Raw genomic sequence first — 72,089 nt, forward strand, 5'->3', positions numbered from 1 at the left:
GATTGATATCGGCCCAGTGGCACACATTTTGTCAATTGACACTTCCGATTAAGTGAAAATGGGCTTCGTCACTGAAAAAAGCAGTTGTGTCCTTAGGAATGTTTTTGAGAAATGCCTCACACGTGTTCCTCTGAGATTTGAAGTCCTGTACTATTGCCAACTTGTACGGATGCTAATGAAAATCATCACGAATGCACCTTACTGAACAATCAGAATGTCCAACAGCAGAAGCACGTTTATGCGCAGAATGCTGTGGGCGTTGCTAGAGTGAAGTTCTCACTCCTCGACGTTCTGATGCAATCTAATTGGCCGAGGGAGTCCATTTCTTTGTCTTGTTGTACTTGTTCTTTGTCTGAAAGTTGTGGCCTGTGTTACGAGTGATTTACGGTCTCAGACACAGCCCAGCGGGGCTAGACTGAAGTGATTTCGTGAGGCATGCTAGTCTGCAGTCACAGAGCATCCTTCCGAAAAGCAGGCCTCTAATGCAAACGCACGCTCTTGCTCGTCACTGTTCCTTACTGACCTGGAAGAGGACAACACCTGTCCGATGAGAGAGCAACACCTGTAAATGAGACAACTCACCCCACCGAGACCACTACATACCAAATAGCGTGCGTGTCAAATGAAGTTACGGTGCACCTCTCGTACTTACCTAATCTATATCTACACCTGCATGGATACTCTGCACATCACATTTAAGTGCCTGGCAGAGGGTTCATTGAAACTCTATAATAGACTATCAAATAGTATAAAATGCTTACAAAATATTAGTGCTTTTGAAAGATCTGTCTGAGAATATGTACAGTACCACTGTTTCTACTCAGTAAAGGAATACTTGGACCAGAATAACTGTTAAGAACTAAAGCTACTGTAATTTGTAACATTGTATCATTGTAAGAACTACAACTATGAAATTGGTAGCATGTTGAAAAATGATTATTTAAATATGTATCATTTTGAACTTAGTAATAAGTCCAATATCGTCCTGTACCCTGTACTACATATGATCAAAGGACTCAATAAATAAATAAATTAATAAACATAAACCCTCACAATTCTCTATTATTCCAATCTGGTATAGCGCATGGAAACAATGAACCCCTATATCTTTCCGTACGAGCTCTGATTTCCCTTATTTTATCTCGGTGATCGTTCCTCACTACGTAAGTCGGTGTCAACAAAATATTTTTGCATTAGGAGCAGAAAGCTGGTGACTGGAATTTCGTGAGAAGATTCCGTCGCAACGAAAAACGCCTTTCTTTTAATGATGTCCATCCCAAATCCTGTATCATTTCTGTGACACTCTCTCCCATATTTCGCGATAGTGTAGGCAGTCTCCTTAGTAGGTCTGTTATATTTTCTAAGTGTCCTGCCAATAAAAAGCAGTCTTTGGTTAGACATCCCACAACATTTTCTATGGGTTCCTTCCAATTTAAGTTCTTCGTAATTGTAATACCTAGATATTTAGTTGAATTTACGGTTTTTGGATTAGGCTGATTTATCGTGTAACCGAAGTTTAACGAGTTCCTATTAGCACTCACGTGGATGACCTCACACATTTAGTTATTTATGGTCAAATGCAACTTATCACGCCATTCAGATATCTTTTCTAAATCGTTTTGCAGTTTCTTTTATCTTCTGATGACTTTATTAGTCGATAAACGACAGCGTCATCTACAAACAACCGAAGACGGCTGCTCAGTTTGTCTCCCAAATCGTTTATATATATAAAGCACAGCAAAGGGCCTATAGCACTACCCGGGAGAACGCAAGCAATCACTTCTGTTTTACTCGATGACTTTTTGTCAGTTACTACAAACTGTGACCTCTCTGACAGGAAATTACAAATCCAGTCACATAACTGAAACGATACTCCACAAGCACGCAATTTCACTATGAGCTGCTTGTGTGGTACAGTGTCAAAAAGCCTTCTGGAAATCCTGAAATACGGAATCGATCTGAAATCCCTTGTCAATAGCACTCATCACTTCATGTGAATAAAGAGCTAGTTGTGTTTCATCGAACACAATATATGTTCTAAAATCATGCTGCATATCGACGTTAACGATATGGACCTGTAATCTAGTGGATTGCTTCTACTACCTTTCTTGAATATTGGTGTGACCTGTGCAACTTTCCAGTCTTTGAGTACGGATCTTTCGTCGAACGAACGGTTGTATATGATTGTTAAGTATGGAGCTACTGCATCAGCATACTCCAAAAGGAAGCTAATTGGTATACAGTCTGGACCAGAAGACTTGCATTTATTAAGTGATTTAAGCTGCTTCACTACTCCGAGGATATTTACTTCTACGTTACTCGTGTTGGCTGCTGCTCTCGATTCGAGTTCTGGAATATTTACTTCATCTTTTTTTGTGAAGGCATTTCGGAAGGCTGTGTTTAGTAGCTCTGCTTTGGCAGCACTGTCTTCGATAGTACATCCATCGCTATCGTGCAGAGAAGGCATTGATTGTTTCTTGCCGCTAACATACTTCACATACAACCAGAATCTCTTTGGATTTTCTGCCAGGTTTCGAGACAAAGTTTAGTTGTGAAAACTGTTATAGGCATCTTGCATTGAAGTCCGCGCTAAATTTCGAGCTTCTGTAAAAGATCGCCAATCTTGGGGATTTTGCGGATGTTTAAATTTGGCATGGTTCAAATGCCTCTGAGAACTATGGGACTTAACATCTGAGGTCATCAGTCCCCTAGAACTACTTAAACCTAACTAACCTAAGGACATCACACACACCCAAGCCCGAGGCAGGTTTCGAACCTGCGACCGTAGCGGTCGCGCGGTTCCAGACTGAAGCGCCTAGAACTGCTCGGCCACGCCGGTCGGCTAAAGTTGGCATGTTTAATTCGTTGTTTCTGCAACAGTGTTCTAACCTGTTTTGTGTCCCAAGGAGGATCAGCTTCGTCGTTTGTTAATTTATTTGTTATAGATCTCTCAACTGTAGCCGATACTATTTCTTTGAATTTAAGCCACATCTGGTTACACTTATATTATTAATTTGGAAAGAGTGGAGAATGTCTCTCAGGAAGGCGTCAAGTGAATTTTTATCTGCTTTTTGAATAGGTATATCTTTCGTGAATTTGGGGATTACAATATTCAATCTCGCTACAACAACCCTGTGTTCACTGATCCATGTAACCGTTTTGATGCTCGTTATTAACTCAGGATTATTTGTTGCTAAGAGGTCAAGTGTGTTTTCACAACCGTTTACTATTCGTGTGAGCTCATGACTAACTGATGGAAATAACTTTCAGAGAATGTGTTTAGCACAATTTGGGATGATATTTCATGCGTACCTCCGGAATTAAACATGTATTTTCGCCAACATATCGAGGGTAAATTAAGGTCACCACCGACTATTAACGTACGAGTCGGGTACGTGTTTGAAATCAAACTCAAGTTTTCTCTGAACCTTTTAGTAACTGTATTATCTGATTTGGCAGATCGGTAAAAGGATCCAATTATTATATTATTCCAGTTGCCAACAATGACCTCTGCCCATACTAACTCACAGGAAGTATCTACATCAATTTCGTGACAAGTTAAACTACTTCTAACAGCAACAAACACGCCACCGCCTACTGTGTGTAGCTATCCTTTCGGAACACTGTTAGGTTCTTCGCAAAAATTTTTGCTGAGCTTATATCCGGCTTTAGCCAGCTTTCAAGTGCCTATAACGATTTGAGCATCAGTGCCTTCTATTAGCGCTTGGAGCTGTGGTACTTTCCCAACACAGCTACAATTTACAACAGTTATACCAATGGTGCCTGTATATACGTTCTTCCTGTGTTCAGCCTGCACCCTTTGTGACGGAAGCCCTTCTTGTGTTTTCCCGAGACCCTCTAACCTAAAAAACCGCCGAGTCCATAAGAATTTCAAAACGGTGTAAAAGAAAACTTTAAGTATGTGCCTAAATGATTAAAAAATTAAAAAGTTCTGCTTCACAAAATGAGTTTTATTAAATAAAGGAGTTCTGTTGCAGCACCAGGTATAGACGACACTGCAGGATAACAATAAGTAGCCCCATCAACCAGGCTGAGTGTAGGTCCATGTGTGGGTGGCCACCCACCAGTGAAGCAAGGGAGCAAAGCGAATTCACTTTCTGGATTACCAGCTTCGGAATGTGCTTCTGTTGCTGCTCCTTCTGTAGGCACAACTGTTTCTGCCAGCACTGCAGAAACTCTTAGTCCACAGTTGGTCAAGGTGAGCACTACGAAAATGGGGAAAGAAAAACAGGAAGGAGTAACTGGCGTGTCACACACATAAGGCGTCCTTTGTCAACACTTTAGTATTTCCAGCAGATTGGGACAAAGTCACTACATGACACAATCAGCAAAGGTACGTGGCTAAGTAACAACTAGAGAACTGGATGCTGTGGGTAGAATGAACTCACCTCATGAATTGAACCACGGTAAGCAGAGCATCCAAACTCTCGTCGATACTTGTGCAACACAGTCATGAGCACGCGGTGTGCACGGGTGGCCGACAACTGAGCGTGCGACAACTCTCGGCACCAGTGCGAGGCTACGTTTGCAGCAGGTTAACTCTGCTGGAGAACAGGCCTGCTCCGACGACTGCCGCTCGCAATGAAATACGGCCGTCAGTGGGTCTGTCCGTATGATGTGCAGGTCCGCCCTTCACGTCAGGCTCTCAGCTTTCCCACTGTTCGACCCGTGCCAGCTCGTCTGCCTCCGTAAGGATGTCTGCTTATTTCTTAAGAGGGCCGAGGATGCTGGAGTAAGGGGTAATGTCTTTCTGAGCATACCTGAAGAAAATATACTGAAGCGCCAAAGACACAGGTACAGGCATGCGTATTCAAATACAGGCAGAATACGAAACTGCAGTCAGCAATGCCTATACAAGACCATAAGAGTCTGGCCCAATTGTTAGATCTGTTACTGCTTCTACAATAGCAGGTTATCGAGATTTGAGTGAGTTCGAATGTGGTGTTATAGTCGGCGCACAATCGGTGGGACACGACAGCTCTGAGGTCGCAGTGAAGTGGGGATTTTCTCGTACGACCGTTTCGTGAGTGTACCGTGAATATCAGAAATCTGGCAAAACTTCAAATCTCTGACATTGCTGCGGCCAGAAAAAGATCCTGCAAGAATGGGACCAATGACGACTGACGAGAATCGTTCGACATGACAGAATTTCAGTGCTGGGCCATCAACTAGCATCAGCACGTGAACCGTCCAACAAAACGTCATCGATATGGGCTTTCGGAGCTGAAGTCCCACTCGTGCACCCTCGATGACTGCACGACACGAAGCTTTACGTCTCGCCGAGCATGTCAACACTGACATTCGAATGTTGATAACTGGAAACGTGTTGCCATTATGAACGTGTCTCGTTTCAAATGGTATCGAGCGGATGTACGTGTACAGGTATGGAGACGAGCTCGTGACTCTGTGGACTCTGCCTGTCAGCAGAGCACTCTTCGAGCTGGTGGAGGTCCTGTAATAGTGTGAGGTGTGTGCAGCATTCATTCATGTCCATTGTGCATTCTGACGGACTTGGGCAATTCCAGCATGACAATTGCTACGGACTGGCTCTGGGAACACTCTTCTGAGTTTAAACACTTCCTCTGCCCACAAAACTCCACAGACATGAACACTATCGATCGTGTCTGGGATGTCTTGCAACGTGGTGTTCAGTGGGGATTTCCAACCCCTCATACTCTTACGAATTTATGGACAGCCCTGCAGGATCCACAGTGTCAGTTCTGTCCTGCACAACTTCTGACATTAGTCGAGTCCGTGCCACCTCGTGACGCAGCACTTTGAGCATTCCCGGGGGACCCGCACGATATTATGCAGATGTACCAGTTTCTTTCGCTCTTCAATGTAATAAGAAATGTGTAAGCTAGGTTTTTTGTTAATGAGGAAACCACATGCCTAGAAATCTTTGACTTTCAGATTTTCTCTTGGTAAGAAGTACATGAAACACTACTATATTTATTTATTAATTGTGTCCATATCAAAAAACATAAAGCACAATATACATAAGTGAATACAAAAAATAAACATCACAAATGTAAAAAAAAAACAGTAACAATTCGGCAGCTTCAGGTTCTCAGCAATCCAGCCCAAGTGTCTAACTAGAATATTGTTGAACAACTTACCCTCTTGGCCAGGGATGCCCTTTTTGCCAGCTTTTGATGTCCTCCTTGCTCTGTCCATCATTGGTTACTTTACTGCCTAGGTAGCAGAGTTCCTTAACTTCATCTACTTTGTGAGAATCAATCCTAATGTTAAGTTTCTCGCTGTTCTCATTTCTACTACTGATTATCGTCGTCTTTCTTCGATTTACTCTCAATCTATACTCTGTACTCATTAGACTGTTCATTCCATTCAGCAGATCATGTAATTCTTCTTCACTTTCACTCACGATAGCAATGTCATCAGCGAATCATATCATTGATATCCTTTCACCTTGAATTTTAATTCCACTCCTGAACCTTTCTTTTATTTCCATCATTGCTTCCTCAATGTAGAGATTGAACAGTAGTGGTAAAAGACTACACCATTGTCTTACACCCTTTTTAATATGAGCACTTCGTTCTTGGTCATCCACTCTTACTATTCCTTCTTGGCTGTTGTACATATTTTATATACCTGTGTCTCCCTATAGCCTACCCCTACTAGCACTTGCAACCCATGTCCTCAATTATTTGCTGGATGTATTCCAATCTCTATCTTTCTCTACAGTTTTTGCTCTCTACAGCTCCCTCTAGTACCGTGGAAGTCATTCCCTCATGTCTAAGCAGATGTCCTATCATCCTGTCCTTTCTCCTTATCAGTGTTTTCCACATATTCCTTTCCTCTCCAATTCTGCGTAGAACCTCCTCATTCCTTACCTTATCAGTCCAGCGAATTTTCAACATTAGTCTATAGCACCACATCTCAAATGCTTCGATTCTCTTCTGTTCCGGTTTTCCCACAGTCCATGTTTCACTACCTGTACTCCAGACGTACATCCTCAGAAATTTCTTCCTCAAATTAAGGCCAGTATTTGATATTAGTAGATGTCTCTTCGCCAGAAAGGCCTTTTTTGCCATAGTGAGTCTGCTTTTGATGTCCTCCTTGCTCCGTCCGTCATTGGTTATTTTACTGCCTAGGTAGCAGAATTCCTTAACTTCATTGACTTCGTGACCATCAATCCTGATGTTAAGTTTCTCGCTGTTCTCATTTCTACTACTCCTCATTACCTTCGTCTTTCTCCGATTTACTCTCAAACCATACTGTGTACTCATTAGACGGTTCATTCCGTTCAGCAGATCATTTAATTCTTCTTCACTTTCACTCAGGATAGCAGTGTCATCAGCGAATCGTATCATTGATATCCTTTCACCTTGTATTTTAATTCCACTCCTGAACCTTTCTTTTATTTCCATCATTGCTTCCTCGATGTACAGATTGAAGAGTAGGTGCGAAAGGCTACAGCCTTGTCTTACACCCTTCTTAATACGAGCACTTCATTCCTAATCGTCCACTCTTATTATTCCCTCTTGGTTGTTGTACATATTGTATATGACCCGTCTCTCCCTATAGCTTACCCCTACTTGTACCATTTTATATTGTCGAACGCTTTTTCCAGGTCGACAAATCCTATGAAAGTGTCTTGATTTTTCTTTAGCTTTGCTCCCATTATTAGCCGTAACGTCAGAATTACCTATCTCGTCCCTTTACTTTTCCTAAAGCCAAACTGATCGTCACCTAGCGCATTCTCAATTTTCTTTTCCATTCTTCTGTATATTATTCTTGTAAGCAGCTTCGATGCATGAGCTGTTAAGCTGATTGTGCGATAATTCTCGCACTTGTCAGCTCTTGCCGTCTTCGGAATTGTGTGGATGATGCTTTTCCGAAAGTCAGATGGTATATTGCCAGACTCATATATTCTACACACCAACGTGAATAGTCGTTTTGTTGCCACTTCCCCCAGTGACTTTAGAAATTCTGATGGAATGTTATCTATCCCTTCTGCCTTATTTGACCGTAAGTCCTCCAAAGCTCTTTTAAATTCCGATTCTAATACTGGGTCCCCTATCTCTTCTAAATCGACTCCTGTTTCCTCTTCTATCACATCAGACAAATCTTCACCCTCATAGAGGCTTTCAATGTATTCTTTCCACCTATCTGCTCTCTCCTCTGCATTTAACAGTGGAACTCCCGTTGCACTCTTAATGTTACCAAAGGTTGTTTTGACTTTCCTGTATGCTGAGTCTGTCATTCCGACAATCATATCTTTTTCGATGTCTTCACATTTTTCCTGCAGCCATTTCTTCTTCACATCCCTGCCCTTCCTATTTATTTCATTCCTCAGCGACTTGTACTTCTGTATTCCTGATTTTCCCGGAACATGTTTGTACTTCCTCCTTTCATCAATCAACTGAAGTATTTCTTCTGTTACCCATGGTTTCTTCGCAGCTACCTTCTTTTTACCTATGTTTTCCTTCCCAACTTCTGTGATGGCCCTTTTTAGAGATGTCCATTCCTCTTCAACTGTACTGCCTACTGCGCTATTCATTATTGCTGTATCTATAGCGTTAGAGAACTTCAACGTATCTCGTCATTCCTTAGTACTTCCGTATCCCACTTCTTTGCGTATTGATTCTTCCTGACTAATGTCTTGAACTTCAGCCTACTCTTCATCACTACTATATTGTGATCTGAGTCTATATCTGCTCCTGGGTACACCTTACAATCCAGTATCTGATTTCGGAATCTCTGTCTGACCATGATGTAATCTAATTGACATCTTCCCGTATCTCCCTGCCTTTTCCAAGTATACCTCCTCCTCTTGTGATTCTTGAACAGGGTATTCACTATTACTAGCTGAAACTTGTACAGAACTCAATTAGTCTTTCTCCTCTTTCATTCCTTGTCCTAAGCCCATATTTTCCTGTAACCTTTTCTTCTACTCGTTCCCCTACAACTGCATTCCAGTCACTCATGACAATTAGATTTTCGTCCCCCGTTACATACTGCATTACCCTTTCAATATCCTCATACACTTTCTCTATCTGTTCATCTTCAGCTTGCGACATCGGCATGTATACCTGAACTATCGTTGTCGGTGTTGGTCTGCTGTCGATTCTGATTAGAACAACCCGGTCACTGAACTGTTCGCAGTAACACACGCTCTGCCCTACCTTCCTATTCATAACGAATCCTACACTAGTTATACCATTTTCTGCTGCTGTTGATATTACCCGATACGCATTTGACCAGAAATCCTTGTCTTCCTTCCAATTCACTTCACTGACCCCTACTATATGTAGATTGAGCCTTTGCATTTCCCTTTTCAGATTTTCTAGTTTCCCTACCACGTTCAAACTTCTGACATTACACACCCCAAATCGTAGAACGTTATCCGTCCATTGATTCTTCAATCTAACAGAAATGACATCCCTTTGAACTTACTGTAAGCCGTGGGTTTGCCTTCTACCATACTTCACTCCCTTCCCAAGTACTACACACCTTTCATGTCTTTTTCATCCTAGTGTGCAAATTTTAGTCTTTGTATTTTATCCTTGCTACCGTCAGAATTTTGAAATGTATAGTCCAGCCAACAGTCACTTGTCTGATTTTCCATAGGGCCAATACTGCCTCATGTGTTGCTACTTTTTCTGGATAACAAAGCGACCTTTCCTGAGGCCAATTGGCATCTACCAGTTTTTCCACTTTTCTGTAGTTAATTTGTGTCAAACTGCAACCATGACTTGCCATACTGATAGTTCTGTAATATTCTCAACTTTCAGTACCTGGCTTTTTTGGAATTGGAATTATTACTTCCTTCTGAAGTGTGAAGGTATTTCGCTTGTCTCTTATCTTGCATACCAGATGGAATAGCTTGACTTGGCTGTCTGTCTGAAGGATCTCCACAAATGTGAGGGAATGTTGTTTACTCCAGGGGTCTTGTTTGGGTGCATGTCTTTCATTACACTTTTAAATTATTCTCTTAGTCTATCTCCCACCTAGTTTTCATCTGCGTCCTATAATATTGTATTCAAATTAATTTCTATTGTTATAGTAATCAGGTGAAGTAAGAGCTCATATTCCCAATCTCGATTGTTTTGCATGATAATTTTATATACTATCTGTAACGTATCTTAGTATAAAGGTAAGTTAAGCAATCCCTATTCCTCCTGCTGCATTAAAAATATTAAGAAAGATGGTGATCAATTCTGAATGTCTTGACACAGTGTATTTTTTGGAAACTGGTCCATAAACAGGCAGTTACTGACCAGATTTTTTTTATGCTCTGGCCATATAACAGTAATGTTTTTGAGTTAGCCTGTTTCACTTTGCTGTTACAGAAATTGGATTTGTCACTTGCAACCAGGTATTTATCATCTGTCTACAGTAGGATGCAGCTGGCTGAAATCTCCAGACAGGTTACGGAAAGAGCTTAATCGAATAAAAGTGACTACTTATGGCATCCCTTTATACTTTTGGGGAACCGTGCCTGCATTTTCACTAGTTTGTAAATGACTTGTTTCTTAATCTTCCTTAATGTGGCTACTATTTGGAGTAACAAATCTATTTTTCCATGGTAAGTTACCAGCAACGACAGGGTGAACCTGAAAGAAGGTTGTGATACATAAGGAATATCAGTCACTTATGTGAATTGATAGTGTTTGTAACAGAAGCCTCTAAGAAATTTAATAAATCTAAAAGGAAAACATAGCAGCAGAGTGCAAAATTAAATGACATTCAAGGATGAGAGGTTACTTAGTCTCATGTGAAACATACCTTAATGAATATAATTTGCACCTGCTAGACTAAACTAGTTAATAGGTTCAAGGTTTTTACTGAGGCATCACAATTATGTAGTACTACTGAATGCAGGCTGTTTTGTCAGCTTTGGTGAATAATCCTCAGTAAATACCTTACTAATTTAGGTATCTTCTGTACACAGTTTCTGATCTATTATTGCCTCATTTCCAATGAAATGATAATATCTTATACAGGTGATGACTCAGGTCATCAAGCAATAGGACTATTATACACAAACAAAAAATATAAAAATTATTCTATTTCAGTGGGCATTTACATATGATTATACATTACCACCATCAAGGTTAAAAATATTACTTGAACATAAATCCATCTTTCATGTTGCAAATAATAAGCTTGAATGGATAATTCAAAATGTAACTTATTTAACACAGAATAGCCTTCAAAAACTGAAATTGTATAAAGTGTCATCAGTGAGGCATTAAACATTTTTAAGTATTTACACATTGACTGGAATCTAACATAGTGGGTTATAAATACTCAGTTTAAGAACGGAAAATGTTTCTTCAACCACAGTTTTACTTGACTTGGCACATACTGGAGGGAAATCTTAAGTTTATTACCTGACAGTGGATCAATACTGTGGCTATGACAATATCGTCCACAATCACCAACTGAGGAACAGTTTAGAGTTTGTACAGAAAATTTGAAAACTTTTCTATATCAGTACAGAACACTCATTTCTAAAGCAGCTTCTTTAACATTCTCAAAGACAGTTGAAAGGCTATCTGTTTGCTTCCCCAACAAATGATCCTAGTTGTGTTAAATTTTTGGGGGTATATTTGGATGATAAACTTTCTTGGAATCCACATATTAAGTATATTAGCGGTAAACTGTCTAGGGTAATCTATTTGTTAAGGCGATTAATGCACTGTGTACCTAAAAATTATGTTAGAGTATCTTACTACTCATTTTTCCAAAGCATCATATCCTATGGCATTACCTTATGGGGAAACTCCACTGGTGTGCATGATATACTATTGCTGCAAAAGAAAGCTATTAGGATAATTACAGGCTCACCATACAAGGCTCATTGTAAACCTTTGTTTACTCAACAAAAAATCATGACAGTAATAAACCTATATATTTATTATGTTTTAATCTACACAAAAATAAACTTACCTAAAGTAAAACGTAGGGCAAATATACTTTGTTACAGCACTAGGACAAACAGCTCTATCTATACGCCCTACCACAGACTGTCAAAATCAGTTAACAGTTATGAACTTATGGGCCACAAATTATTTAACAAACTTCCACAAGGTATACAAAATTTACCAGAGCAACAATACAAACAAACACTTTATGACTGGTTAGTTGTAAACCCATTCTACAATGTAAAGGATTTCATGACCTGTGATATTGAACTGTAAAGTTCTTAACAATTCTGTCCTTCTATAGCATGTACTGTACTCTATTGTATTATATGCATGACTTTGTCTATTGCTGTAATGGCTTAAAGACAATAAAATTGTTATTATTATTATTATTATTATTATTATTATTATTATTAAATCAGCGCACGCGCGCCCACACACACACACACACACACACACACACACACACACACACACACACACACACACACAATAGAGGGAAACATTCCACGTGGGAAAAATATATCTAAAAAGAAAGAAACCTGTTTTTTGTTTGTGTGTCTATCGACCTGCCAGCGCTTTTGTTTGGTAAGTCTCATCATCTTTCTTTTTAGATATATATATAATCAATTCATGTGCATAATGGAATGACAACATATAGCCAATATGTTGGCTCTAGATAGAGTTGTTGATAATAGTGTCACTAGGACACACATACATTGTCAAATCAATCAATCTCTTTATTCATCCTTTAACAATATACATCGTATGAATGTAGTCAATTACAATATAGTTTCTTATATTTGTTTAGTTTCAAACACTTGGATAATAAATACAAATATTTTATATCATTATCTATAAATATTACTTTTTCATAATCAGATATTCTTCCATGTTATAAAAACTATGTGTTAGTAAAAATTAAGATCTACCTTGAATTTATGAAATTCTTTAATTTTCTTTATTGTAGCAGGCAATGCACTAAAAAGTATTTTAGGCTGGTAGTTTACGCTTTTTTGGTAGAGTGCTCCTTTTTGGGTGTGTCTGTGAAAATCATCCCTGTTCCTTGTTTCATAGTTATGAACCTGATTATCTAATGTTGAAAGTTCATGATGAGTTTTCAGAAAGCATGCACATTCATAGATGTATAAGCTATGAAGAGTCTTTATTTTAAATTCTTTAAATATTTCCCTGCATGACACTCTGCAGGGAACCCCTTTCATTATTCTAATAGCCCTTTTTTGAAGTTTGAAAGCTTATTTTGCCATTCCTGTATTTCCCCAGAAGATCACACCATATTTAAGCAAACTGTTCATGTAAGCATAATAGGCACACAGCAATGATTACTACATTTTACCCTGCTGAAAAAAACAGTGAATACTACATTTTACCCAGCCGAAAAAACAATTAGTAGTCACATATATTGGACCCATTAATGTCCAAATAAAGCATTGTTTGATGATACTAGAGTGCAGAATCAGGTTGATGAGTGGGACAAGGAATCAGTCAGTCACATGATTTATTACAGACATGGTATGGATGCCAATGGAGGAGTAAAACCATTACATTTTTTGCTGTTGGCAAAAAGATCTTTTGAAGGAATATGGGGATAGTTGTTTGTTATATACGACATACAAAACAACAATAACATATGATATGCATTTATTTTTTAAAGCTGTGTAGAGTAATGTGGGCTATTTGGTCGTTTTTTTTCCACTCAAGTTGAAAATGCAATATCCACTCATGAAGTGCAAGGTATTTTGAAGGACTGGAACAAGGATTGGAATCCCATCTACTGAATTACTCCACTGCAGAGTGAAAATCTCATTCTGGAAACATCCCCCAGGCTGTGGCTAAGCCTTGTCTCCGCAATATCCTTTCTTTCAGGGGTGCTAGTTCTGCAAGGTTCACAGGAGAGTTCTGTAAAGTTTGGAAGGTAGGGGACGAGATACTGGCAGAAGTAAAGCTGTGAGTACCGGGCGTGAGTCGTGCTTCGGAAGCTCAGATGGTAGAGCACTTGCCCGCGAAAGGCAAAGGTCCCGAGTTCGAGTCTTGGGCGGGCACACAGTTTTAATCTGCCAGGAAGTTTCATATCAGTACACACTCCGCTGCAGAGTGAAAATCTCATTCTGGAAACATCCCCCAGGCTGTGGCTAAGCCATGTCTCCGCTATATCCTTTCTTTCAGGAGTACTAGTTCTGCAAGGTCCGCAGGAGAGCTTCTGTAAAGTTTGGAAGGTAGGAGACAAGATACTGGCAGAAGTAAAGCTGTGAGTACCGGGCGTGAGTTGTGCTTCGGTAGCTCAGATGGTAGAGCACTTGCCCGCGAAAGGCAAAGTTCCCAAGTTCGTGTCTCGGGCGGGCACACAGTTTTAATCTGCCAGGAAGTTTCATATCAGCGCACACTCCGCTGCAGAGTGAAAATCTCATTCTGGAAACATCCCCCAGGCTGTGGCTAAGCCATGTCGCCGCTATATCCTTTCTTTCAGGAGTGCTAGTTCTGCAAGGTTTGCAGGAGAGTTCTGTAAAGTTTGGAAGGTAGGAGACGAGATACTGGCAGAAGTAAAGGTGTGAGTACCGGGTGTGAGTCATGCTTCGGTAGCTCAGATGGTAGAGCACTTGCCCGCGAAAGGCAAAGGTCCCGAGTTCGAGTCTCGGTCGGGCACACAGTTTTAATCTGCCAGGAAGTTTCATATCAGCGCACACTCCGCTGCAGAGTGAAAATCTCATTCTGTAATAATGTTGTTAGTTTTGCCCTACCAAACTGCACATGTGAAGATTTTCAAATATATAATTACCAATGCAAGCATTTCTGTGGAATCTTTATTTTGCATCCAGAGTGGGATTTTGATAAAATACCAGAAAGCTGAAGGAATAGCTCTTAAATCTGTCCCGTTGAGATGTACAGGGTTGGCTTCAGAAGTGGTTCTGCTGTAATTTCACATGAAGACAGTAACAATGAGGATACATTTGAGGAAACGAATATTGAGCACCACATTGAAACCTGAACCATTTATTTGCAGCAATCTGAAGTGAGGGAGTTGTTAAACAGGTTTATAATCTCACATACAACTGCAGCAACAGTTAAACGTTGCAAAAAGTACTCGAATCTCTCAGCAACTGTGTTCAAGATTTTCAGTTAGTGAACCCTGAAGTTTGTGGTCTCCCCACAGCTCTAACATTAAATTCCCACAAATAATATTAACTAAGATGCCGTTAATTTTACAGGGCCTGGCATTAAGACCCCTCTCATTGTAATGTTCATATACTTGTGCTTTCATGGGTAATTAACTATTAAGGAGGTCATAGCATTCCATTTGAAGGGTCAAACAATAAGAGCCATCTAAAATACAAATAAGGGAGATCTTTATGCTAGGTTCTGTTAGTAAACCTTTCTCACACATGTGAATCTTTAAGTAGCAGTAGAGGAAAATATTTTTCTGTGGGAAGTCAATAAGGTAGTTGTATTGTCCCTGATTTGCATTTCCTTTACCCAGCTGACGATGTATACTTCTCAGAACAATGAATTATTGGATTGCCGAGAAACTTTGTTCACAAATTACAATCAAGTTGCAAACATTTATGTGCTACTAGAAATGGCAATTTGATAAACATATGAAAAACTATATGGATGATTTTTCTTCAGCAATACTATCAATCTTCCAAGCTATCTCTGGAATAGAACAGTCTTGATTCAACCTGGTGTGAATTTTCCCATGGATTGACTGCCCAGAGATCATCATAACTGAACCTAACAAATAAATTAACAACATTAAAACAAAGTAATTGAGTTATGCTACATTAAGATAACTGATACACATGAAGTTTTCAGAGCACAACTCCAAAATTGAATACTCTTCTTTCGGTGCTTGGTGACACTGCTCACCAGCTGCAATGCCGAGAACTTATTTAGAAATGAATCTAATAAACATTACTGGCACTTCATTAACAGTATTTGCTTCTGTGTGGTATCTGCAGTAACTCTGCAAAGTCATTAAGAACATTAGAACCAAGGAGGTAGCTATCCAATATGTAGGTAACTGATACACATTAAGCTTTCAAAGCAATTGAAAAACTGAATACTTACTTCATTTGGTCCCCAATGACATTGCTGACCGGATTTCGTATCTAGGAAGCACTGTATCCTTCTGACAGTGTGATATTGGGTAATCTCACATGTCCATTAACAGGGCAGTCTTTATCTTTTTCTTTGTTTCAAATGTGAATCACTAGAAATGTATTGAAGCAAGTGAGCGCTAGTACATTCTTACTTGCAAAAAGAAGTACAAAATCTTTCCAGCATCAGTCATATGACATCTCAGTATGACTTGTCTAATTCGTCAGAAAATCTATTTTTCTACTGAACAATGGAAAATCCAGTATGGAATGTAACAATATTAAGAAAAGCATAGTTGCTACTCGCCCTATAGTGAAGATAAGCATAGTTGCTACTCGCCCTATAGTGAAGATGCTGAGTCGCGGAAAGGCACAACAAAAAGACCGTCGGAACGTTAGCTTTTGGCCAACAAGGCCCTATTCAAAAGTGGACAAAATACACACACACAAAAATGAACCACAGATGGAGCCACAGCTCCAGCTACCAGAGACTGTGGTCATGCACGTGTGGTGTCTATTTTTGACAAAGAACCCTGTTGGCCAAAAGCTAACTTCCCGACAGTTTTTGTTGGACCTTTCTGCAACTGAGCATCTCCACCTAATGGAGATTAGCAACTATCCTTTTTATATTATTTATCTACTGCTACTTTGAAATTCAAATGTGCAACAAAGTTTAAAATCAGAGCCCAACATAAAGACCTCATAGCATTCCATCTCAAGGATCAGAAATGATGGAGGTTATTTGTATTTTACATAGACTTAGAGTTATCTAAAATACAAATAAACTTTCATTTCTTACCCTTCAAATGGAAAGTTATGATGTGTTTTAAGCCAGGTCCTGTATGGGTTTTGGAATCTTTCTTCTCTATTCTTGGAACTTGATGGCACTGCTAACAGAAGACTGCCAACTTCAGAGTTTGCTAATTGCAAATCTTGCACCAAGTTTCTGAGTGATTCAAGAACTTTTTGTAATGTTTCACTGTTGCTGCAGTTGTAGATTGTAAATCTGTTTACACAACTCCCTTGCTGCAAAGGAATATTCGGGGTTTCAACGAGACGATCTATATTTGTGGCTTAGACAGCCTCCTCGACCTCGACAGCCTCCTCAACCTCGACAGCCTCCTCAGCTGCTTCAACAGCCTCCTCAACTACTTCATCACTGCTTCTGTCTTCATATCAAATTACTGTACAGCCATTTCTGAAGCCTACCCCATACATTTCATCAAGACAGAATATGGGTCTGTTCTTATAGGTTTCTGGCGTTTTATCAAAACTCCACTCTGGATAAAAAATTAAGGTTGCACAGAAATGCTTGTATGGGTATTTATATCACTGAAAATCTTCACATGTGGAATCTGGGATATCTAAGTTAACAAAATAATTACAGTTTTTGGACAATGCACTCTCCACACAAAATGAACTATCTGATCTCCTACTCAGTGATCTTACAGTTAACACAACTTTTGCTGAGGCATGTCGCTGCGTGACCTGTTTCACAGACTTGTTCGTTTTTTTTTTATGCCAAAACAGTGGAACATCTTTGTTATATGATTTGATGGCAGAATTCCTGCAGCAGACAGGACTTTCTAATTAGGCTTGGAAGAAACTGGTTTACTCTAACCTTAGTAACCCATGTTAAAGTCTTGTCTGTATTGTGTATTAGGAAAAAATGTTTTATAATCTTGTTCATAGCTTCAACCCAATTTGTAGTGTCAGTCATTACAGACCTGCCCTTGTCTTCAAACACTTCCACCCATCTTTCACATACCAATAGCCACTGTCGTTTAAAGTATGGCCACACATGCTAGTTTCTCTGAAAAACCTCATGCATTCGCAACTCTCCTATATGATCTCTAAATCCTCCCTCTGTTGACGATTCTGCAGTTTCTTGCCATATATCTAGAAATGTCATAAAGATTACATTCTTTTCCAACCATCTTCCCCATGCCTGTTTCCAATGGACTCTGTAAATCAGTAACCCACTAGAGGGGATTCCAATCCCTGGTTCCAGTCCTTGAAAATGTCTAACACTTGATGGATGGAACTTGCATTGTGAACCTAAATGAAAAAAAGAGACAACCAAATAGTCCACATTACTCTTCACAGCTATAAAAAATAAAGGAATATCATATGTTGTTGTTTTGTATGTAGCGTCTAACAATTATCCCCATACTTCAAAAGATCTCTTTGCCAACACCTCTGATAGCAAAAAGGTAATGGTTTCACTTCTCCATTGGCACCCGTACAATGTCTATAATGAATCATGTGATTGCTCAATTCCTTATCCCACTCATCAACCTAATTCTGCAGTCTAGTCTCATCAAACAATACTTTATTTGTACCGTACAAAGTCTGATATATTTGACTGTAAATTGCTTTCTCAGTGCAGTAAAATGTAATATTCATTTGACCCAGTATGTGTGTCCCAGCTAAATTGATCAACAAATCTATCTAGAGCCAACTTAATGACTGTGAGATGTCTCTCCATTGAGTACGAATTTTTTTTATTTCATTTACGTATGAAGGACGCATGTACCAACTTGCCTCAACATGTTTGGTACCATGTGTGTGTGTGTGCTTGCTTGGGAAACAATTAAGTACTAATACAAGTAACTATTTGGTGGGATTGGCTATGCTAAATCCTTGTGTAGCCTTGCTAGAACCTGTAGGACAAAACAAATTTATCAACTATTTAATTAAAAGCATTAAAAACAAGTAATTTTTAAGCATACTGTCAACTGATCATTAAAATTTTCTCCAAGCAGAACCCAGACTGGATACTTACTTTTGCCTTGGTATCCCTGTGTTTATTTACTAACTGCTTAACTTCATGTTTAGAGCAGCTGGGCAATTGCTTTTCTTTGTATCCAAGATTCGCAATCTCTTCTGAAGATACACATGTTCTTCCTAAAAGGATAAAGAACTACTATAAATTTTATTTAGTACACTTTCCATGTAACAAACTTGTTTTATGGAAAGTTAGTATATCTTAATACAGCACAGTATTACCAAATGCTCAGGCACACCAATATCTTTGCTTTTATAATATTTTGGCCCCAAAACACCATGCCTAGAGCACACACTCTTAACAGCAAAGGCAGAACCGAAAAAGGGGATGGGGAAATGTCCCTGCATTTGTCTAAAGAAATACTTTGTTTTACCTGGAACAGTTAATAAAATATTTCTCACGGTCAAAAACACACACGTTGTTATCATTAATTATTTAACATCTGTTATTGTTAATTAATTTAATTCAGTACAAGAGAAAATTCCATTCAGTTCATAGGTTTTGACGAATAATAAAAATCTGAAATGATGGAAGCAGATTGTTGATATATTTGACATAGTGTTGGAGCAAAATTTTACTGGACATCACACCTATCACATCTAACAAAGAAATGGATGCCACACTGCTTTCCAACAAGTGAAGTGGCTTATTGTGGTTTCAATAAATGTGGAATTAATATTCTTTGCAAACAAAGGAGATGTGAAGAATATTTATGTAGAAAAATATAATTACCGTAAATGTGGATTTACAAAAAGTAAACTTAACTGGGAAGACAATTATGCTAAACATGCCCTGTCAATAGGTTCATAAGCTGACTGCTGTTTTACACATCAGCACCCCAATTATCAAAAACCGTAGAAACCATTTCTTTCAACCTGAACATAGTGGTACAGCTTCATTAAAATTGCTTGTACATTGCCATCTGTCACTTGTTGCTGCAGTGTTGCTGCCGCTGTATTATAGGCAAAAATAGAGTGGGTCACTCAGCAAGTGCTGCTCAATTTAATTTTCGTGTTAAAAAAAAAATAGGTTCAACTCGGTAGAGCTAGAGCGCAGGTTGGGATTACAAAAGGGTGAGAGACGTAAACATGTAACTCCGTAAAGTGTCAGAAATGGCCATCGTGAGATGACAGGACTACGAGACGCTCTGCCGACAACTGATTTTGGGGTGACCAGTGGCATAACTGTGGCAGATATGACATTTTGTAGCCCTGAATTGAAAGTCATTTGATAACCTAACCAGAACCTCACGACATGCAATATATCCTAGAAAATCCTCACACAGGCTATGTGAACTGCCGAGTTGCCAACTGAAGAGGAGTTCTGGTTTGCATTCAGTTACAGGTTATCAGTGACAAGCCGATTCCAAATGACGAAAGAATGATAGGAAGAAGAAATGTAAGGAAAAAAGGTAAATACAGGGGTTCAAAATGACACAGCAAGGTGTTAGAAATAAAACTGCATACAATCCCATTAAGTGAAAAAATATGATTAAGTAATTTTGATAAGATTAAAATTATTTGTTGGTTGACAATTCACCTGTCAGATCTGGTTTCCTCCAATTAAGGACTGGTCTCAGATATTCAATTAAACTGTTTACTGAACCTGATGACATCGAGCTGTCAGTAACACAAAGTACCAATGTCTCGTTTACTTTACTTCGAAGTGTTACTGGAATTTTCAAAACGCAGAACCTGTATGTATCACATCATCAACAACAAATTTAAATAACACACAGCTTTATCCCAGCAGGAAGACAGACTACTACTTACATTACAGATGATAGCAGAAACTGCGATTTGCTTTCAGTGTCATCTGTAAGGTAAGCTGTAGCCTGTCTTCGTGACCACAATCAACTTAACATAGCTGTTAGTGTAGTCTTTTTACATCTGATCATCTTGTCAGACAGCAGAGTATCAAAATTTATCATTATTTACAGGATAACAGATACATTCGCAGTAGTATTATATATACATCTGAAAGCAGAAAAACAAGTGTTTTCTGGAGACAATTTCTTAATCAAAACTGTGTAGCACAATAAATACCTTATATCTCTCTCATCATTTGAACTTCTGAATCAAATCTGCAGTGACTTTGCATTATGTGGTGCAAATTATAGATGTACCATGATACCGGAAGGCCGTAGAACAAATTTTTATGGACTCTCACAGTAAAAATTGTTACAAGAATACTTTACAAACCAGAAACTAGAGTAAGAAAAGTTCATAATGTTTTGCTGTAAATTTTTAGTACAATTTTCACAAACTGAACAGTTACAGCCATATGAGAAGAAAGTTGACATGAACTGGATTCAGTTAAATTTGCAGGAAAGTGGAAATAATGTGAAAGGTTTATGACAACACTCTTCCTAACACCGCTTGTGTAATTTGCTCTTGTTTCTTCCTGCTTAGAGAGCTGTGCACTCCATAGCAAACTGCCTTGTAGCTTGTTCAGTCAAGTGATTTACCCATTCTTCTTACATCCATATATAGTTTTTGTGTGAGGACACCGCATTTCATTATTCAGGTTCAACACACAAGTATTCTTTCCAATTTGACTCAGGTATAATGAACACTGGAAGAACAGTTTTTAAAGAATTTTATGGTGCCCTTGGAGGTTTTTTTTTTTTTCATGATCATTTAAAGCCATTTTTGCACGATCAAAACCCATTTGTATGGTCATAGAAACCATTATTAATATACAAGTTAGAAAGCTGACCTGTGTGTAGCCAAAGAATCACCACTTAAATGTATAACAAAGGCTCCTCCTTCTGAAAAGTTGTTTAATAATTAACTGAGAAGACTGGAAAAGGCATTAATTAACTTCCCGTAAGGCATAAGCTAGCACACACATCTATTTCTAATGTAAGTAAGAGCTCTTGGTAAACCAATATTTCATTATTACTGCACAGGACTCTTTATATATCCCAGGAAATAAAAATTAATGGCCTTAGCACAGCACTATGCTTAACAGTTTATTGTTTTTTTCTTTTACCTAGTACGAGCTGCGTACTTGACAACAAATGCTATTTCTCGTAAACAATGGCAATGTTTAGATTCTCTCTACAGTTATACATGATGGTTTACGGAACGTGTTAAGGAAATAATGCATTTATTATATACTTGAAGCAGACATTTTATGCTACATATTTGGTCCTCCACAGACTAAACAGATCAATCACAGCATCGGCAAGAAACAGCTAAAATCCGATAAGGTGAGCATCCATATACTGGTATATGTAAATCACTATAGGGCACCATCCAATAATTCATTACTACCTGGAAAGTCAGCAGCTGTTCCGATAGTGGTAGCTTCTATGAGAGCAAATTTTGACACAACTTATTTAACTTCCAGAGGACTACTTTAGAACAGATGGGTTGGAAGCGGGTATTTGGTCAATTCTGTAAGCGACGTGATGAACACACATATTAATAGTTCATTCTATATAAACAATAAAAGGTACACATTTTCGATTAAAACAGCTCACTTTTTTCACATTTGCAACTTTCAGTGATTGTGGTTAGATATTTAAAAAAAACTAAAAGTCTGTAGAGGTGTGTGTTAACTCTATAGAAAGTTACAAGTCTGCAAAAGTTCAAAGACAAATTAACACATATCAAGATAAATGACTATCATTATTCTAATCCATACAGGGCAATGGTACTTCTATTATAGAAAAATAAATTTGCATTGCTTCGTACATGACCTCACATTCTCCAGTTTCCCCTCACTCTTTCCCTCCCTACCCCACACCATTACCAGCCAACAATCGAGATAGTGAGGGGTGCAGTGGAACCTCTTTAATTTCAGTTTGTTGTCTCCTGTTTTCCTTCAATAGAAAACTTGTATGATTGTATGATATCTATCACTTCCATTTTTATCAGTACAGTAAATAATTGCCTTTTCATCCATTTATTTTCTCAAATAGCTGAAGGATATAGTTATGCATTTGTGTGGTTTCAATGTTTAATTTACACATGTAATTTAATGAAAAATCAAATCAAAGTGCTGAATTTTGATATGCAATAGATTTTGTCTTCCTGTATATCAATTCAAAAATCATAATGTACAATTTCTGAAGCCGTACAATATATTGAACCATAATGAGATATAAGATATATTTTTAGTGAAAATGGATTGATGAATATTTACTCAAAGTGGATAAAAATCATGTATTTGGTATGAAACATTACCTTGCTGTTTCATTGTTCTAGTGAATCATTTAGAGACCTCCAAAAATTTTGGTATGCTATTTGGATACACATCTTCACATTTTAGAAATAAAAGAATACAATAGTACGTTTAACTTATTTACTCGCATAATGTTATATTTCACACGGTGACTGCCAACAGCCAGAGCAGACCCTGATGCTGTTTGCCCACGAGTGTGGCGGTGAAAACCCATTACTGGTCATGCTGCATTCAGTGTTCTGTATAGGAAACAGTATAGTGCACTCCAGATTAAGTTCAGTGAGACCTTTATTGTTCATCAGGATGAGGTGAGGAGTGCACACTCAAGTAAGGAACAAATTACTATTTACACAGCAGTGGTTTACACAGTTACCACTCCAGTTTCAGTATCTGATTATTTGTATTCTATATTTATTGGTCCTGTCAATCATACACTGAACAGGGGTACATAATGATATAGGACAAGTCAAGTAATTTGCAATAAAGTTTACCAGAAAAACTGTTATATGGTTTTCAGTATATAGCAATATAACTCTAACATATGGAAATAACATTTCACAAATACACAAATAAATTTTATATGCACACATTTCATACTTTTGGCATTCATTATACAGACACACACATATATGTAATAGACCACATATAATACACAGATAAATCTACATGTACACATTTCTTATTTTGGCCTTAATTGTATAAACTATTTAAATTTTTCACATATTTACAATGTAGATAAAAATTCATCAACACTGTAGTAGCAATTCTGTACCAAGCAGTCACTCACTGCAGTTTTGAATTTATGCATGCCAGTTATTACCTTAAGTCTGTTTTAGGTAGCTTGTTATACAGTTTTTTTCCTGCTTGCAAGGGTCCTTTTTGTTTTATTGTTGTATGTGAAAACTGCATATGTAAATCTTGATTATTCCTTGTGTTGTATGAATGGATATTTTGGTTTTTTGGAGCAATCTTGCTATTTTCATGTACGATTTTCCTTACAAACATTTTGTTTCTAGGATACATAGTCATGGTAATGGAAGAATATGAAGCTTTTTAAATCAGGGTTTGCATGAAGATCGAGGTGCTGAGCCTTCATAGGCTGTTATAATACTCGTTTGTGCAATAAAACAGCTTGTGCTGGGTGGTGAATTTCTCCAGCAAATTAAACCATATGTTAGTAGTGATTCTGCTTGGGCATAGTACACATTTTTTATGGCTTGCATTGATGTGCATCCAGCAAGAAGTTTTATACTATAACAAATGATATTTAATTTACTACATAGGTGTTGTGTGTGTTTCTGCCATCTTAGGTAATCTTGGATCCAAACTCCAAGAAATTTGGTCCTATTTACAATTTCAAGTCTTTTGCCTAACAGTTCTGTGGTTGCAGTTAAAGGCTGTTTATTCTGCACTGTGTGTAGATGCACAGTGTTTGTTTTATGTGTGTTTATTATTAAGTTGTTCACTGCGAACCATTCGGATACCTGTGAAGTGCTCTTTTTTATTTCATTTTGGAGCTCTTTTGGGGTCTTTCCTTTGATATGTATATTTGTATCATTGGCATATTTAATGTACTTATAGTTAGGGATGGATGGTTCTAGGTCATTTACAAACAGCAAGAACAAGACTGGTCCCAGTACAGAACCCTGTAGCACACCGTATTTAACACACTGTTTTTCTGATTGATAGGAAGTTAAAGTTTTTCCTTCTTTGTACAAGACTTTAACTATTTGGTGTCTTGTTTTGTAGATATGACTTTACCCACTCACAGGCTGGGCCTCTGACACCAACATTTTCTAGCTTTCTAAGCATTAGACCATGGTTAATAATGTCAAATGTTCTTGAAAGATCTAGGAATATTGCTGCTATGTGTTCTTTTTTATCTAATGCATTTAAAGCTTCATTTAAGAAATCGATAACAACTGTCTCAGTGGATTTACATTTTCGGAAAATGTGCTGTGTAGCTGAGAAATTTTTTTTTTTCAATGAAATGTACGAGTCTTTTATAAAAGATTTTTTCAATTATTTTAGAAAAAACAGATAGTAGAGAGACCAGCCTATTATTTGTTGTATCTGCTTTTTCGCCCTTTTTGTACAATGGCTTCACTTTAGCTATTTTTAACCTTTCTGGGAAGATTCCCTGAGAAAAGGGACTATTGCATATGTCTGCCATGGACCTAGTTACTAAGGGTGCACATTTTATAATGATATGGTCTGGTATGTTGTCAGTAGCAGAGGAAAATTTTGATTCTAGCTCCCCTATTGTTTTTACCACTTCCTGTTCATTTGTTGGGTACAGGAAGAGAGACTTGTTACTAGGGATAGTTTTAATCTGATTTGCAGTGACAGCATATTGAAAGTTTTGCTTCACCAGAATCTCAGCTGTAATATTTAAACTGTGGAATGTCCAATGACAGAACACACAGTGGCAATAGCTAACATTTTACAACAAACAATAAAAAAGGAAAATGCTTCTTTAGTTACACTGCAGTGAAGTATACAATTCAGCAGCTTTTTTCAATTTGTTAAAAATTGATTTCAGGTCATAATTGTGATATTACAATACATTTAAAAGTTATGCAAGTGCAAAAAGAATTTTAACACTTTTTGGAGTGAGTGTTAAATTACTATTTTGGTAGGCGGGAAATTTTGCTACCATATTACAAGACACCTGCTGAATTGGCCTCAACTGTGAGCCGGGTACTTCCAAAGCAAATGTAGCTGAAGACAGCTTAGCACTGAATTCTTTACTCAGTATTTAGGTGAATATCCCCTGAAGAAACACACTTAATCTAAACATATTATGGTGTGCACATGTGGATTAGTAATTGTTCTTTGAGTGTAACTAAAAGTACGGAGCTCTGTCGAAAGAACAGGGACTTATGTGCTTTGTAACTAACTCGCGCACGTTGGCCGCAAACAGTTCGGAAAATTTGAATACTATTTAGGAAATAAGTGAGGATATGTGGAACAAACCGTGTTCCTGTAACAAAACAGCAAGAAAAGGTGTCAGTTGTGCAAAGTGTAAGAGGAAATTCCATAACTCGTGTGTAAATGCGACAGATAGAGTGAAAAGCTGGAAATGCAGTGATTGTCAAGTATTCGAAAAGAATTATATGTGTATTAATAAACAAATTCCAGAAGCGAGAATCAGCCAAGAAAGAAATGTGTAAAATCTACAGATTCGAGGTGCCCAACAGAAAGCACTAATCACAATACAGTGTGCATACCACAACAAAGAATGGAGTTTTAAAAGGAAAGCAATCTAAGGGTGCAGCAATGAACATGCAAAACTTTGCTCCTGAGAGTCAGTTAGTGAGTAGGAGACCAAAAATATTTGTTACCTCTGCTATCCATGGCAGAGACAGTGCAAGAAACATTTTAAATTTAACTTCAAATAAATATGACATTGAAGGGAAGGTGATACCAGGTGCCCCCACAAGTGTGTAATATTACAAAAATACAGTAACCTTCACAAGCTGGCAAAAGAAGATTTTCTGTTATTTGGGCAGGGGCTAATGACGTAGCAAAGGATGAAGCCAACTTGGCAAATTGTTCATTACAAAAACCCTTGTCAGCATTACAAAATAAAAATGTGATTGTAGCTGGAGTATCACACAGGCACCTGCCTGATTGGTGTTGTGTAAACCAAGAAATTCAATCCACAAGCAGAAAACTAAAAAAAAAAATAGTGAAAGACATCCATAATACTTGTTTCATTTAATACTCCTAGTAACAAGGAGCTATATACAGCACATGGACAGCACCTAAATGCAAAATGCAACTGGTGAAGAACTAATGGCTGCAAGAATTCATGAATCAGTGGAAACAAACAGGGAAGTGTACAAAACAGCAATAGAGCTTAAATGGAAGGATACTGCAGTCTCAGGTAAAGCATCAGTGAGAATGGTTACTGACACAACTCGTGCACAAATAACAAGAGAATCCTTAAAAGTGAAAAATGTACCTATTTACATCACAAGTACTCAAGAAGTAAACATACCCAAGAGATCAGTGAAAAAGTTAGAAGAAGCAGCAAACGATGTGGCAGGAAGGAAGACACCGTATAAGGAGACGGACCTACTTGCACAAAGAAGAATAGCGACAGTTGAGTGTCTGTCAATACCAGAGACAGCACAACAACAACATCTCCATTATCAGCTGCAGATCAACAACAACAACCAGTAGCAGCAGAGAATCTGTCAGCTTTAGCAGCAGCAGCAGACACACCACCATCGTCAACAGCAGCATCCAGTCCAGTAGAAACAATCAGCAGACTGCCAATCAGAAGAGTCACGAGATCATTGCACTTGAAGAATTTTTTTCTACCAAGCACACTGAAGGGGACACTAGTGTGAGCTGTGCGAAAAAATCTAGGTGGCTCGAATTTGCTGTATCAAACGTACAGGGATTAAGCAACAAAATGTGTGAGCTGGAAGTAATTTTTCTGTGCTGCGTATCAATGAGCACTCGCTTTGGGACACTCAGAATTGTGCAGCAAATGTACCAGACTTTGGCTTAATAAGTAGCTTTTGCAGGGAAACTCATAAATATGAAGGTGTAAGCATCTACGTTAGAAGTAATGTTAAATATAAAGAGGCAAAACTTAGCAAGGTGAAGTGTGCGGAAAAAGATTTTGAATGTTGTAATTGTGAACTTACTGATTGTCAGACTATCGTTGCTTGCATCTATAGATCCCCATCAGGTGACTTTACCCAATTCTTATATTATATAGATGATGCTGTAATTGAATTGAGAGGCAGGTCAAAATACATAGTAGTTATGGTGAATTTAAAATTAATTTTAACAAAAGTAATAAGAACAAGGTCCAATTATTAAATCTGTTTAACTCATACAAAATGCAACCTTGGAGCAGGAAATTACCAGATATGGGGATGGGTCTGAAACAACACTTGATCACATATTTACCAACAAGCAAAGCATTGAGTACAATATTGAAGTAACAGACACAAGCTTTTGTGACCGTATGGCTTTAAAAATGATAATAAGGAATGAGAACAATAAAAAATGCAGTCACTGAAAAATATGTACAAAGAAGACTTATTAATGCAAACAACATAAGGGTTTGCAATTGTTTGTTGTTGTTGTGGTCTTCAGTCCTGAGACTGGTTTCATGCAGCTCTCCATGTTACTCTATCCTGTGCAAGCCTCTTCATCTCCCAGTACCAACTGCAACCTACATCTTTCTGAATCTGCTTAGTGTATTCATCTCTTGGTCTCCCTCTACGATTTTTACCGGCCACGCTGCCCTCCAATGCTAAATTTGCGATCCCCTGATGCCTCAGAACATGTCTTACCAACCGGTCCCTTCTTCTTGTCAAGTTGTGCCACAAACTCCTCTTCTCCCCAATTCTATTCAATACCTCCTCATTAATTATGTGATCTACCCATCTAATCTTCAGCATTCTTCTGCAGCACCACATTTCAAAAGCTTCTATTCTCTTCTTGTCCAAACATTTATAGTCCACATTTCACTTCCATACAAATACTTTCAGAAACTACTTCCTGACACTTACTCAATAGTAACAAATTTCTCTTCTTCAGAAATGCATTCCTTGCCATTGCCAGTCTACATTTTATATCCTCTCTACTTCGACCATCATCAGTTATTTTGCTCCCCAAATAGCAAAGCTCCTTTACAACTTCAAGTGTCTCATTTCCTAATCTAATTCCCTCAGAATCACCCGACTTAATTCACTACATTCCATTATTGTCATTTTGCTTTTGTTGATATTCATCTTATATCCAACTTTCAAGACACTGTCCATTCCCTTCAACTGCTCTTCCAAGTCCTTTGCTGTCTCTGACTGAATTACAATGTCATCGGCGTACCTCAAAGCTTCTATTACCTATTCGAAATTTTTCTTTTGTTTCCTTTACTGCTTGCTCAATATACAGACTGAATAACATCGAGGAGAGGCTACAACCCTGTCTCACACCCTTACCAACTACTGCTTCCCTTTCATGACCCTCGACTCTTATAAATGCCATCTGGTTTCTGTACAAATTGTAAATAGCCTTTCGCTCCCTGTATTTTACCCCTGCCACCTTTAGAATTTGAAAGAGAGTATTCCAGTCAACATTGTCAAAAGCTTTCTCTAAGTCTACAAATGCTAGAAACGTAGGTTTGCCTTTCCTTAATCTATTTTCTAAGATACATAGTGGAGTCAGTATTGCCTCACGTGTTCCAACATTTCTACAGAATCCAAACTGATCTTCCCCGAGGTCAGCTTCTACCAGTTTCTCCATTTGTCTGTAAAGAATCTGTGTTAGTATTTTGCAGCTGTGGCTTATTAAACTGATAGTTCAGTAATTTTCACATCTGTCAACATCTGCTTTCTTTGGGATTGGAATTATTATATTCTTCTTGAAGTCTGAGGATATTTCACCTATCTCATAAATCTTGCTCACCAGATGGTAGAGTTTTGTCAGGACTGGATCTCCCAAGGCTGTCAGTAGTTCTAATGAAATGTTGTCTACTCCCAGGGCCTTGTATCGACTCAGGTCTTTCAGTGCTCTGTCAAACTCTTCACGCAGTAACCTATCTCCCATTTCATCTTCATCTACATCCTCTTTCCCTTCTTTGCTTAGAACTGGGTTTCCATCTGAGCTCTTGATATTCATGCAGGTGGTTCTCTTTTCTCCCAAGGTCTCTCTAATTTTCTGGTAGGCAGTATCTATCTCACCCCTAGTAATATACGCCTCTACATCCTTACATTTGTCCTCTAGCCTACATCCCCACTTAGCCATTTTTCACTTCCTGTCAATCTCATTTTTGAGACGTTTGTATTCCTTTTTGCCTATTTCATTTACTGCATTTTTATATTTTCTCCTTTCATCAATTAAATTCAATATTTCTTCTGTTACCCAAGGATTTCTACTAGTCCTCATCTTTTTACCTACTTGATCCTCTGCTGCCTTCACTACTTCATCCCTCAGAGCTACCCATTCTTTTCTACTGTATTTCCTTCCCCCATTCCTGTCAATTGTTCCCGTATGCTCTCCCCGAAACTCTGTACACCCTCTGGTTTAGTCAGTTTATCCAGGTCCCATCACCTTAAATTCCCACCTTTGTTCAGTCTCTTTAGTTTTAATCTACAGTTCATAACCAATAGATTGTGGTCAGATTCCACATCTTCCCCTCAAAATGTCTTACAATTTAAAACCTGGTTCCTAAATATCTGTCTTATCATTATATAATCTATCTGATACCTTCTAGTATCTCCAGGATTCTTCCAAGTATACAACCTTCTCTTGTGATTCTTGAACCAAGTGTTAGCTATGATTAAGTTATGCTTTGTGCAAAATTCTACCAGATGGCTTCCTCTTTCTTTTCTTACCCCCAACCCATATTCACCTACTATGTTTCCTTCTCTACCTTTTCCTACTCTCGAATTCCAGTCACTCATGACTATTAAATTTTCGTCTCCCATCACTACCTGAATAATTTCTTTTATCTCATCATACATTTCTTCAATTTCTTCATCATCTGCAGAGCTAGTTGGCATATAAACTTGTACTACTTTAGTAGACATGGGCTTCGTGTCTACCTTGGCCACAATAATGCGTTCACTATGTTGTTTGTAGTAGCTTACCCGCACTCCTATATTTTTATTCATTATTAAACCTACTTCTGCATTATCACTATGTGATTTTCTATTTATAACCCTGTATTCACCTGACCAAAAGTCATGTTCCTCCTGCCACTGAACTGCACTAATTCCCACTATATCTAACCTACCTGCCCAATTAAGGGATCTGACATTCCACGCTCCGATCCGTAGAACGCCAGTTTTCTTTCTCTTGGTAACGACGTCCTCTTGAGTAGTCCCCACCCGGGATCCGAATGGGGGACTATTTTACCTCCAGAGTATTTTACCCAAGACGACGCCATTATCATTTAAACATACAGTAAAGCTGCATGCCCTCGGGAAAACTTACAGCTGTAGTTTCCCCTTGCTTTCAGCCGTTCGCAGTACCAGCACAGCAAGGCCGTTTTGGTTAGTGTTACAAGACCAGATCAGTCAATCATCCAGACTGTTGCCCCTGCAACTACTGAAAAGGCTGCTGCCCCTCTTCAGCAACCACATGTTTGTCTGGCCTCTCAACAGATACCCCTCCGTTGTGGTTGCACCTACGGTATGGCCATCTGTATTGCTGAGGCACGCAAGCCTCCCCACCAACGGCAAGGCCCATGGTTCATGGGGGGGAGGGGGTTTAAATGTTTAATAGTATGCTAAAAAGGGTGCTGTGGGGCATAGTGCAAACTGATGATGTAGACAGAAAAAGTGACACTTTCCTTACTGATTATAAATATTGCTATGATGTAGCATTCCCATTAAAAAGAATTAAATTCAGTGAGAAACAAAGACATGGGTAACACAAGGGATTAAAAAATCAGCAATCACACTTCGATATCTAAGCAAACATGCTAAAATAAATACAACAATAGCACCATATTATAGGAAATACAGACAGGTCTATAGGAAAGTTTTACAGGCAGCAAAAAGCCTAAGCAATGATTCATACTCCAACAAGGGAAGCAATGAATCAAAATTGATCAGGAAGGTTATAAATAATAGCATAGGAAAATGTAAAATCAAGACCAACGACATCTAAATTAAAAGTGAGGGTAAAGTGATAGAAGATGCTCAACAGATAGCTAATACATTCAATGAACATTATGTGAACATAGCACTGAACCTAATTAAAAGTCTGTGCAATGCAAACAACAAAAACATATAAGTACCAGCTTGTGAAAAAACAATGTTTCTGTACCCAATGACAGAATGTGAAGTTAGAAATGCTATTAATAAACTTAAAAATAAAATGTCTTGTGGTACTGGTACAGGTGTACAGTGCTGACAGCAGTCCAAATATGCAGAGGCGTGTCGGTGCATGTCAGAGTACGGTTCAGCGAGTAAGTGTGCGCACATTTGCAGACGTGCTAATGCTGACTGAGTGTTGAAAATGGCTCAAAGAACACATATTGATGCCGTTATGAGGGGTAGAATACTAGGGCGACTGGAGGCTGGTCAAACACAGCAGGTCATAACACAGGCCCTCCGTGTGCCACAAAGTGTGATCTCAAGATTATGGCAACGATTCCAGCAGACAGGAAACGTGTCCAGGCGCTACAGTACGGGACGTCCACAGTGTACAATACCACAAGTAGACCGATATCTCATTAACGGTGCCCGCAGAGTACTGAAGGTAGCCTCGCTCGAGACCTTACCCCAGCCACTGGAACAGTTGTCTCCAGACACACAGTCTACAGAGGACTCAACAGACACGGTTTATTCGCCCGGAGACCTGCAAGGTGCATTCCACTGACCCCTGGTCACAAGAGAGCCCATAATGCCTGGTGTCAAGAACAGAGTACATAGTCATTGGAAATGTGGTCCCAGGTTATGTTCATGGACGAGTCCAGGTATAGTCTGAACAGTGATTCTCACTGGGGTTTCATCTGGCATGAAACGGGAACCAGACACCATACCCTTAATATCCTTGAAAGGGACCTGTATGGAGGCCGTGGTTTGATGGTGTGGGGTGGGATTATGATTGGTGCACATACACCCCTGCATGTCTTTGACAAAGGAACTGTAACAGGTCAGGTGTATCGGGACATCATTTTGCACCAGCATGTCCGCCTTTTCAGGGGTGCAGTGGGTCCCACCTTCCTCCTGATGGATGATAACACACGGCCCCACGGACCTGCCATTGTGGATGAGTATCCTGAAACAGAAGACATCAGGCGAATGGAGTGGCCTGCCTGTTCTCCAGACCTAAACCCCATCGAGCACGTCCGGGATGCTCTCGTTCGACATATCGCTGCACGTCTTCTAACCCCTACGACACTTCAGGAGCTCAGACAGACACCGGTGCAAGAATGGGAGGCTATACCCCAGCAGCTGCTCGACCACCTGATCCAGAGTATGCCAACCCGTTGTGCGGTGTGTGCATAGTGGTAATGTCCCAGATTGATGTTGCTGTACATGAACAGGAAACAGTGGCGTTTTTCAGCGCACATGTTTCGGAACTATTTTCTCAACTTATCACCAATACCGTCAACTTACAGATCTGCGTGGTGTGTGTTCCCTACGTGCCTACACTATTAGCGCCCGGTTTGTGTAGTGCCACGTTGTGTGGCACCACATTCTGCAATTATCCTTAATTTATGAGCATGAGTGTAGTTCTACTGGTATACATACTCACCTAACTGACATTATTAATACTTCTTTCAGGACAGGAGTGTTCCCATCAAAACTAAAACTCTCCATAACAAAGTCACTTCACAAAAAGAATAGTACAACTGACATAAATGATTATAGGCCAGTGTCATTATTGTCAAGTTTTTGTAAAGTAATTGAAAGAGTAATGTATGAAAGACTCGCTGTCTTCCTGAATAAAAATAAAGTACTGACTATTGCTCAAAATGGGTTTAGAAAGTGGCAGTCTTGCAATTCATGAAAATGGTCCTAAATGCCTTGGACAAGAACGAATTAAGCTGTGGGATATTCTTAGATTTATTTAAAGCGTGTATTGCTTATGAAACTCGAGTTTTATGGGGAGCATCTTTCAGATTTTAAATAAGATCTTGCTAAGGAGTTCCACGTTAGGCCCTCTGATGTTCTTGGCATATATGAACGATTTCATTTTCATTAAAGTATACACTGAGGATAACTTACAGCAGAGTGTCTCTAGGACAATAAATGAGAGAGGAAAATGGTTAAGCAATAATGCTTTGATCATAAATAAGGATAAAATGGTATTGATGAATTTCGGTAACGTTAAAAGTAAAGCTAGAAGAAGAGTAAAAGCTGAGTTAGGGAACTATGTTACTGCACAAGCTCCACACAGAAAATTCCTAGGTATATGGGTGGGTGAGCACTTGTAATGGGAAAAGCATCTAGAAGTTTTGAGTAAAAATCTACGTAAATGCTGCTACGTGCTAAGAATGCTTTGAGAATGTTGCAACACTGAATCACTGCCAAGTACCCATTATGCTTAGATGTGGTGTGATCGACTAGGGGAATACAGGTATGGAAAAACAAGCTTTCAAACTTCAAAACAGGGCTATTAGAATAATGAAAGGGGTTCCCTGTAGAATTTCATACAGGCAGTGCTGTTGTTCTGGGGGAACACTGGGTGATGCATACCCCTAAAATTTTTCGTTGACAAAGTAATATTTTTACGATGTTGAGAACTTGGAAGAGTGCCAAAGACTTTTTTCACAGACGTAAATTTTTTATTTCTTTTTTTCGTGTTGGTAGTTGCAATACGAACGATACTAGTGAAGTTTTTGATGAGAAAATCGATGCCATTGATTGTTTCAAGCATTTCGAAGCTGTGGCAAGTGTTTTCTACAACTGAATCGCTGGCAGCCAGTTCGACAAGCAGGTAGTGCCTTCGCCCGCTAACAGTGGGCGATGGTAGTGCTAAACGGATATGCGTATGGTCAAATCGCATTCTTCATTTGAGGCGATACACACTGAAGTGTTTGATACCACTTTCTCATGTATGTTTGTGTGTTTCTCGGTATTGCCTGCTTCATTTGAGCTGTAAAGTCAACCGAAGTCCAATGCCTCTACCCTTTTTTTTTTTTTCTTTAGTTCGGCATGATGACGTCATCACTAAAAGCAGTCGGGTGGTATCCCAAGCTTCAGTTATAACTAATTTTCGCTGTATTATATCCCATGTCGGAGTACCCTCAAACTTTTTTTAGAAAAAAAGCACTGCATACAGGGAAATATTTAGAGAACATAAAATAATGACACTCTCTAGCTTATACATCTATGAATGTGTCTGCTATCTGAAAACTCACCAGGAATTTTCAACATTAAATAATCAGGTTCATAACCATGAGACAAGGAACAGATTTGATTTTCACAGAGACACCCACAAAGGAGCACTCTTCCAAAAAAGTGTAAACTACCAGCCCAAAATACTTTTTAGTGCATTGCCTGCCACAATAAAGAAAATTTAAGAATTTCATCAATTCAAGGTAAATCTTAACCAATTTTTACTAGCACATAGTTTTTATAACATTGAAGAATATCTGAAAATGGAAAAGTAATTATTTGTATATACTGATATAAAATATTCGTTTCTATTACCCAAGTTTTCGAAACAAATTAAATATAAGAAATTACAATGTAACTGACGGCATCTATACAATGTATATAGTTAACAGATGAATAAAGAGATTGATTCATTGATTAAGTGTGAGCAACGTCACCCAAAGCTGAAACCAAAAAACGTACCCTCAAAGAATAAGGTGGACGTAGAGAAACTGGAACCACCGCATAGCTGAAACCTAGGTTTCAGTTCCTACAGTATGTGTGAAACAAACACCAAGTTTGACTGTAATTCCAAAAGGCAGTCAAATTGTTTTGTTCTTGCTTGATCGATACAAGCTATTTTTGCATGGTACTCACTGAGCAGTTCTGCTGAAGAAATTCAACAATGGAAAAAGCAATACCATAGCTTGAAGAACATACACTACGACCACAAAACACTGTAGCATTTATTGCGTGCAAGCCCACACTGGCACAAACACGTACATCACCATTATCGAGTCGGAAAGGATGGAAAAAAAATCTTGCATAAACTCATGGCTGACAACAGGCACAAACAAATTATAGGAAGGGACTATTTTCCTGAGATGTTTTCAACAGTACATAGGACACTAATTTTTAACACAGCCACGGTCACAATTATCTATAGTCACTAAATTAATCTCATTTATAATGTGCAGCGACGACACTGGAAGAATTTACATGTTAAAATTCATCAATTACACATACAATTAATCAATGACGTAGTAACTTATATATCGTACTGCTTTAATTAGGCATTCCTACTTTATGTCATTCTTATATTTAATTTTCATAAGCCAATTGTAGATAGATAGCAAAAAGACTTTGACTTGTTTAGGTATAATATTGATTTTAGACAATCGAGTCAATCGCCTGCAGGGAACTTTCGTGACAGCCCTGACCTGGAACAAGTCCTACCCATTCCACTAAGTCACATATCTTCTGCACCATTCGCTTAGCGCTAACATTTCAGGTCAAAGAGCATCTTTTTTGAATTGTATCACTACGTTTACATGCGAAACATGTTCTGAAATAAGAAAACCGAATTGCGGAAACCGTTTTTCGCTTTCGTGTTTACATGTTACTATCTCAAGCGGATTTGCTAAAATGGTTCAAATGGCTCTGAGCACTATGGGACTCAACATCTTAGGTCATAAGTCCCCTAGAACTTAGAACTACTTAAACCTAACTAACCTAAGGACATCACACACACCCATGCCCGAGGCAGGATTCGAACCTGCGACCGTAGCAGTCCCGCGGTTCCGGAGTGCAGCGCCAGAACCGCTAGACCACCGCGGCCGGCGCGGATTTGCTAGCCCAGTTAAATTTGGCACCTGGAAAACAACGGTTATAGTTTCTGTGTTAATCAGGACAATCGCCATTTGTCTTTAATCAGCCTAGGTGTAAACCGCTTCAGTCTAATATGTCCACTTATCCTTCACCGTATGAAAAGCCATTCCGTCCATAATAGCTGAAAATTTTTAAAAACAAGACAAAACCTGACAGCCCAACACTTTTGAAAACCGGTTGAATTTACAAGGGAGCGAAAATATATTGCTAAACCGGCAACTAGAAGCGGATCTCCAGAATCGATTTTGAAGTGTTTACAATAACCAACCAAAAACGGTATTGGGGTAATCGTTTGCGAAATACAGTTATGAGGTCCCCATGTAAATGATGTGTATGTTTGCTCTGCTGTTTACCTAAAGGAATATATTAAACTAAATAAAATGCTTAATGAAAAATTGTCCTTATTGACAGTTCACATCAAAATATTATTTTTGTTTCGTGTTGCTGGTAATATTTTCAACTCATTGTATATAATTTTTATTTCTGCAATAGTAAGCTTTCGTATTCTATTGATAGACATAAATTTGACTTGTTTCTTAGTATCGTAATATTGGAATATACATACCTTAGACCAGGGGCGGGCAAACGTTGCACGCGGCTCATGAGCGCACAGCGCTGCACGTGTGCTGCTCGCGTGCAGGCGTCGACTGGGGCTGTGGTAGAGGTGGCAAAAAATAACGTAACTGATAGAAATAACCGGTTACTGAGAAGTAACGGTTACTGCGATAACCGTTCCTCTGATTCTGGCAGTTATTTCAATAACATTTTAGTGTCAACAGTGCCTCGCGCCATCTGTTGACCGAAGATCGTACTGCGCATTTGGAAGGCGTTCTATAGACCATGGGAATAACTGTGAGACTGCGCGCCATCTGTTGATAAGAACTGTGTACTATTTCGTGGGCCTTCGTTACTTTTAGCATAAACAATTAAATAAAGTTAATGTCCGAGCCGTGGCTGATAGGAGCTGCAGTACAGGCATTAACAAGTACGGTCGTTCCCTTAAGCCACCGCCTTACGTGTTAATTTAGCTTGGACGGGTAGTAGAAGGAAAGTTACTTAGGAATTCGAGCGACTATGGAAATAACTGTCAGAGACCGGTATTCTCCTCTGGCAGTTATCGTTATTGGCTCGTAGTTCTAGTTCTCTGGTAGTTATCGGGCTACCACCACAGATAACCTGGAAGCTGGTAACGGAATAACTGTGTGTCTAGACGTTCCTGACTCGGTGACTCCAGTTAAAGGTCGTAGTTCCAGGTGATATTTCCAGAGAGGATAGTAACTGGAGCGAACACATATTTTCGTACTGCTACGGAAATAGCCGCTGGCCATCGCGAATGACAAATAACATGTCAGAAAGTATAACATAATACAGTGGAATATAATAATTATTATCCTCATCATTTGTCCTTATTGACAGTTAACATCAAAATATTATTTTTGTTTCGTGTTGCTGGTAATATTTTCAACTCATTGTATATAATTTTTATTTCTGCAATAGTAAGCTTTCGTATTCTATTGATAGACATAAATTTGACTTGTTTCTTAGTATCGTAATATTGGAATATACATACCTTAGACCAGGGGCGGGCAAACGTTGCACGCGGCTCATGAGCGCACAGCGCTGCACGTGTGCTGCTCGCGTGCAGGCGTCGACTGGGGCTGTGGTAGAGGTGGCAAAAAATAACGTAACTGATAGAAATAACCGGTTACTGAGAAGTAACGGTTACTGCGATAACCGTTCCTCTGATTCTGGCAGTTATTTCAATAACATTTTAGTGTCAACAGTGCCTCGCGCCATCTGTTGACCGAAGATCGTACTGCGCATTTGGAAGGCGTTCTATAGACCATGGGAATAACTGTGAGACTGCGCGCCATCTGTTGATAAGAACTGTGTACTATTTCGTGGGCCTTCGTTACTTTTAGCATAAACAATTAAATAAAGTTAATGTCCGAGCCGTGGCTGATAGGAGCTGCAGTACAGGCATTAACAAGTACGGTCGTTCCCTTAAGCCACCGCCTTACGTGTTAATTTAGCTTGGACGGGTAGTAGAAGGAAAGTTACTTAGGAATTCGAGCGACTATGGAAATAACTGTCAGAGACCGGTATTCTCCTCTGGCAGTTATCGTTATTGGCTCGTAGTTCTAGTTCTCTGGTAGTTATCGGGCTACCACCACAGATAACCTGGAAGCTGGTAACGGAATAACTGTGTGTCTAGACGTTCCTGACTCGGTGACTCCAGTTAAAGGTCGTAGTTCCAGGTGATATTTCCAGAGAGGATAGTAACTGGAGCGAACACATATTTTCGTACTGCTACGGAAATAGCCGCTGGCCATCGCGAATGACAAATAACATGTCAGAAAGTATAACATAATACAGTGGAATATAATAATTATTATCCTCATCATTTGTCAGGAGATTGTCAAAATATGTGAATATATCACAGTAACTGCTAATATTTACAGAATTGGTACACTGACAGAATAAAACACAGTTACGTACTTTTAATAAATTTATCGTACACAGAATACCCGATCTTGACTGTTGCAACCAAGTGCTGTCAAAACTGAAATATAGCAGAATTTTTACCGAAGCTAGTCTATCAGTCTCTGTTACGATATTCATCTACAGAGTAGAAGGAGGGGTCGATGGAAGCGTCTGATTCCACCCGTCTGCTTCGACGTAAAGGTGTCGTGGTGTGTGAATGTCATTACGGCACGGTGTTTATGAGTTGGTTTGTGTGTGTGTGTGTGGGGGGGGGGGGGGGCTGTCGATCTAGGTTGCAGTGCCGGAATTTGCTGGTGGTAATTAAATTTTATTTTTTTTCTAGCTGTGATGTTTTGTGTATTTATGATGTATTGAATGTGATTTAATTTATGTAGGGATGATTGATTTGTGGACTTTTGGGATTGTGGTTTTATTTTTCGCAGTTGTAGGTGTTGGTTTTTTGGCATCAGTAGCTGTGGTGGACCTATATAGGTCACCGGAAATGACCGATTCCCATTTTCATAGTTGTGTGTGTTGATGTTTTAGTATCGTCATCTGAGGTTGACCTATATAGGTCAAGGGAAATGTCTGATTCCAATTTTCGTACTTTTAGTTGTGGGTATTGGTGTTTTGGTATGGTCACCTATAGTTGACCTATATTGTTCAAGGAAAGTGTCCGATTCCTGCAGATTTTTGTTGGTGTAGCAGAATGCTGTACTTTTTTTTTTCTTTTTGTTCTTCATTTTGTGTTTTGGGATCATGGTGTGTTTTTTTTACTAGCTTGTCCTCACCCTAAAACCCCCAACTTCCCGCAGTTGTCCCATTCGTTTGATTGTATTTTTGGTGGGAAATGTTATTGTATTATTTATATGTATCTTCGTGTTTGTTGCCATGTGTATGTAGTGACGTCATAGACACACTTAAAATAGCCATTTCCAGCATATTGATGACGGGTGGAATCAGACACTTCTGTATCAAATAGTCTTTCAAACACACTATAAACCGTACCTTATCTGAAACCAAGTTTTTAATGGTTGCTGACTTGCTGGCAGTTTATTGAAAATGCATGTTCCTGAATATTGGACCCCTTTTGGACCAAGGTAAGTAATTTTAGGTCTTTATGTAGATTGCTGTTCCCATTTCTAGTACTGATATTATGTATTAAGCTATTGGTTGGAAATACTTGTAACAAATTTCATAAAGGAATAAATATACTAGGAAGCAGTGGTTAGAATACAAAGTTCCTTGAACAGGTTCCTACATGATGTTCTTGAATTGATACCACAAACGATTTTTATTACACGCTTTTACATGCGAAAAACTTTTGCTACGTTTGATAAGTTCCCACAGAATATGCTCCCTTATGAAATAACAGAATGAAAAAATGTGGTATGCCCTTCCCAACTGAATTTATTATCGAGTTGTAGTCCCAGAAATGTAACACTGTCAACCTTTTCGATCTGCATGTCTTCATATGTTATAAACATGCTGTCGCTGGAGAAATCGAGCAGTTTGCAAATCTGACATAAAACTTGGATTAGCGTACTCACACTTTCCCCAATAGGACTAGCTTTTACAGCACAGGAGTAAACGAATCTGTCACATTACGTATATTTTTTGTTGTATTATAAGGCTGTACACTTTATTCTATTATGTGAGCAGCACAAGAAATTAAGCTTCGAATTTAACCTACAGTACTCAGTTTACATATTACTTCATACTTAAAAACGCACGTTGTTAACATTTTACTTAAACAGTGCTTTGGCGAAGTTCCGCGTACTTTCTGTCGCAGCTGCGAAGATAATATTTCTAATAGCGACCGATAACCTACAAACATATAATATGAAACACTAATAATCGTTCTAACATCAACTAAAATGTACCCGGAGTTAATAAGCTAAGGTTATGACACGATTCATACGACATTCCTGCTATTTCACACTACTCGCAGTTATACTGATAACTAAACTGATGGATTCCAACTATGTCGTTATTTAACTGTCGGAGTTATCGGTATTCGCTAGCGAAAAATAACTTGGCAGTTATTAATAACGGTTAACGATAACGGTTATCAAAGAATAACTGGAACTGTGATAACAGTTACTCCAGAATAACCGTTTGGCCCACCTCTAGGCTGTGGCGACAGCCGGCAGGTTGCGGCAGTGTAGTACCAGGCTAAGCTGCGTACGTTGATGCGTAGCGACCACTACGTAGTCAACGTTGTATTTCAAGAACCGGAAAATGCAGAGTGAAACAAGGAAACGGAGAAGTGGAGATTTGCTATTTTTTAAAAAGTAATGGGAGAATCATTTTTTTCTTTGTGCAAAAACGTGAAAATTCAAAATGTTTAATATGTGGCAGTATTCTCGCTGGTCAGCGGAAGTTTAGTATTGAAGGCCATTATAACAAATTTCACAAGGACGAGTACAATTTATTGTCGGATTCTGAGCGGATGGGGAAATTGACTGAGCTTAAGAAGAGCGATCTGACGATACTAGATGAATCTGTCGTAGTTGCTGTGGTCACGAGAGATATGAGACTTTGTTTCGTCATGTCTCTCATGTAACTGATGTAACATTTTATGGAGCACCGTTTTCAATTTTTCAGGACGACAAAAATAATAGCCCAGCGTACGAGCTTAATATAGCGAAAGCTGGAAAACCATTTGCTCAAATAGTAAGTGTCGGTTAAGAGCAAACATCAGTGATGAAAATTGTAGTAACTGCTTGCGTTTGTCAGTATGTAGAAATTTTGTTCCACTCCACCTGTGATAATTAAATAAAACGTATCGTAGGTAATAGGTACTCTTTCAAAACACGACATCTTTCAAGCACTCCTACTAACCTTATTTTGTCCCACTCCACCTGTGATAATTAAATAAAACGTATCTTAGGTAATAGGTACTCTTTCAAACCACGATGTCTTTCAAGCACTACTACTACTAATCTTATTCCTACATACAATAAAGCAAGCTGGGAAACAAAACGCATAGCAGAGGAAGGAGCGGACAGGGGGGAGATAAGGGGGCGACCAGCTTGCCCCTGTGTGCACGCAGAACACCCGTTAACTCCACGCGTGCAGGATTCCTACCCGCCCCTGCCTGAGACAGATTCACTTATAACCGGCTTGGGCTAAAATATCCCAAACCGTCCAAAAATTAATTTAAATGTACGTAATCCTTATAGTTACATTGAACATAGCTCGCTTATATAAAAACCGTGTTACCAAGATTATAACAGGGTACGAAGTATTTTCGTCATAAATAGTAAGAACGTGTGACTACGTATAGCTATTTTATTAACGAACTAAAAATAATTAACTAACACAGCCAAAAATATGTTTATTCCTTCCAACATTTTCTTGCTAGACTCCTTAATGGGAAGTAAAATAAAAGGCTAATTGGTACGGCAAGGTTTCATGTTATGGCCGACAGATGTCAGCTCGACGCGATGCCACAGGCGTCTAAAGCTAGCGAAATGAGGGATGCTCAACTACCGAACCTACCGATAGATGGCTCTACCAGCTGATTACTGTCGTCTGTATTGCCCGCCGTATTCGAATTTGCCAAGAAGTTTCTCTCGGTCTGTACTGTGTATAAGGAATTAAGGATTATCGAAATGGTGATTTCTTGTTCCGCTTTCAATTGTACGAAGCGATGGAGTAAGGAAAGTGACTTACCATTTCACAGGTCATAGGACTACCGATACAATACGATAACCTAAATTATGAAGAAAATGTTTTGATATTATATAAGCTAGTTATTTACTGTGATTCTTTTCTTATGTGTGTACTTAATTACTGTATAAAACATTGTTTTACATAATGCTGAAGAAAAGGTCTTTAATTCTGTTTCTCCCCTTTCTGTAACTATGTGAATATCGTACTGAAACTAAAACCCTCTGTAAACTTTGACGAAGCCAATTGTATGAAAAGTACTGAAAGGCTAATAAAAATATTCTATTCTAACAACACAGACTTAGTGCATTTGCTAATTCGATGTTTTTGAACAGGTTTCCTCTGTAGCACGCAGGATTACTTCCGTGAAGCGGAAAGATTTTAATCCTACGTCTTGCAGTTTTCCTTGCGGAAAGCTTTTCCGACAAGATGATTACGTAGTGAGCCCTGGAACGTGGAAGAAACGTGCCATCAGTTTTTGACTTTCCGACACATTTGATGCCACCAAATAAACAGCCACGACGACATGTTGTTAGGATTTTGTGTGACAACGATGCTTCTCCATGTTATGGCCGACAGATGTCAGCTCGACGCGATGCCTTGGGAAAGATGGCAATCATTGTACACCGTCTCTTGCCGCTGCACACAATTAGTGATTGGATGAAAACGAATCGCATAATATTTGCAGCCACATTGATCGTATATGTTGCTGTTGCTTGGTACAGGTACCACGGGTTATGCATCTTTGTAAATTCGAGGTGAAAGCAGGAGACTTCATAGAAGAGAGAGAACAAACCAAATTCTCGTTTCAGTTTGTAGTGGGCACGTCCTGAAGCATGCTTTTTTTTTTCTTTTGGTTTAGGGACATCTCCGGCGGTACACCGGAAGGTTACCGCCCTTCGATAGTGCACCTTCGCGCTAATCGAAGTGTTAGGGGTTTCAGGTGCCAGCCAGCCAGCCAGCCAGCCAGCCAGCCAGCCAGCCAGCCAGCCAGCAGCAGTTCGCGGTCCCGGCCTGCAGCAGTGGTCAGCCAGCCAGCCAGCCAGCCAGCCAGCCAGCCAGCCAGCCAGCCAGCCAGCCAGCCAGCCAGCCAGCCTGCCCTCCGGTGGCAGCAGCAGCAGTCCAGCCAGCAGCAGTCCAGCCAGCAGCAGCAGCAGCAGCAGCAGCCGCCGCCGCCGCCGCCGCCGCCGCCCCGGCCCCGTCCGCGGCAGCAGCGTCCCTGCCTCTCGCCGCCGTCGCCGCCGTCGCCGCCGTCCGCCGTCCGCCGTCCGCCGTCCGCCGTCCGCCGTCCGCCGTCCGCCGTCCGTCGTCTCCCAGTGTGTGTCCTGTCCTTTTAGTGCTGTGTTTTTTCTTTCTTCCTCTTCTTGTCGTCATGTCCGCCCCCACCACCACCGTCACTACTACCACCACCGCCATCGTGTATACGTCCCCATCCGCCGCCTGCACCACAATCACTTGGTGTGCCCAGTCCCACCCCCCTCCTTCCATCCCTCCCCTCCTCTCTATCCCTTCGCCCTCGCTCTTTGTCGCCCCCTCTCCCGCTTCCTCCTCTCGTTCTGATCCCTTCCCCCCACTCCCCCAGCCTGTCACTGCAGCTCCGGCTCGGGTGGTGGCCCGTCGGGCCACTGCCCACGCCCAGCTCTCCCCGTCGCCATCGCCATCGCCACCGCCGTCATCATCATCGTCGCCATCGCCATCACTGCCACATTCGCCTGCACCGTCACAGTCACTTCCTCCGGCGCCGACTGCTGCGTCCGTGCCGGGACCTGTCCCTTCCCACCACCTCCCCATCGTTCCCGTCCCTCCTGTCACCACCCGCCCAGCTGCCGCTGTCAAACGCCCTAGTGGCGCCTCCACTTCCTCTACTCCTAAAAAGGCTCCGCCCCGCCCCCCGTCCCCACCCCAAAATGCCATGGACGTCTCCCCACCAGGCCCCGCTCCCTCCTCCTCCTCCTCCTCCCCCTCCCCACCCGGTCTCTACAAATATCTCCTGTCCCGTCCCGATCCGTCATTCCTCGAGGCCCGGAATCTCTCCCTCCTCCTCCGCCAACATTTCCCTGGCGCCCCCATCTCTCTCCTTACTCCCAGACGGGATTCCGTTCTTATCTCCTCCCCCAGCCCCACCCTCCATACTGACATCCTCTCCCGCCTCCCCATCACCCGTTTTGGCCCTAACGCCTCCCTCACCCCTGCTCCCTCCCCATCTCCTACCCGCCAACCCCAACCCCCGCGACGCCCGCCGACCCTCACCGCCGTGATCACTCGGCTTAGCCCGTTGATCACGGAGGAGGAGGTGTTGGCGGAGCTGAAGGCCCATCCCACCCTGGAGGTGCGGGCAGTCCGCCGCATTTTTAACGCGACCGGCCCCACCCGCCTTATGCGGGTGTTCTCTGAGGACGCCCCCTCCATTGACCGTCTCCTGAAGGAGGGTGCCCTACTCTTCAATCAGCGGTACAAAGTCGACCCCTCCCGTTCCCCCCCTCAATCCCTGCGCTGCCAGAGATGTCTGCGCTACAATGCACACACGACAGCCGAGTGCCGCGAGGCCCCCACATGCCCGCATTGTCGCCAAGCGCACTTCCTCCGGCAGTGCCCCAACCTCCAATCCCCTCCCTCCTGTAATACCTGCAGCCTCCCCCACCCTACCTACTCCCAAAAGTGTAAAGCCCGGCCCCCTCCCACCACCCCTGAACTCACCGTCCCTGTCCGTCCCCTGGACGCCCCCACCCCCCCTGGCAATTCCCTTCGTCCCCCCCCCACTGCTGAGGACATCATCAGGTTCCTCACCATTGTCCTCCAAAACGTCCATCCCTTTCAGCGCCCCCACACCCTCCAACAGATCTCCCTCGCCGCCCGTTCCATATTCCACCTTAAAATGTACGCCACCTATTCCAATAACCAGGCCCATTTCACCTTCTCCCGCCTTGACACCCTCGTCTAAATCCTTATCATGGCGCGACAGCATCGTATCCTTTTCAACAATATCCGCTCCCTTCCCGCCAACAAGACCCTCTTCCTGCACACCCTTGCTACCCACCGTGTGGATGCCTTCCTCCTCAATGAAACCTTCCTCCAACCCCACCACTCCATCCACACCTCCCCCTATCTCCTCCACCGCTCCGATAATCCCCTCCCAGTTGCGCGTGGCGGAGTTGCCATTGGCCACCACCGCCAGATCCCCGTTCGGCTCCAACCTCTCCTTCCCGACCCCACCGAACACCTGATCCTTAGTCTCTTCTTCCCCGGCCTTACCGTTACCTGTGCCACCATCTATGTCCGCCCCAACGCCCCTCTTCCTTTCGACTTCCTCTCCCACATCGACCGTACCTTCTCCTCCTATGTGATCGCCGCCGACCTCAACATCCATAGTCGCTCCGCTGCCCAGTTGCGGCGGTGGCATCGGTTCCTCTCCTCCCTTCAAGGCGACCTCGTCCCCATCCCCCAGCACACCCGCCCTGAATCCAATTCCACTCCCGATGTTATTCTTTCCTCCCCCAACCTCCTTGGTCGCATTACGGTGGATGTCCTGGAGCCTATTGGTAGTGACCATCTCCCTGTCCTCCTCACCGTTTCAGACGGTCGTCGCCCCCGCCCCGACCCTCGTCATGACCCTCCCCCCAAGTACATCCATGACTATTCCCGTGCCAACTGGGATGCCTACCGGGATACCCTCTCCACTCAGGTCGACAGCCACCCTCTCGCCTACCGCCATCCCGATGATGTCTCCCATGCCGCCTCCTTTCTCCAGCAGACCTTGTCTGAGGCCGTGGAGGCCCACGTCCCTACTGTTGCCATCCACCCCCACCGTCCTACCTTACCACCACAGGCCGTCCTCCTCCTCCGTGAATCCCGTCGTCTCTACCGTGCCTTCCTCCGCACGCGTGACCCGGACACCCTACGACGCCACCGGCAACTACAGCGACACATTCGAAATTTGCTCGCGGCTAAGAAACGCCGGGACTGGCGACAGACATGCACCCGTTTAAATGCTACCCTCCCCGTCAACTCGTCCAAGTTCTGGACCGCCTTCCGTCGCCTTACCGGAACTAAGCCCTCTCCCTACTATCCTCTTCTCCACGATGACCACCCCTTCCCTGACGCCCTTAGTAAGGCCAACCACTTTGCCTCCTACCTGTCCGATGTGTTTTCCATCCCTGATGATCCCCGGTTCGATTACTCCCTCTTCCCAGATATCCGCGATCGAACTGACACCTCTGTCCCTCCCCTCGCTCCTGGTTTCCAGTACTTGGACAACATTCCACACACGGAACTTAACGCCCCCATCACTACACAGGATCTCATTACTACACTCCGCACCAAACGCAACACCGCTCCTGGTCACGATCGTGTCACCTACCGTCACCTTCGTGAAGCTCCTGTCTCTTTCCTCTCCACCCTGGCCAGGCTCTACAATGTAGTCCTGTCCACTGGTTACTACCCCGACCTGTGGAAAACCTCTCGTATCCTCATGTTCCTCAAACCTGGCAAACCGCCGTCCGCCGTCTCCTCCTATCGTCCCATCAGCCTTACCTCGGTCTTCAGCAAGGTCCTGGAATCTATCCTCACCCGCCGCATCCACCAGCATCTCCGCCAGCACCGCCTCCTCCCCGTTACCCAGTGTGGCTTTCGGCCGTCCTTCTCTTCCGACGATCTTCTCCTTCACCTCACTCATCTCCTTTCCGAACAGCTCAATTCCCGTCGCTCCGCCATCTTCCTCTCTCTTGACCTCGAACGCGCCTATGACCGCGTATGGCACTCCGGTCTCCTCTTCAAGCTCCAAACCTTCGCCCTTCCCATTAACTACGTTCGTCTGATCGGTTCCTTTCTCTCCCGCCGTCCTTCCTATGTCACCATCCATAACTCCGATTCCTACACCTTTTTCCCCTCCGCCGGTGTGCCCCAAGGCTCCGTCCTCTCCCCCCTTCTGTACTTGTTGTACACGGCGGACATGCCGCCGCCGCCACCCCCCGTCCACCTTCTCCAGTTTGCCGATGACACCGCCTTCCTTGCCCTTGCCCCCACCCTGCAACGCTCCCAACACCTTCTCCAATCCCATCTTGACCGGTTCACCGCTTGGTGCAACCAGTGGTTGCTCACGGTCAATCCTTCCAAAACCCAGGCGATCATTGTAGGCAAAACCACCCCTTCCTTCCGCCTCCTTGATTTCTATCTCACCGTTTATGGCCGTCCCATCGCTCTCACCCCCACCCTTAAGTACCTTGGCGTCACCCTCGACCGTCGCCTCTCCTGGACTCCCCATCTCCAGACAATCCAAGCCAAGGCACGTTCCCGACTCCGTCTCCTCAAGCTCCTTTCCGGCCGTACGTGGGGTCTGGACCCCTCCACCATCCTACACACTTATAAGTCCCTCATCCGCCCTATCCTCTGTTACGCCCATCCCGCCTGGATCTCCGCCCCCCCTTCCTTTTATAAATCCCTCCAAATCCTTGAACGCCATGCTCTCCGCCTTGCCTATCGCATCCGTCTCCCCTCCCCCACGCGGATCCTGTATGATCTTATCCCCTTCCCTCACCTCCTCCTCTTCCTCGAAAGGATACGAATCCTCTACACCTCCCGTAAACTCGATCCTCCCCACCCGCTCGTCTCCCCGATCCTCTCCCACCCCCGCCCGCTGCCGCGCCTGTCCTCTCATGTCCCACCCGGTCTCCATCTCTCCACCCTCCTTACCCTCTCCCAAGGTGGCTTCCGCCAGCTCCCCCTCCCTGATGATGCCCTCCTCCCCTCCATCTACCCCTCCTACCAACTTTGATCCTCCCGCCCTCCTCCCGTGCTTGCTCCTCCGGGCACCCTCCCTCCCTTCTCTCCCTTTTTCCCTCCCTCCTCCTTTTCTCTCCCCTTCTCCCCCGGGCCCCCCCTCCCCTGTCCCACTCCCTCTTTCCCTCGTCCCCCCCGCCGTTGGCATCCTATTCTCCCCTCTCCCCCCACCTCCCCCCTGTTCCACTCTTGGCAGGTCCCCGGACTCGCACACGCTACGTGGACTTTCGCGCGCCGGAGATCGCCGCCATCAGTGTCTTGTGTGTGCCGTCGTGTTTCGTGTTCAGTGTTTCCCGTCACGCTCCGTTGTTCACCAGTGCCATCGTCTTCTTCAGTGTCTGTGCGTCGTCTCAACAGTTTGCAGTGTGGTTTATCGTCAAGTGTGAACGGCTCCGTGTTTGTCTCTCTGTGTCTCCTATTTTATCGCCCATCATTTTGTGACTTTTCTGTTTCCTCCTGTTTTTTTGTGCTTATGTTTCATTTGGCTGAAGAGCAGCGTAGTGTGCTGCTGCCAGCCTGCTTATTGTATAGGCATTAAAATGACAATAAAGTAAAAAAAAAAAAAAAAATTCTTTTGGTTTAGTGGACAATTATAGGAAACAAGAAACTGAAACAAGACAATTTAAAGATATAAGAAACTTGGAAATCTAATGTAAATAGTTGGTTTACAGACGATATTTTTAAATTTATCGGTATTTTATGTCTGTTTCTTCAGTACTGCACATATGTGTATAGACTGCTGTTATACATGAAATTTCGGTTTATTTATTTTTTAAAATAAAAAACAAAAGCTTACTTCCAAGCATTTATGAACGTAGTATGCGATGGGGGAGAAACTGCCATGTGCATTACCCAACACGTAATGTAGTGCACCTCAAACTGTGATTAATTTAGTCCAATTAATTTTTGCCTCTCTTTTGCTATGCGAAAAAACAAAGGATAGTGACAGGGAAAAAATTCCAAATACGTTTTTGTAGTATTGGCGAAGATGTGTACCGTTAAGTAAGTTATTAAACAAAAGGCATCACATCTGTTGTCCCGGTATTATAAAAAAAGTGGGTCAGTGTAACTTGCACACTGGACTGCTTTGACCCACACAGTCATTTCTGCATGAAAAAATGGCAATATAATGCTGGGACAAAGTAAATTCAATGAATGTCACTAGATTAGACATTCAGGACCATGAGAAACAAATAATTTTCAAGGGTAAGCACAGGGAGTAATGAAATTCAATCAGAAAATATACAAGTGTAGCATATTTCTTCATCTGACCAATTAATTTTCATGTTACACCTTGCACTATGAGAACTATTTGCAAGGAGACTAGGTCATATGTTACGGATACTGAAAAATATGAACATGAGGCTTTTTACACAAACTACTCAAATGTGGATATTTGAAAATAGCCACATTTTGTTACCCTTGTTCAAATGATAATTTACACCAAGTCCTCCTGACGATAAATAGTTTATCTCTTTGTTGTATCAATTTGCTGTAGGACTTAGTCTTTCCCATATAATTTACTTCAGCATACTCATCACTCACCTCAATCAATATTCTAGAATATTCTTGTTTGTAGTATAAAGCTGTAGCTTACTGCCCAACGGTTAATTTTGTCTTTCAATATTTTGTGTTACTGAACACCATGTTGCACATCAGAAGAACTTGCAAAATAACTATCAGATTCTAAAACCACTTCATCTTCATTTTGGCTTACTTTGACATGGGCTAAAGTTGCTTCAGACTTCACAGTAATGTAGACGATTTTACAGAAGTGTTAAATTCACAGTGTGTTTGAAAATGATGGCCCTAGTTTTAATGTGTCCTAGAACCTGTACAAAGTGACATACACTATTCCAGTTTCTGGTCAGTTGGCAGGTCTTCTTGACCTTGAGATGGCACCAGTGCTGTTTTTTTCCTCTGTTCAGTCCAGGTGTGGGTGCAGTGCAGAGCAACCACGCAACAATGTGTACACCGCAACAGAAAGCGCAGTGTGTTATTTGGCTTGTGAAAACTGTGTCGGTTATAACACAGCAAAGTAATTTTAGAAGTGAGTAAAGTAGTGAACTGTTGTTGTTGTTGTGGTCTTCAGTCCTGAGACTGGTTTGATGCAGCTCTCCATGCTACTCTATCCTGTGCAAGATTCTTCATCTCCCAGTACCTACCGCAACCTACATCCTTCTGAATCTGATGGTGTATTCATCTCTTGGTCTCCCTCTATGATTTTTACAATTCACGCTGCCCTCCAATGCTAAATTAGTGATCCCTTGATGCCTCAGAAAATGTCCTACCAATCGATCCCTTCTTCTAGTCAAGTTGTGCCACAAACTTCTCTTCTCCCCAATCCTATTCAATACTTCCTTGTTAGTTATGTGATTTACCCATCTAATCTTCAGCATTCATCTGTAACACCACATTTCGAAAGCTTCTATTCTCTTCTTGTCCAAACTATTTATCGTACTCAGTGTTAACAAATTTCTCTTCTTCAGAAACAACTTCCTCGCCATTTCCAGTCTGCATTTTATATCCTCTCTACTTCGATCATCATCAGTTATTTTGCTCCCCAAATAGGAAAACTCCTTTACTGCTTTAAGTGCTTCATTTCCTAATCAAATATCCTCAGCATCTCCTAACTTAATTCAACTACATTCCATTATCCTCGTTACGCTTTTGTTGATGTTCATCTTATATCCTCCTTTCAAGACGCTATCCATTCCGTTCAACTGCTCTTCCAAGTCCTTTGCTGTCTCTGACAGAATTACAGTGTTATCGGCGAACCTCAAGGTTTTTATTTCTTCTCCATGGATTTTAATACCTACTCCGAATTTTTCTTTTGTTTCCTTCACTGCTTGCTCAATACAGAGATTGAATAACATCGGGGAGAGGCTACAACCCTGTCTCACTCCCTTCCCAACCACTGCTTCCCTTTCAAGTCCCTCAACTCTTATAACTGCCATTTGGTTTCTGTACAAATTGTAAATAGCCTTTCGTTCCCTGTATTTTACCCCTGCCACCTTCAGAATCTGAAAGAGAGTATTCCAGTCAACATTGTCAAAAGCTTTCTCTAAGTCTACAAATGCTAGAAACGTTGGTTTGCCTTTCCTTAATCCAGCTTCCAAGATAAATCGTAGGGTCAATATTGCCTCATGTGTTCCAATATTTCTACTGAATCCAAACTGATCTTTCCCGAGGTTGGTTTCTACTGTTTTTCTTCATTTGTCTGTAGAGAATTTGCATTAGTATTTTGCAGCCGTGACTTATTAAACTGATAGTTCGGTAATTTTCACATCTGTCAACATCTGCTTTCTTTGGAATTGGAATTATTATATTCTTCTTGAAGTCTGAGGGTATTTCGCCTGTCTCATACATCTTGCTCACCAGATGGTAGAGTTTTGTCAGGACTGGCTCTCCCAAGGCTGTCAGTAGTTCTAATGGAATGTTATCTACTCCCGGGGCCTTGTTTCGACTCAGGTCTTTCAGTGCTCTGTCAAACTTTTCACGCAGATTCAGATTCAGATTCTTTATTAGTCATTCAGCATTGTTACATGCAATAGACTTCGCCAGTTCACTTAACCTATTAATTTTACAAAATAAATTTTTACATATTTAAGTTGATATTGGGCATTTCTAAAAATTCTTCTAATGAATATAATGGATTAGTTAACAAGAAGTTATGAACATTGTCTTTAAATAATTTGTCAGGCTTGATTGATCCATTTTTAGACAATTTGTTATATATTTTAATTGCCATATACTTATGACTATTGTTAGTTTTAGCTAATCTATTTTGTGGCAACAGCAGAGAAGTACACGTTCTTGTATAGTAGCCATGCCTTTCATTTGTTACACTTAAATTAGGTAGTTCAGCAAGTATGTAGTTAACACTGTCAAGAATATGTAAATTAATTACTGTTAAAATTCTATATTTAATGAACAATGGTTTACAATGTGTTCTATTATCTACCTTAGCCATTACTCTGTTTGCTTTCTTCTGGATCACCATAATTTCATTTATTTTTCTGCTGTTTTCCCAGAGTATTAACCCATACCTTAAAACAGATTGAAAAAAGGCAAAATACGCTGTCCTTACGTACTCAAATGTCACACAACACATCAGTCTCTTCAACAAATATATAACTCTTGATAACCTAACCACTATGTGATCAACATGAGAGTTCCATGTTAGACTGTTGTCAAGTACAATACCTCAAAACTTTGCCTTTTGTTTTTCTATTTTTGTAGTCTTTGGTAGACTGAACCACATATTCTAGGTCTTTTCCTCATTTAATAGCAGACCATTGGCATTAAACCATGATGTTGCATTTTATTTTGCCAATTTCATATCACTTACAAGGTTATCCAGTACATGGTTTACAGATAGAAAAGTTGTGTCATCTGCATGCATATATGTCTTTACATCTATATTTCCTGGTAAGTCATTTATGTGTACAAGGGAAAGAAGTGGTCCCAATTTAGATCCCTGTGGCACTCCATGTTGAACCTCGAGTATGTTTGACAGATAACTTCCTGAACTCACCATCTGGTTGCTTTTATTGAGGTATGATTTGATGAGTTTTAAACTTTTATCACATATTCCCTAGTACTCGAGTTTAGAGAGCAGAAGTGAGTGGTCAACACAGTCAGAAGCTTGGCTCAGATCACATAAGGTTACCTGTGCGTGCGCATGGTCCTCAAATGCTGCTAGAATGTCTCTGACTAAGAGCTCTATGGCATGTTTAGCTGACCTTCCTCTTCTGTAACAAAACTGTGATGCACTTAACATACCATTTAGTTCTAGGTACTCATACATCTGCTTATATATTATGCCTTCAAAGACTTTTCCTAGTACTGGAATTAGCGAAATTGGTCTGTAGTTTGCAGGGTCTGATTTGACACCCTTCTTAAAGACTAGAGTTACCTTGGATATTTTGAGAGGATCAGGAAAAAACCCTTCTGTGAGAGACAGGTTTATAGAATATGTTAATGGTGCTGCAATGTAATGTATGATTTTTTTCAATAGATTGTTTGACATATTAAAAATATCTGTACTGTATGAATTTTTCATTTCTTTGACTATTTTAAGAACTTCACGTTGGCGTACCTCTTTGAAGTGTTTCAATGATGATCTGTCCCTATTATGATTTAGGTTTGCTCTCTTCAGATAATCTATACATGTTACTTTGGGTTTTCTGATCAGCTTTTTGATATCATCAGCACAGCTTACAAAATATTTATTGAATGTATCTGCTGGTATTGGGACTGTCTTGTCAAAGTTTCTGACTTCACCTTGAACAGTATTAATTCCTGACCAGGCTGTCTTGCATTGGTTTTTACTATTTTTTATGACATTTGTGTTGTAGCTTAGTTTCGCCAATTGCAACTCTTTCTTATACAGTTTCTTAGTGATTTTTTCGAGATCCTTAATTTCATTAGAATTGTTTACTTTGGCAAGACGCTTCAACAGCAGTAGCTTATTTTTTAGATTCTCCAGTTCTTTGGTGTACCAAAATTTACCCTTTCTTGTTTTATCGTATTTATTTTGAACAAAATGGGCTTTTAAAATACCTGTTAAGTAATTGTGGAATGTTTCATAAACTGTTTGGGCACTGGAATCACTGTTTAGAAATAATTTGTCCCAGTTTGTTATGCTCAGCTGGTGTGTTAGTTTTATGAGATTGTGTTTTGTTAATATTAAGGTATTAGATTTTGTTAGCTTTTGTGCAGCCTTGCTCTCATCCCCTTTTATAAAATGTCTTAACTCTACTGTTAATATGGAGTGATCTGAGAAAACAAATTCCTTTACCTTGGTGGAGTACATATCATGAGCACAGTTGACAAAAGCATTATCCAAGCACGCTTGTAGTCTTGTTGGTTCTGAATTTACATGATTGAAGTTGTGCTGCCTTAGCATATTCAGTAACTTATTTACACTGGGTTTGTTACATGTTACATCAAAGCTTGAATTAAAGTCTCCCCCAGTTACAGTTACATACTGTTTCCACTACATTATGTAGCAGAGTACACTGTCTAAATTATCTAAGAAAAGTTTTATCATCTGAGTCAGGGGAATGGTAGATACATACTATGATAAGTTTCATTATATCACATATGATCCCAGTAATTTCAAAGTGTTTCTCTACACATGCCCAACTAAGATATAGTGCTCTACGCTCTATTTCATTTGAAACATAGATAACAGTACCACCATTACGGTACTGAGATCTGCAAAAACTGTTTCCATATTTATAACCTTCTGGTACATAGTATTGTATTTGTTCTGGTTTAAGCCAATGTTCTGATAGACATAAGAAAAAATACTTATTCTGTGGCAATGACTCCTCCAGAATTTCAACTTTATTTTCAAGACCCTGAATGTTTAAAAATAGGATGTTGTTGTGACTTATCTGTGAGTTAGCAGGCTGGTTTTTCACATTTTTATTTTCTTCTTGGCTTGAAACCATAAAAAATTATCACTGAATGACACAGATGTATTTTTCCTTTGGCTCCTCCTTAAGCATTGCTGTGTTGCTGCTCCAGTCGTTGGTTCTGCTACTGCTGCGGCTGTTGCTGCTTCTGCTGATAATGATGGTGCTGCTGCTGTTTCACTTATTTCTGGTGTTTGTTGTTCCATAACTGCTGTGCCTTTCTGTGAATCATTAACATTTGGAGTGTTCACTTGCATTAATAAAATTTCACATTTGCCTTGGAGAGGTTTAGCTTCACTGACAGCAGATTTCACATTGGATTCTACAGGATACACACACTTCCTGTCCATGAGAGGTATGACTCTTCTATCATCATACTGTACATTTGAGCTTTTATTTACAAGTTCTAAAATTTTTGTTACTGTTACGTTTTTTCCTAGTACATTTAGATGGGAACCATGTGTTGTGTGAAATCTTTTCCCTAAATTGCTGATGTTCACAAATGTTACATTTTCAAACCGCTTGCAAATATTTTGCATCTCTTTATTTGCAGTTTCAATTTCTTTATTTACACAGGACCATTCTATCAAGTCGTAACGGTGTGGCACTGAAAAAACAATAACATTTGTTCCTCTCAGCTCATACACTTTTCTTTCTAGCGAGATTAAGAGATCGTTTTTTTCGTTCCTAGCTATATCATTTGATCCCGCCAGGAAGATGGAAAAGTCCTTTTTGCTCAATGAGGAAATTTTTCTTGACTCATTGACGTAGCAGCACTGAATTTTGCTCCCGGTTTTATTGTACAGTTAAAACTAAAATTCTGACTACTTGTACATCTAAATGCAGCGGCTGTATTTCATCCTTGGCTGTCGGCATACATTTCAATTTTACCAGTACTTGCTGTTCCGAGATTGCCTGTTTCCTGCCTACCTTTGCAGTAAGCGAAGTCTTGTTTGGCACTATTTATTCCGTCTTTTTTGCTAACACATGTCGATATTGTCTCAGTAGAGCAGCTTAGCGGTGGAAGATTTTTCGTGAGCACTTTCGCATATGTTCTTTCACTTAACTGCTGCTGAAATATTCCATGTTTTACCTTATTCACAAAGTCGTTTGGTTTTCCACATGGTACACTCGCACTGTTAACTTCACTTTCACAATCCGTAGTCGAAAGAGATCGAAAGTAATTTTCGTTCACTATATTTATGTTTCTTTCGCCGTTTTCTGTATCTTGTGTTATCTGTTTGCGTCTTTTGTACTTCACTTCCGTCCAATTCTCCGACATAATCGTACTTTCATGGCGCGAGTTTTTCATGTTCCTTTCACTTTTTTCTTCTTTAAGTTTCTTGATATCCATCTTCAAGGAACTGATAATAAATTGTAAACTAGACACCCGTTCGCTGAGCTTTGTAATTTCATCCTTACAACTGTCACAATTTTTCTTTTTCACGGCAAAATTCACACTTTTTCTCGGACACGCACAACGAATTTTTACACTAGCCGCCATCTTACTACTAGTATCATATCTCCCATTCAGTCTTCATCTACATCCTCTTCCATTTCCATAATATTGTCCTCAAATACATCGCCCTTGTATAGACCCTCTATATACTCCTTCCACCTTTCTGCTTTCCCTTCTTTGCTTAGAACTGGGTTTCCATCTGAGCTCTCGATATTCATACAAGTGGTTCTCTTTTCTCGAAAGGTCTCACCCCTAGTGAGATAAGCCTCTACATCCTTACATTTGTCCCAACAAAAACTGTCTATCATTGGCTAAAGTCATTCAAGTCTTGCTTCACAAGTCTGCACCACTCTGAGGTCTCTGGCTGTGAACACTCTATTAAAGGATAGACGAAGGTGGTATTCTGGTAGCTATGCTACTACGCTATCTGTTGGCACATGACGTTGAAACGATTATATCTGTCATCCATCAGGTTTCATATGCCATCGAGGGATCAAAAGTGACATCATTTTTCGAGATGTACACCAGGGGCCCTGAAGATGGACTCGCAGCTCGCCAAATGTCACCGACAGTTGGCAAAGTTTCTATCAGATGGCATACCCCTGAAAAGCCCTCAACTTGTCGGTAGTCTCGTCACACGTGCAACAAATGGCAATCAGGGCAAGACCACTGGCTTGCCATATGTGTGGTAAATTAATGACGCCGAGGATCCAATTTTCACTGCAGGCAAAAGTTATGATGCTCAGAGCTACACAAAACGCGACGTCAGCACAGGCAAAGACAGACTGGGGCTGTTGCCTCGGCATCAGTGGTGGTAACTCACAACGACACAGCAGGAGGCGAGACCATCTAGGGTACCTGACAGGGCTCCTGGAGCTGTTGACCATGCACACCTAATTCTGCCACCTGACAATTGTCAGGAAGGATGTCCCAACCTCTCGCCAAAAACTCAGGTGATTCTGCAATTTATGGTATGTCAGCTAAAGGAGGGTTAGATAAGGTCAACGCCCTAGTCTGATCCTCAGGATCACGAGCTAACTGAACAATTATGCCCCGAATTAACGAGTCTGTGTTAGAGGTAGCACTTGGGGACACTCAAACTGACACTCGTGCGAGAGGCCTCGCAGATAAGCGATACGGGCTGCATACGACTGCCTGTGGCAGTTGTGGTCCTATTTCAACTGCAGCCACGTTGCTACAACATGGGTTTGATGGCCGAAATACTGTGTAAGCAACTGACAATGTTTGTCTAAGGAAACCTTCTTGGGCTCAGTGGAGGGCTGAAAATTTGGCACAATGTCATAGAGGGTGTGGCATCGTACCCGTCTGACTTCAACACACAATAAAACCCATTTTATGAATAAGATTTTTTTTTCCTTTTTAATAGTGTAGGTATATATCTGAAGTTTTCTTTTACATAGTTCTGAAAATCATATAAATGGGTGATGTTCCCCATTGCCCAAAAAATGAATAATCCTGTTCCTGGCATTTCTCATAAACCTTACTAGCACAGCAGCAGGTACGTTGGCCATTTCTACCTGAATGTTGGACTTCAGGTATTGTAGGCTCCTTGGACGGTTCATATAACTGGACTCCAAATTGCCCCTTACTGAGGTGAGGCGCTTCTTGACATGTTGCCTTGAAACAGCCATTGATGCCCTTGAAGTCTAAGCTGTTGCTCTACCATGTTGGAGTGAAATGTCCACCAAGTTGATGACAAACAATTTCCTCCATCATGTTCACATACTGGCTTGAATTCACTGTCACTGTGATCCCATTCTCTTCAAAGAACCAGGGATCAACAATCCCAGCTGAGGAAGTTGCACGACACAATGTCACTTGAGATGACTGCAGCAGCCTCCAATGCAGTTCTCGGGGATTGATATCGGCCCAGTGGCACACGTTTTGTCAATTGACACTTCCCATTAAGTGAAAATGGGCTTCGTCACTGAAAAAAGCAGTTGTGTCCTTAGGAATGTTTTTGAGAAATGCCTCACACGTGTTCCTCTGAGATTTGAAGTCCTGTACTATTGCCAACTTGTACGGATGCTAATGAAGGTCATCACGAATGCACCTTACTGAACAATCAGAATGTCCAACAGCAGAAGCACGTCTATGCACAGAGTGCTGTGGGCGTTGCTAGACTGAAGTTCTCATTCCTCGACGTTCTAATGCAATCTAATCGGCCGAGGGAGTCCATTTCTTTGTCTTGTTGTACTTGTTGTTTGTCTGAAAGTTGTGGCCTGTGTTACGAGTGATTTACGGTCTCAGACACAGCCCAGCGATGCTACACTGAAGGTATTTCGTGAGGCATGCTAGGCTGCAGTCACAGAGCATCCTTCCGAAAAGCAGGCCTCTAATGCAAACGCACGCTCTTGCTCGTCACTGTTCCTTACTGACCTGGAAGAGGACAACACCTGTCCGATGAGAGAGCAACACCTGTAAATGAGACAACTCACCCCACCAAGACCACTACATACCAAATAGCGTGCGTGTCAAATGAAGTTACGGTGCAGCTCTCGTACTTACCTAATCTATATCTACACCTGCATGGATACTCTGCATATCACATTTAAGTTCTTGGCAGAGGGTTCATTGAACCACCCTCACAATTCTCTATTATTCCAATCCCATATAGCGTGCGGAAACAATGAACCCCTATATCTTTCCGTACGAGCTCTGATTTCCCTTATTTTATCTCGGTGATCGTTCCTCCCTAAGTAAGTCGGTGTCAACAAAATATTTTTGCATTAGGAGGAGAAAGTTGGTGACTGGAATTTCTCTCTCCCATATTTCGCGATAGTGTAGGCAGTCTCCTTAGTAGGTCTGTTACATTTTCTAAGTGTCCTGCCAATAAAAAACAGTCTTTGGTTAGACGTCCCCACAACATTTTCTATGGGTTCCTTCCAATTTAAGTTCTTCGTAATTGTAATACCTAGATATTTAGTTGAATTTACGGCTTTTGGATTAGACTGATTTATCATGTAACCGAAGTTTAACGAGTTCCTTTTAGCACTCATGTGGATGTCCTCACACTTTTCGTTATTTAAGGTCAACTGCCACTTTTCGTATCATTGCGATATTTCTTCTAAATCGTTTTGCAGTTTGTTTTGATCTTATGATGAACTTATTAGTCGATAAACGACAGTGTCATCTGCAAACAACCGAAGACAGCTGTTCAGATTGCCTCTTAAATCGTTTCTATAGATGAGGAACAGCAAAGGGCATATAGCACTACCTGGGGGAACACCAGAAATCACTTCAGTTTTACTCGATGACTTTCCGTCAGTTACTACAAACTGTGACCTCTCTGACAGGAAATCTCAAATCCAGTCACATAACTGAGACGATACTCCACAAGCACGCAATTTCAATATGAGCTGCTTGTGTGGTACACTGACAAAAAGCCTTTTGGAAATCCAGAAATACGGAATCGATCTGAAATCCCTTGTCAATAGCACTCATCGCTTCATGTGAATAAAGAGCCAGTTGTGTTTCATCAAACACAATATATGTTCTAAAATCCTGCTGCATATCGACGTTAACGATATGGACCTGTAATCTAGTGGATTACTTCTACTACCTTTCTTGAATATTGGTGTGACCTGTTCAACTTTCCAGTCTTTGAGTACCGATCTTTCGTCGAACGCACGGTTGTATATGATTGTTAAGTATGGAGCTACTGCATCAGCATACTCCGAAAGGAAGCTAATTGGTGTACAGTCTGGACCAGAAGACTTGCGTTTATTAAGTGATTTAAGCTGCTTAACTACTCCGAGGATATTTACTTCTACGATACTCGTGTTGGCTGCTGCTCTCGATTCGAGTTCTGGAATATTTACTTCATCTTTTTTTGTGAAGGCATTTCGGAAGGCTGTGTTTAGTAGCTCTGCTTTGGCAGCACTGTCTTCGATAGTATATCCATCGCTATCGTGCAGAGAAGGCATTGATTGTTTCTTGCCGCTAACATACTTCACATACGACCAGAATCTCTATGGATTTTCTGCCAGGTTTCGAGACAAAGTTTAGTTGTGAAAACTGTTATAGGCATCTTGCATTGAAGTCCGCGCTAAATTTCGAGCTTCTGTAAAAGATCGCCAATCTTGGGGATTTTGCGGATGTTTAAATTTGGCATGGTTCAAATGGCTCTGTGAACTATGGGACTTAACATCTGAGGTCATCAGTCCCCTAGAACTACTTAAAGCTAACTAATCTAAGGACATCACACAAACCCATGCCCGAGGCAGGATTCGAACCTGCGACCGTAGCAGTCACGCAGTTCCAGACTGAAACCCTAGAACCGCTCCCCCACCGCGGTCAGCTAAAGTTGGCATGTTTGTTTCGTTGTTTCTGCAACAGTGTTCTAACCCGTTTTGTGTACCAAGGAGGATCAGCTTCGTCGTTTGTTAATTTATTTGTTATAGATCTCTCAACTGTAGCCGATACTATGTCTTTGAATTTAAGCCACATCTGGTCTACACTTATATTATTAATTTGGAATGAGTGGAGATTGTCTCTCAGGAAGGCGTCAAGTGAATTTTTATCTGCTTTTTGAATAGGTATATCTTTCGAGAATTTGGGGATTACAATGTTCAATCTCGCTACGACAACCCTGTGTTCGCTAATCCATGTAACCGTTTTGATGCTCGTTATTAACTCAGGATTATTTGTTGCTAAGAGGTCAATTGTGTTTTCACAACCGTTTGCTATTCGTGTGGGCTCATGACTAACTGATCGAAATAACTTTCAGAGAATGCATTTTGCACAGATTGGGATGATATTTTATGTGAACCTCCGGAATTAAACACGTATTTTCGCCAACATATCGAGGGCAAATTAAAGTCACCACCGACTATTATCGTACGAGTCAGGTACGTGTTGAAATCAAACTCAAGTTTTCTCTGAACCTTTCAGTAACTGTATTATCTGAATTGGGAGATCGGTAAAAGGATCCAATTATTATATTATTCCAGTTGCCAACAATGACCTCTGCCCATACTAACGCACAGGAAGTATCTACTTCAATTTCGCGACAAGTTAAACTACTTCTAACAGCAACAAACACGCCACCGCCAACTGTGTGTAGCTATCCTTTCGGAACACTGTTAGGTTCTTCGCAAAAATTTTTGCTGAGCTTATATCCGGCTTTAGCCAGCTTTCAGTGCCTATAACGATTTGAGCATCAGTGCCTTCTATTAGCACTTGGAGCTGTGGTACTTTCCCAACACAGCTACAATTTACAACAGTTATACCAATAGTGCCTGTATCTACGTTCTTCGTGTGTTCAGCCTGCACCCTTTGTGACTGAAGCCCTTCTTGTTTTCCCGAGACGCTCTAACCTAAAAAACCGCCCAGTCCATAAGAATTTCAAAACGGTGTAAAAGAAAACTTTAAGTATGTGCCTAAATGATTAAAAACATTAAAAAGTTCTGCTTCACAAAATGAGTTCTATTAAATCAAGAAGTTCTGTTGCAGCACCAGGTATAGACGACACTGCAGGATAACAATAAGTAGCCCCATCAACCAGGCTGACTGTAGGTCCATGTGTGGGTGGCCACCCACCAGTGAAGCAAGGGAGCAAAGCGAATTCACTTTCTGGATTACCAGCTTCGGAATGTGCTTATGTTGTTGCTCCTTCTGTAGGCACAACTGTTCCTGCCAGCACTGCAGAAACTGTTAGTCCACAGTTGGTCAAGGTGAGCACTACGAAAATGGGGAAAGAAAAACAGGAAGGAGTAACTGGCGTGTCACACACATAAGGCGTCCTTTGTCAACACTTTAGTATTTCCAGCAGATTGGGACAAAGTCACTACATGACACAGTCAGCAAAGGTACGTGGCTAAGTAACAACTAGAGAACTGGATGCTGTGGGCAGAATGAACTCACCTCGTGAATTGAACCACGGTAAGCAGAGCATCCAAACTTTTGTCGATACTTGTCTGACAGAGTACTGTGCACGCGGTGGACACGGGTGGCCGACAACAGAGCGTGCGAAAACTCTCGGCACGTGTGCGAGGCTACGTTTGCAGCAGGTTAACTCTGCTGGAGAACAGGCCTGCTCCGACGACTGCCGCTCGCAATGAAATACGGCCGTCAGTGGGTCTGTCCGTACGATGTGCAGGTCCGCCTTCACGTCAGTCTCTCAGCTTTCCCACTGTTCGACCCGTGGCAGCTCATCTGCCTCCGTAAGGATAACTGCTTATTTCTTAAGAGGGCCAAGGATGCTGGGGTAAGTGGTAATGTCTTTCTGAGCATACCTGAAGAAAATATACTGAAGCGCCAAAGACACAGGTACAGGCATGCGTATTCAAATACAGGCAGAATACGAAACTGCAGTCAGCAATGCCTATATAAGACCATAAGAGTCTGGCCCAATTGTTAGATCTGTTACTGCTTCTACAATAGCAGGTTATCGAGATTTGAGTAAGTTCGAATGTGGTGTTATAGTCGGCGCATAATCGGTGGGACACGACAGCTCTGAGGTCGCGGTGAAGTGGGGATTTTCTCGTACGACCGTTTCGTGAGTGTACCGTGAATATCAGGAATCTGGCAAAACGTCAAATCTCTGACATTGCTGCGGCCAGAAAAAGATCCTGCAAGAATGGGACCAATGACGACTGACGAGAATCGTTCGACATGACAGAATTTCAATGCTGGGCCATCAACTAGCATCAGCACGTGAACCGTTCAACAAAACGTCATCAATATGGGCTTTCGGAGCTTAAGTCCCACTCGTGCACCCTCGATGACTCCACGACACGAAGCTTTACGTCTCGCCGAGCATGTCAACACTGACATTCGAATGTTGATAATGGAAACGTGTTGCCATTATGAACGTGTCTCGTTTCAAATGGTATCGAGCGGATGTACGTGTAGAGGTATGGAGACGAGCTCATGAATCTGTGGACTCTGCCTGTCAGCAGAGCACTCTTCAAGCTGGTGGAGGTTCTGTAATAGTTTAGAGTGTGTGCAGCATTCACTCATGTCCATTGTGCATTCTGACGGACTTTGGCAATTCCAGCATGACAACTGCTACGGACTGGCTCTGGGAACACTCTTCTGAGTTTAAACACTTCCTCTGCCCACCAAACTCCACAGACATGAACACTGTCGATCGTGTCTGGAATGTCTTGCAACGTGGTGTTCAGAGGGGATTTCCAACCCCTCATACTCTTACGAATTTATGGACAGCCCTGCAGGATCCACGGTGTCAGTTCTGTCCAGCACAACTTCAGACATTAGTCGAGTCCGTGCCACCTCGTGACGCAGCACTTTGAGCATTCCCGGGGGACCCGCACGATATTATGCAGATGTACCAGTTTCTTTCGCTCTTCAGTGTAATAAGAAATGTGTAAGCTAGGTTTTTTTTTAATGAGGAAACCACATGCCTAGAAATCTTTGACTTTCAGATTTTCTCTTGGTAAGAAGTACATGAAACACTACTATAATTATTTATTAATTGTGTCCAAATCAAAAAACATAAAGCACAATATACATAAGTGAATACAAAAAATAAACATCAAAAATGTAAAAAAAAAAAAGTAACAATTCGGCAGCTTCAGGTTCTCAGCAATCCAGCCCAAGTGTCTAACTAGAATATTGTTGAACAACTTACCCTCTTGGCGAGGGATGCCCTTTTTGCCAGCTTTTGATGTCCTCCTTGCTCCGTCCATCATTGGTTACTTTACTGCCTAGGTAGCAGAGTTCCTTAACTTCATCTACTTTGTGAGAATCAATCCTAATGTTAAGTTTCTTGCTGTTCTCATTTCTACTACTGATTACCGTCGTCTTTCTTCGATTTACTCTCAATCTATACTGTGTACTCATTAGGCTGTTCATTCCATTCAGCCGATCATGTAATTCTTCTTCACTTTCACTCAGAATAGCAATGTCATCAGCGAATCATATCATTGATATCCTTTCACCTTGAATTTTAATTCCACTCCTGAACCTTTCTTTTATTTCCATCATTGCTTCCTCAATGTAGAGATTGAACAGTAGTGGTAAAAGACTACACCATTGTCTTACACCCTTTTTAATATGAGCACTTCGTTCTTGGTCATCCACTCTTACTATTCCTTCTTGGCTGTTGTACATATTTTATATACCTGTGTCTCCCTATAGCCTACCCCTACTTTTCTCAGAATTTCGAACATCTTGCACCGTTTTACATTGCCGAAAACTTTTCCAGGTCGATAAATCCTATGAACGTGTCTTGATTTTTCTTTAGTCTTTTTTCCATTATTATCCGCAACATCAGAATTGCCTCTTGTGCCTTTTTTTTTTTTTTTTTTTGGTCATCAGTCTACTGACTGGTTTGATGCAGCCCGCCATGAATTCCTTTCCTGTGCTAACCTCTTCATCTCAGAGTAGCACTTGCAACCCATGTCCTCAATTATTTGCTGGATGTATTCCAATCTCTATCTTTCTCTACAGTTTTTGCCCTCTACAGCTCCCTCTAGTACCATGGAAGTCATTCCCTCATGTCTAAGCAGATGTCCTGTCCTTTCTCCTTATCAGTGTTTTCCACATATTCCTTTCCTCTCCAATTCTGCGTAGAACCTCCTCATTCCTTACCTTATCAGTCCAGTTAATTTTCGACATTAGTCTATAGCACCACATCTCAAATACTTCGATTCTCTTCTGTTCCAGTTTTCCCACAGTCCATGTTTCACTACCATACAATGCTGTACTCCAGACGTACATCCTCAGAAATTTCTTCCTCAAATTAAGGCCGGTATTTGATATTAGTAGACTGCTCTTGGCCAGAAATGCCTTTTTTGCCATAGCGAGTCTGCTTTTGATGTCCTCCTTGCTCCGTCCGTCATTGGTTATTTTACTGCCTAGGTAGCAGAATTCCTTAACTTCATTGACTTCGTGACCATCAATCCTGATGTTAAGTTTCTCGCTGTTCTCATTTCTACTACTTCTCATTACCTTCGTCTTTCTCCGATTTACTCTCAAACTATACTGTGTACTCATTAGACGGTTCATTCCATTCAGCAGATCATTTAATTCTTCTTCACTTTCACTCAGGATAGCAATGTCATCAGCGATTCGTATCATTGATATCCTTTCACCTTGTATTTTAATTCCACTCCTGAACCTTTCTTTTATTTCCATCATTGCTTCCTCGATGTACAGATTGAAGAGTAGGGGCGAAAGGCTACAGCCTTGTCTTACACCCTTCTTAATACGAGCACTTCATTCCTGATCGTCTACTCTTATTATTCCCTCTTGGTTGTTGTACATATTGTATATGACCCGTCTCTCCCTATAGCTTATCCCTACTTTTTTCAGAATCTCGAACAGCTTGCACCATTTTATATTGTCGAATGCTTTTTCCAGGTCGACAAATCCTATGAAAGTGTCTTGATTTTTCTTTAGCCTTGCTCCCATTATTAGCCGTAACGTCAGAATTGCCTCTCTCGTCCCTTTACTTTTCCTAAAGCCAAACTGATCGTCACCTAGTGCATTCTCAATTTTCTTTTCCATTCTTCTGTATATTATTCCTGTAAGCAGCTTCGATGCATGAGCTGTTAAGCTGATTGTGCGATAATTCTCGCACTTGTCAGCTCTTGTCGTCTTCGGAATTGTGTGGATGATGCTTTTCCGAAAGTCAGATGGTATGTCGCTAGACTACACACCAACGTGAATAGTCGTTTTGTTGCCACTTCCCCCAGTGATTTTAGAAATTCTGATGGAATGTTATCTATCCCTTCTGCCTTATTTGACCGTAAGTCCTCCAAAGCTCTTTTAAATTCCGATTCTAATACTGGGTCCCCTATCTCTTCTAAATCGACTCCTGTTTCTTCTTCTATCACATCAGACAAATCTTCAACCTCATAGAGGCTTTCAATGTATTCTTTCCACCTATCTGCTCTCTCCTCTGCATTTAACAGTGGAACTCCCGTTGCACTCTTAATGTTACCACCGTTGCTTTTAATGTCATTAAAGGTTGTTTTGACTTTCCTGTATGCTGAGTCTGTCCTTCCGACAATCATATCTTTTTCGATGTCTTCACATTTTTCCTGCAGCCATTTCTTCTTCACATCCCTGCCCTTCCTATTTATTTCATTCCTCAGCGACTTGTACTTCTGTATTCCTGATTTTCCCGGAACATGTTTGTACTTCCTCCTTTCATCAATCAACTGAAGTATTTCTTCTGTTACCTATGGTTTCTTCGCAGCTACCTTCTTTGTACCTATGTTTTCCTTCCCAACTTCTGTGATGGCCCTTTTTAGAGATGTCCATTCCTCTTCAACTGTACTGCCTACTGTGCTATTCATTATTGCTGTATCTATAGCGTTAGGGAACTTCAAACGTATCTCGTCATTCCTTAGTACTTCCGTATCCCACTTCTTTGCGTATTGATTCTTCCTGACTAATGTCTTGAACTTCAGCCTACTCTTCATCACTACTATATTGTGATCTGAGTCTATATCTGCTCCTGGGTACACCTTACAATCCAGTATCTGATTTCGGAATCTCTGTCTGACCATGATGTAATCTAATTGAAATCTTCCCGTATCTCCCTGCCTTTTCCAAGTATACCTCCTCCTCTTGTGATTCTTGAACAGGGTATTCACTATTACTAGCTGAAACTTGTTACAGAACTCAATTAGTCTTTCTCCTCTTTCATTCCTTGTCCCAAGCCCATATTTTCCTGTAACCTTTTCTTCTACTCTTTCCCCTACAACTGCATTCCAGTCGCCCATGACAATTAGATTTTTGTCCCCCGTTACATACTGCATTACCCTTTCAATATCCTCATACACTTTCTCTATCTGTTCATCTTCAGCTTGCGACATCGGCATGTATACCTGAACTATCGTTGTCGGTGTTGGTCTGCTGTCGATTCTGATTAGAACAACCCGGTCACTGAACTGTTCACAGTAACACACGCTCTGCCCTACCTTCCTATTCATAACGAATCCTACACCAGTTACACCATTTTCTGCTGCTGTTGATATTACCCGATACTCATTTGACCAGAAATCCTTGTCTTTCTTCCACTTCACTTCACTGACCCCTACTATATGTAGATTGAGCCTTTGCATTTCCCTACCATGTTCAAGCTTCTGACATTCCATACCCTGACTCGTAGTATGTTATCCTTTCATTGATTATTCAATCTTTTTCTCATGGTAACCTCCCCCTTGGCAGTCCCCTCCCAGAGATCCAAATGGGGGACTATACCGGAATCTTTGCCATTGGAGAGATCATCATGACACTTCTTCAATTACAGGCCACATGTCCTGTGGATACACATTAGGTGTCTTTAATGCAGTGGTTTCCATTGCCTTCTGTATCCTCATGTCGTTGATCATTGCTGATTCTTCTGCCTTTAGGGGCAATTTCCCACCCCTAGGACAAGATAGTGCCCTGAACCTCTATTTGCTCCTCCGCCCTCTTTGACAAGGCCGTTGGCAGAATGAGGCTGACTTGTTATGCCGGAAGTCTTCGGCTGGCAATGCTGATTATTTATCAAAATTTAGGCAGTGGCAGGGATCGATCCCGGGACCAAAAACGTTTTGATTATAAGTCAAAGACGCTACCCCTAGACCACAGGTAGATATTCGTGCCTTTATCTTTTCTAAAGCCAAACTGATGGTCATGTAGTGCATCCTCAATTTTCTTTTCCATTCTTCTGTATATTATTCTTGTACACAAATTGGATGTATGAGCTGTTAAGCTGACTGTGCGATAATTCTCACACTTGTCAGTTCTTGCCGTCTTTGGAATTGTATGGATCACACTTTTCCAAAAATCATCTGGTATGTCGCCAGACTCATACATTCTACGCACCAATGTGAACAGTGGTTTTGTTGCCACTTCTTTCCAACTACCTGCACTCTCTCCTCTGCATTTAATAGTTGAATTCCTGTTGCACTCTTAATGTTATCACCTTTTCTTTTAATGTCACCGAAGTTTGTTTTGACTTTCCTGTATGCTGTGTCTGCCCTTCCAACAATCTTTTCTTTTTTGATGTCTTCGCGTTTTTCCTGCAGCCATTTTGTCTTAGCTTCCCCACTTCCTATTTATTCCATCCCTCAGCGACTTGTATTTCTCTGTTCCTGAGTTTCCCCAGAACATTTTTGTACTTTCTACTTTCATCGATCAGTTGAAATATTTATTTTGTTACCCATGGTTTCTTCGCAGTTACATCATTGTACCTATGTTTTACTTTTCAACTTCTGTGATCGCCCTTTTTAGAGATGTTCATTCCTCTTCAACTGTATTGCCTACGGAGCTACTTCTTATTGCTGTATCTAGAGCCTTAGAGAATTTCAACCCATCTCGTCATTCCTCAGTACTTCCATATCCCACTTCTTTGCGGGTTGATTCTTCCTGACTAATGTCTTCAACTTCAGCCTACTCTTCATCCCTACTATATTGTTATCTGAGTCTTTATCTGCTCCTGGGTACACCTTACAGTCCAGTATCTGATTTCAGAATCTCTGTCTGACTGAAATCTTCCCATATCATCTGGCCTTTTCCAAGTATACCTCCGCCTCTTGTGATTCTTGAACAGTGTATTTGCTATTGCTGGCTGAAACTTGTTACTGAACTCAATTAGTCTTTCTCCTCTCTCATTCCTTGTCCCAAGCCCACATTCTCCTGTAACGTGTACTTCTAATCCTTTCCCTACAACTGCATTCCCGTCTCCCATGACTATTAGATTTTCATATCCCTTTATGTACCGTATCAACGTTCCAATATCATCACACACTTTCTCCATCTCTTCACCTTCAGCTTGTGACGTCGGCATGTATACCTAAACTATCATTGTCGGTGTTAGTTTGCTGTCGATTCTGATAAGAACAACCCTATCACTGAACTGTTCACAGTAACACACTCTCTGCCCTAGGTTCCTATTCATAACAAATCCTTCTCCCATTAAACCATTTTCTGCTGCTGTTGGTATTACCCTATCCTCATCCGACCAGAAATTCTTGTCTTCTTTCCACTTCACTTCACTGACTGCTACTATTTCTAGGCTTTGCCTTTGCATTTCCCTTTTCAGATTTTCTAGTTTCCCTACCACATTCCAGCTTCTGACATTACACACCCCAACTCGTAGAATGTTATCCATCCATTGATTCTTCAATCTGACAGAAATGACATCCCTTTGAACTTACTATAAGCCGTGGTTTTGCCTTCTACCATTCTTCACTCCCTTCCCAAGTACTACACAGCTTTCATGTCTTTTTCATCCTAGTGTGCAAATTTTAGTCTTTGTATTTTATCCTTGCTACCGTCAGAATTTTGAAATGTATAGTCCAGCCAACAGTCACTTGTAAGATTTTCCATAGGGCCAATACTGCCTCACGTGTTGCTACTTTTTCTGGATAACACAGCGACCTTTCCTGAGGCCAATTGGCATCTACCAGTTTTTCCACTCTACTGTAGTTAATTTGTGTCAAACTGCAACCATGACTTGCCATACTGATAGTTCTGTAATATTCTCAACTTTCAGTACCTGCCTTTTTTGGAATTGGAATTATTACTTCCTTCTGAAGTGTGAAGGTATTTCGCTTGTCTCTTATCTTGCATACCAGATGGAATAGCTTGACTTGGCTGTCTGTCTGAAGGATCTCCACAAATGTGAGGGAATGTTGTTTACTCCAGGGGTCTTGTTTGGGTGCATGTCTTTCATTACACTTTTAAATTATTCTCTTAGTCTATCTCCCACCTAGTTTTCATCTCCCTCCTATAATATTGTATTCAAATTAATTTCTATTGTTATAGTAATCAGGTGAAGTAAGAGCTCATATTCCCAATCTCGATTGTTTTTCATGATAATTTTATATACAATCTGTAACGTATCTTAGTATAAAGGTAAGTTAAGCAATCCCTATTCCTCCTGCTGCATTAAAAATATTAAGAAAGATGATGATCAATTCTGAATGTCTTGACACAGTGTATTTTTTGGAAACTGGTCCATAAACAGGCAGTTACTGACCAGATTTTTTTTATGCTCTGGCCATATAACAGTAATGTTTTTGAGTTAGCCTGTTTCACTTTGCTGTTACAGAAATTGGATTCGTCACTTGCAACCAGGTATTTATCATCTGTCTACAGTAGAATGCAGCTGGCTGAAATCTCCAGACAGGTTACGGAAAGAGCTTAATCGAATAAAAGTGACTACTTATGGCATCCTTTTATACTTTTGGGGAACCGTGCCTGCTTTTTCACTAGTTTGTAAATGACTTGTTTCTTAATCTTCCTTAATGTGGCTACTATTTGGAGTAACAAATCTATTTTTCCATGGTAAGTTACCAGCAACGACAGGGTGAAGCTGAAAGAAGGTTGTGATACATAAGGAATATCAGTCACTTATGTGAATTGGTAGTGTTTGTAACAGAAGCCTCTAAGAAATTTAATAAATCTAAAAGGAAAACATAGCAGCAGAGTGCAAAATTAAATGACATTCAAGGCTGAGAGGTTCCTTAGTCTCATGTGAAACATACCTTGATGAATATAATTTGCCCCTGCTAGACTAAACTAGTTAAAAGGTTCAAGGTTTTTACTGAGGCATCACAATGATGTAGTACTACTGAATGCTGGCTGTTTTGTCAGCTTTGGTGAATAATCCTCAGTAAATACCTTACTAATTTAGGTATCTTCTGTACACAGTTTCTGATCTTTTATTGCCTCATTTCCAATGAAATGATAATATCTTATACAGGTGATGACTCAGGTCATCAAGCAATAGGACTATTATACAGAAACAAAAAATATAAAAATTATTCTATTTCAGTGGGCATTTACATATGATTATACCTTACCACCATCAAGGTTAAAAATATTACTTGAACATAAATCCATCTTTCATGTTGCAAATAATAAGCTTGAATGAATAATTCAAAATTTAACTTTTTTAATACAGAATAGCCTTCAAAAACTGAAATTGTATAAAGTGTCATCAGTGAGGCATTAAACATTTTTAAGTATTTACACATTGACTGGAATCTAACATAGTGGGTTATAAATACTCAGTTTAAGAACGGAAAATGTTTCTTCAACCACAGTTTTACTTGACTTGGCACATACTGGCGGGAAATCTTAAGTTTATTACCTGACAGTGGATCAATACTGTGGCTATGACAATATCTTCCACAATCACCTACTGAGGAACAGTTTAGAGTTTGTACAGAAAATTTGAAAACTTTTCTATATCAGTACAGTACACTCATTTCTAAAGCAGCTTCTTTAACTTTCTCAAAGACAGCTGAAAGGCTATCTGTTTGCTTCCCAAACAAATGATCCTAGTTGTGTTAAATTATTGGGGGTATATTTGGATGATAAACTTTCTTGGAATCCACATATTAAGTATATTAGCGGTAAATTGTCTAGGGTAATCTATTTGTTAAGGTGATTAATGCACTGTGTACCGAAAAAGTATCTTAGAGTATCTTACTACTCATTTTTCCAAAGCATCATATCCTATGGCATTACTTTATGGGGAAACTCCACTGGTGTGCATGATATACTATTGCTGCAAAAGAAAGCTATTAGGATAATTACAGGCTCACCATACAAGGCTCATTGTAAACCTTTGTTTACTCAACAAAAAATCATGACAGTAATAAACCTATATATTTATTATGTTTTAATCTACACAAAAAAGAACTTACCTAAAGTAAAACACAGGGCAAATATACATTGTTACAGCACTAGGACAAACAGCTCTATCTATACGCCCTACCACAGACTGTCAGAATCAGTTAACAGTTATGAACTTATGGGCCACAAATTATTTAACAAACTTCCACAAGGTATACAAAAT

The sequence above is a fragment of the Schistocerca cancellata genome, chromosome 11, assembly GCF_023864275.1.
Source record: "Schistocerca cancellata isolate TAMUIC-IGC-003103 chromosome 11, iqSchCanc2.1, whole genome shotgun sequence".
NCBI classification, from domain to species: Eukaryota; Metazoa; Arthropoda; class Insecta; order Orthoptera; family Acrididae; genus Schistocerca; species Schistocerca cancellata.